The sequence below is a fragment of the Eriocheir sinensis genome, chromosome 13 (genome assembly GCF_024679095.1).
Source record: "Eriocheir sinensis breed Jianghai 21 chromosome 13, ASM2467909v1, whole genome shotgun sequence".
Taxonomy (NCBI): domain Eukaryota; kingdom Metazoa; phylum Arthropoda; class Malacostraca; order Decapoda; family Varunidae; genus Eriocheir; species Eriocheir sinensis.
In genome coordinates, this window is record NC_066521.1 from 10,576,512 (window position 1) to 10,646,411 (window position 69,900).

Here is a 69,900-nt window from a genome sequence, read left to right on the forward strand (position 1 = left end):
AGGATTCGGCTGTGGCCAATTTATTTATTTATTTACAACTGTCTGAGTTGCCCAAAGGTTATTAGTCTTCCCCTTTTGTTAGTATTTCTTTATCATGAAGCTATTTTCTGCGTATGTGATTTTTTGTTTTATTTTGCAAGTGTAGGGAGAGGATATGGAGGCTATGCAATATCCCGTTGTTGTTATTCTCTCTCCCTTCTGGCCCACAGCAGTGTTCTGGGGAAGTAATTGGTGGCTACAGTCAGGGTATCCTGCAATTTGACAGGGCTGATGGCTGGTTATTATTACAGGATGCAAACCAACCAACCATGGCATTTCCCCCGACTGACTTGTCACTATAGCCTAGTCAGCCCAGGTAACAGTCACCTGCGTCAAAGAAAATGTCAACTGAAAGGAGAAGCAAATTTATTTTAAAGAATGATCGAGGAATGCTTCATACTTTTTCGCGTTTTCTATAAGATTGTCTACAGAACGCAAGAAGACAAGTGACATAAACATTGATTATTTTATATGATTTATAGCCTATAACAGTTTTCGTTTATCCGTGGTGCAGTGATTCGCGTGCCTATATAGCTACGAAACCAAAGGCCCGGCTTCGAATCCCGGCCCGGGCAATCAGCAGGCAGCTCATCCAGTTGTGCATTCTACCTGTTGGGTCGATAAACGGATAGTAGGGTACCCGGGGAAACCTGGGGAAGGCAGATTGTGGTAACCCGGATGTCACACTGGCCTAGGTTAATTGTCCCGGGGTAGTTTTTCCCATCACAGGCTCAAGGGTTAATGCGACGGAGATGAGCACCAAGGCCACGCGCAGCTATAGCTTGTGCCCCTAACTTTATCTTCACTTACATTAGTTTGGTGCTAAATTTTAAGGCACTCATATCCAAAAAAAGATTCGTTATAATTGGTATGTGTAGCGAAACTCATTGCGTTCATCCTGGTTCAAGTGTTAATGCTCTTCGGGTGCTCCGGTCTCAGGTTCGCTGCAGTGGCGTAACTTAGTACTTCAGGTTTATTTTCGTTAACATTCAGAACTGACTGATGATGCTACCGGCCATTTAAATACATGCTTTTATCAACACCTGCACGATAATTATATCCTTAAAATAGTGAAGAAAAGATTAAATTAATTAGAAAACTTAAATCTGATAAATTCTCAAATGGGGAGAATCAAGGTACCTTTGAGATGTTTGACAAATATTTTACACGCCCTTCTTTTATTTTTTTGTTGCTTTGTATTGCTTAGAAATATATGGCTTATCTGCTTCTCTTTCTTTATGATTAGTCCCTCGGGATATATTTGAGAATTAGTGAATTTAGCTCCATAGATGTCTTGATACTCCCTTTGACTTTGGCATATACACTCTCATTTAGTAAGGCTTTCGTAGAGGTTATGAGTATTTCCACGGGTAGCTTTATGAGGTTAATGATAGTTTGACTAGGCTTCTGCACCACGAACATGAAAAACAATCAAGATAACTAGATTGATCTCATTTATGCCCTTTGAAAATATTTGTTCAGAGCCAAAATCGTCTGTAAGAATACGGCTCTCGGCTTTAAGTTTTCTAATTAAACTTTTTATTTTATTTATTAAGCTAATAACGATGCATGCAGACAAAACACGACAGGAGAGATAAAAACACACACCATAAAAGGAAACACTGGTATCCGCTCATTCTCACTTATTTTTCTTTCACATCTTGGTGTAGTGGGGGCGGATGGTTACCTGTTTGCCACCCCCCGCCCCCCGCCCCCCTGGTAAGAGGAAATAAAGAGGTGAGGGTGAGGGGTTGAGGGGCATGGACAGGTGGTGGCCGGCGGAGTGGCGGTCATTAATTAGGCTCAGGTAATCTCACAGGCGGACATCGAAAGCACGCCAGGGGGGCTTTAATTACTGTGTGTGTGTGTGTGTGTGTGTGTGTGTGTGTGTGTGTGTGTGTGTGTGTGTGTGTGTGTGTGTGTGTGTGTGTGTTGTTTTTGTTGTTATTGTTGATTTGTGTCTTCCTTCTACGTATTATCATCATTATCATTATTATTATTATCATCAACACCATAATAATCTTCTTCTTCTTCATCTTCTTCTTCTTCTTCTTCTTCTTCTTCTTCTTCTTCTTCTTCTACAACTACAACAAGAGTAATTACTACTACTACTACTACTACTACTACTACTGCTACTACTACTACTACTACTACTACTACTACTACTACTACTACTACTTTTTTTTAACAGGCCTCCATCCATTAGAGTTGCGTTGTGAGCGGTATATTTTCTCTTATCCTTTCACAAAGCAATTCATTGGCCCCATCCCGCCAATGACTGTGGCCGACAACCATTTTTATTTAGTATTACAAACCTTACTAAACATATTTTTCATAAGCTAGCAGAGCTTGTGGTTGATACGACTATCAACCATCGTCGCCTCAGGTCGGCAATGCGGGTAGTTTTGGGTGCAGGTGACCTGGCTCCTCTCAGGCAAACCAAGGCCAAGGCCAAGACCAGGAGGAAGAAGGACAACCTGCATCTCATCCTACTACTACTACTACTACTACTACTACTACTACTACTACTACTACTACTACTACTACTCCCACCACGACTAGAAATAATAGATGACTAAGAGAGAGAGAGAGAGAAATTAGCCACGAAATTTCACATTTCGTAAATTTTTCAGTCGAAAAATCTTTTTTTTTCTCTCTCTCTCTCTCTCTCTCTCTCACACGCCCGGCATGCTCTGTTATCACGCTGAAGCCATTTCTCTCTCTCTCTCTCTCTCTCTCTCTCTCTCTCTCTCTCTCTCTCTCTCCCCCCGTGACACCCTACCTCCCCTTCCCTTTCCCTCCTTCCTCAGTAATCTGTTATGGGTTCAAATTCTTCCTTTCAATCACTCTATTAGATAAATAACTAATAAGAAATTCCTTTGTCGTTTATTAAGATGCTATTTTATTTTTTCGCTAGGTGTCATTTCTTATCGCATAATTACTTCCGCTTCCGTCATTATGATTAGGCTATTGAGGGTTAGGTTACAGATTCTCTCTCTCTCTCTCTGCAGGTAGGTAAGCTACTTGAGGGCATAATTAGAGACAAAATTGTGAGTTACCTTGAAAGCCACTCATTAATTGGGGACTCACAACATGGCTTCCGAAACAAAAGATCCTGCCTATCAAATCTATTAACCTTTTATAACGACCTCTTCACTGTTTATGACGTAACCAAATCACTGGACGTAGTCTATCTTGATTTCCAGAAAGCGTTTGATAAAGTCCCGCATCATAAATTACTTTACAAATTAAAGCAAATAGGTATTGACGGTCAGGTAAACCAATGGATCGCGAATTGGTTGAGCAACAGACAACAAAGAGTAGTGATTGACGGATTTAACTCAGAGTGGGCGCCGGTCACTAGTGGCGTCCCTCAGGGCTCGGTTCTTGGCCCAGTGCTCTTCATTATTTACATCAACGACGTGGATGTTGGACTCAATAACCGCATTAGTAAATTTGCAGACGACACAAAGATTGGTAACTCGGTTCTCACTGACGAAGACAGGCAAAGCCTCCAAGAGGATTTGCACAAAATTTCAGCTTGGTCGGATAGATGGGAGATGCCCTTTAACGTAGACAAGTGCCAGGTCCTTCAAGTTGGAACGAGGAATAAGAAGTTTGATTACGAAATGCGCGGCGTTAAACTCAAAAGCGTTCAGTGCGTCAAGGACTTGGGGGTCAAAATCGCGTCAAACCTCAAATTCTCACAGCAATGCATCTATGCAGCAAATAAAGCGAACAGAATGTTGGGCTCCATTAAAAGAAACTTTTATTTAAGAATAAAGATGTAATACTCCGCTCTACAACAGTTTAGTCAGAACCCACTTGGAATATGAGGTACAGTTTTGGTCTCCCCACCATGCAAAGGATATTGCTAAATTAGAAGGTGTTCAGCGTCGGGCAACGAAGATTATCCCTTCCTTGCGCAACAAATCCTACGAAGAAAGGCTTTCTACCCTTAATATGTTCTCTCTTGAGAAACGTCGCCTCCGAGGAAAACTGATCGAATGTTTTAAAATACTTAATAGTTTCACGAATGTAGACAGATCAACATTGTTTATGATCGATGACACTTTGCGCACGAGGAACAGTGGCGTAAAACTCAGATGTAGACAAGTAAATTCAGACTGCACCAAATTTTTCTTCACCAACGTTGTAGTGCGAGAATGGAATAAGCTCCCATCATCAGTGGTCCAGTGTAACACGATTGACTCCTTCAAAAATAAGCTCGACCGTCACTTCCTTCAACTTAATATCAACTAGAGTAGAAATGCAACGTTTTGGAGTCTTCTGATTAATGTAAAATCACTTAGGTTTAAGGACAGACCACCAAGTCTGGACCATGGGGTCTGTGTGGTCTGATTTTCTATGTAAATCTATGTAAAATCTCTCTCTCTCTCTCTCTCTCTCTCTCTCTCTCTCTCTCTCTCTCTCTCTCTCTCTCTCTCTCTCTCTCTCTCTCGGGATGCGGACAGTACCCAGCGCAAGATCTCCATCATTTCCTGTGTTTTGTCCGTCCCGCTACCGAGTCCGCCCTCCTTTGATCCCCTGCTCAGGCGTGATTCCTGCGCTTCACTCCTTCTTTTTCGCTTTCTTGTTCTTTTTGGTCGTCTTCGTCCTCCTTCTTTTTCTTCTTCTTCTTCTTCATCGTTTTCCTCTTTCTTTTTTTCTTTCTTTTTCTTCTCTCTCTTCGTCTTGTTCCTGTACTTGTGATTTTTTTTCTATTTTTCTTCCCTTTTTTTCATTCCTATACGAAATCAAATGGGATTACTTTTTCTTCTAATAGGCAGCCGATACCCTCTTTTTTTCTCTCTTAGGAAATAGTGATTTTTCAATTCATGTATAAATTCACTTCCAGAAAGTATTATCACTGCGTATATTCTAAAAAAAAAAAAAGACTGAACCATAGGAACGAAGACATAGATTAACCGGACGAAGGAGATGAACACAGCGACGATCGGCCATCAAGATAATAATAGTTGGATTCGAAGAGAGGAAAAAGGGGATCGAGGAGCCTAGCATTGAGGGGGACGGCAGGAAGTGGGCGCTCAGAGGGGCATCGAGGTGGAGCTTAATTCACCTTTACACAGCAGCTTGAGTGCCACTTGAGGGAAATTGAGTAAGAATAGATGTCGAGCCGAGGCCGGTGGTCGCCTGACAAAGGATCAAGCACCTCGCATAAAGGGTTTAGAGAAAAGAGGATCAGGAATAGTGGATTTGTTCGTTACGTTACAAGGAGAGATGAGGCAAACTATAGGGATATGCGTGTTCAAACTATTATATTTTAGTGTCCTTTTCATATCATTTATATACGAAACTAATTTTTTTTTTCTTAAAGCTGATTGTAGGGGGGCCTCTAAACAACCCTCATTCGTTCCTGTATGATTTTATTTGCTTTTTATTTTTTATTTATTGCTCTATTTCATTCAGGTTTTACTAACTTAGCCTATTGTGAACTTTGAATTATTACTGTTTCTAGTTACCTCTTAATTTTCCTTTGCTTATTCTCATGAGTCATAGATGCGAAAATACTCGAAGAAGCTTAATTACAAATATATGGGATCCAGTCACGCAAATGGGGATTCCAGGAAAGATTTTTTGTAGATAAACGCCGTGACCTTGAAGATGCTATCAGGCCTCCTCCTCCTATGGTCTTCCTCCTCCTCCTCCTTATGCTGAACCTCCTCCTCCTCCCATTAGAACACTCCACCCACCGGATGCAAGGCTCCATTCTGCCCCCCTCCTCCTCCTCCTCCTCCTCCTCTATCTTTGTCTCCTCAGCATCATTATTTACAGCCTTCTTTCACTTCCTTTTGCTTTCCTTATTCACAAAGGAACACAAAGGAAGAACAAACAACAGCAGAACTGCTGGTCCTTACGAGGCTGTTTGTGACAAGCTACACTATAGAGAGAGAATTTGTGTCAATCGCGTATATTGAATCATAAACGAATCCTAAAAATACTTTCACTACCTTCAGTATGATGCATGCGATGCTCTCTTGTTTCCTCGATCTTTACGCATTCCTTCAGTCACCCTTCATCATCATCACCATCATCAGTAGTAGTAGTAGTAGGTAGTAGTTGTAGTAGTAGTAGTAGTAGTAGGTAGTAGTAGTAGTAGTAGTAGTAGTAGTAGTAGTTGAAGTGTTAGCAAGATCCAGATCCGTTCCTCAAGGGGTAAAAAATAACAACAGATTTTCTTTAATGAATCTGAGAAGCCCAAAATTGCCTTCTTCATATTTACTTACTTATTTCCGACACCGAGCAGAGAAAAAAGTTGAAAGAAAACACGTATGCTTGATAAACACATCTAATATACGAACAAGAATCTTGGCACCCCGTAAAGGAGGAGGAGGAGGAGGAAGAAGGAGGAAGATGAGGAGGAAAAAGGAAGAGAAGGAAGTACGGAATGTTAATCTTGTGAATAAAAGAAAAGTCCTGGAATGTTGTTTACCTGGACGGGCATGAATGGGACCGGAGGCTGAGAGAGAGAGAGAGAGAGAGAGAGAGAGAGCAACTTCATAACGGTGCATGCATGTGTGTTATGTTTGTATACAACTGTGTGTGTGTGTGTGTGTGTGTGTGTGTGTGTGTGTGTGCTAATCACCGTCGCGTTCCAAGGTCACAGTTCCGCCGCCATGATAATTACCTGGGCGCCTTAATCACACCTGGCTCTAATTACCTGTTTTGGGGGGAGGAAGTGCATCAGTTATCTCTCTCTCTCTCTCTCTCTCTCTCTCTCTCTCTCTCTCTCTCTCTCTCTCTCTCTCTCTCTCTCTCTCTCTCTCTCTCTCTCTCTCTCTCTCTCTCTCTCTCTCTCTCTCTCTCTCTCTCTCTCTCTTCATATACAGTAATTACCTGGAACGAGGCAATTAACTCATTCGCTTAATCTCCAGGTAGGCTCAGTGATGGCAGATGATGGAGGAGGAGGAAGAGGAGGAGGAGGAGGAGAAGAAGGAGGAGGAGAGGGAGGAGGAGGAGAAAGAGGAGGAGAAGGAATAGAGATAGATAGATAGATTGATTGAGAGAGAGAGAGAGAGAGAGAGAGAGAGAGAGAGAGAGAGAGAGAGAGAGAGAGAGAGAGAGAGAGAATGGTTTAGGAGGCAGGAGTAATTCGGTGGGAGTGAGAGGAGGTAAAAAGGAGAGAAAAGGAGGCATGTAAGAATAGGGGAAAGGAAGGAGAGGATGGGAGGGAGGGAGGGGAGAGGAAGGGAGGAAACTGAATAGTGGGAAATGTATAGGCGTCGGGTGGTGGAGGAGGAGGAGGAGGATGTGGTCAAGCAGGAATGTGACGTGGCAGGAATTTGGTCATTTTGGAACATATTCTTGTTGGAGGCCCCGGTGAGAGAGAGAGAGAGAGAGAGAGAGATTGTTAACTTTGCTAATTAGAGCAAGAAACATTAATTTAATCTTTATGCATGAAATTTGTCAGTGTGCGTAACGTTGTGTGTGTGTGTGTGTGTGTGTGGGTGTGGGTGTGGGTGTTAGTTTACGTAAGTTAAATGTTACCGAATGTGAGTGAGTTATTTTAATTGTTTTCGTTTAGCTCGTTGTATTGGATTAATTTATTTCCTTAAAAATGTAGGTAATCTCAACATATGTAAAGTTAGATTAAATCGCAATGAAAGGAAATGAGGAAATATTTTTTTGTGTCTGAAACTTATGTGGATTAAGTGAATAAAGTTGATGAATATGATATAAATAAGCTACTTTTATTTAGGTTTGATAATGTTGAAATAAATAAAATAGGTATGATATATTGGAATCAGCTTGATGTGTACATTAATGATTTACAGAGGAAAATGAGCTACGTCGTCTACTTTATGTGGAAGATAAATTATGTGGGCTGTTTTTTCATGTTCGTAACACTATTAGAAAAGATAATCCTGAAAGCAAAAGATGGATAAATGTGTTCGTTTTTTTTTTTTTTTTTTTTACGTTAAGTGTTAATTTTCTTCGAGGCCTAAATATACTTTATTGTTTATGGTGCCAAATTAATGTGAAAGAAATGAGTCAGATCATTTTTTCACTTTTTCATTACATAACTCCGGTAGAAAAGTAGACTAGACTGAAAACGAAGATGGGCGTATGCGTTAATTTCCTTCAAGTCCAAATAATTGTATGGTTTATGACGAGTAATTCCGGCGAGCGAGTGAGTGAGTGTGAGCGTCGGCCGACCAGGCGAAGGGGTGGGGATGGGGGTGGGGGGGGTGAGAGGTGGGTAATTACCGACAATTATCCGTGCCAGAGTAAACAGTCCCATCACGGCGCCTCACCTGTCCCCTCCCTCACCTGTCCTCGCCCTCATTAGCCCGCTCCTCACCTGCCCTCTGTCTCGAGGCTCACCTGTCTCCTCGCCTACCTGCCCCATGCATCACCACCTGTCTTCCTGTCCTGGCTCGTCCCTTACCTGTCCTATGAATCACCTGTCCACTTGTCCACTCCACCTCCTTCCCGTTTTCCCTTTACCTTTCATTTGATGCTCGGTAGAAATAATAGACAGATGAATGAATGAATAAATAATAGATAAATAAATAGATAGATAAGTGACCATGTTAGAAGCACACACACACACACACACAAACACACACACACAGTTTATATTACGTAATGCATAAACTAGACATGCGCAGAGAGAGAGAGAGAGAGAGAGAGAGAGAGAGGGAGGGAGGGGGGGGAGTGAGAGCAACGTGCGGCAAAGATGTAGAAATATTTTAATTGACGTGACCTACAAAAAGAAAGAAAAGAACAGGCATTTCCGTTGAGTCGTTAGTCGTCGGGGGGGGGAAGAGGAGACGCGGGAGGAAGTTTGGAAAGAAGTATACGAAGAAAAAAAATAACTTACGCTTGTTTTTTTAATTAACCCTTTTTAACCCTCCTCCCTCCCTCCCTTCGTTTCCTCTGCCTCGTCTTTCTATCTTTGTGTATCTTTATCCCTACCTCCCTCCCTTCCCTCTCCCTTTGTTTATTTTCTACCTCCCTCCTCCCTTCCCTTCTCTTCCCTTCTTTCCGTTTCCTTCCCCTTCTCCCTCCTTTCTTCTGTTTCCTTTGCCTCCTCTCCCTGTCTTCGTGTATCTATATTATTATTTACCTCTCTCCTTCCTCTCCTCCCTTCTCTTCTACTTCCCCCTCTCTTTACCTCCCTCCCTCCCTCCTTCTCTTCCCTTCTTTCCGTTTTCTTCCCCTTCTCCCTCCTTTCTTTTGTTTTCTTTGCCTCCTCTCCCTGTCTTCGTGTATCTATATTATTACTTACCTCTCTCCCTCCTCTCCTCCCTTCTCTTCTACTTCCCCCTCTCTTTACCTCCCTCCCTCCCTCCTTCTCTTCCCTTCTTTCCGTTTTCTTCCCCTTCTCCCTCCTTTCTTTTGTTTTCTTTGCCTCCTCTCCCTGTTTTCGTGTATCTATATTATTACTTACCTCTCTCCCTCCTCTCCTCCCTTCTCTTCTCCTTCCCCCTATCTTTGTTTTGTTTACCTCCCTCCCTCCTTCCCCTTCTCCCTGCCTCCCTATTTCTTTACCTCCCTCCTTCTATTCTTTTTTTTGTCTCTGTCTCGCTGTTTCTCTTCCTCCCTGTATTCCTCTACCGCCTTCCCTTTTCATTCATTTCCTTCCTCTCTCTCTCTATTCCTGTTTCCTTTGCCTATTCACTACTATCCTCTCTATTCCCTCCCTCCACCCTTCTCCCTTCTCCCCCTTTCTTTATCTTCACTCTCTTTCATTTACGGCTTCTTTATTTCCTATCTTTTATCCCTTCTTCTCTTCCTCTGTCCCTTTTCTTCACCCTGTCTGTCTTATACTCTTCCTCCTTCTTTTCCACTTTATGCCTCTTCCCTTCTCCTTTTCCTTTCTCTTTATATCCCTTCCTTAACGTACCCCCCCCCCCCACCCCCGGCCCTTTTCTTCTTGTTTTTCTCTTGCCTCCTCATTTTCACTTCTCTCTCCCTCCCTCCGTAACCTGCGTCTGGGTGGTCACTGGGGACAAACTGGAGGTCTATAATTTGTCCCAGAATCAGAAGGAAGTGAAACAGAACCTGCCTTGACCCCATGTTTCCCTCCCTTTTTTCCTCCTTTCGTTCCCTCCCTCCCTCTGTTTTGTCCCCTTTTCCTTTCCTTCATCCCTCTTTCCCTCCCTCTGTTTTGTCCCCCTTTCCGTTCCTTCATCCCTCTTTCCCTCCCTCTGTTTTGTCCCCCCTTTCCTTCCTTCATCCCTCTTCCCCTCCCTCTGTTTTGTCCCCCCTTCCCTTCCTTCATCCCTCTTTCCCTCCCTCTGTCTTGTTCCCCTTCCTCCCTTCCTTCTCTCCTCCTGTTAGCCCCTCCCTTTCCTTTTTCAGTTCATCTCCCTTTTTGTCATTCTGTATTTTTTTTATTTGTTTTCTCTGTTTTCGTTACTTAGTTGTAATTTTTGCCTGTTTTCTTTTTTTTCTATCTCGTCTCGTGTTCTCGCTTCGTCTTGTCTCGTCTCGTCTCTCTCTCTCTCTCTCTCTCTCTCTCTCTCTCCCCTCCTCCTCCTCCTCCTCTCCATTTTTCACCCATCTACAACGTTTAATTTTCCTCTCTTCTCTCCATTTTTCTTCCCTCCATCACAGTTCATTTTTCTTCCTCACACGAACTCGAAGACAGGCGGCGAAAAGTTTCCTCCTTACAGAATTACTACAAGACCACACGCGAAGAGAGAGAGAGAGAGAGAGAGAGAGAGAGAGAGAGAGAGAGAGAGAGAGAAGAGGGGGGTGGGGGGGAGGTTAAGGAAATCATGAGACGGTGGAAACAGGAAATGAAAAGTAAGATAAGGAAAAAGAAGCTTAAAATGGAATAGTGATGGAGGATACAGGCGTGAGGAGGAGGAGGAGGAGGAAGAACAACAAGAACACGAACAATAGCAGGATCAATAACTATACAAGAACATGAAGATAAGGAAAAACAATATAGAGAAAGCAAGAACAGAAATAAGAAGAACAAGGAGAACAAAAACGGTAATAAACAGGGGAAGGAGAAGAAGAACAAAGGCAAGAACAAGAGTAAGAACAAGGAGAACCAAAATGATGATAATTAAAGGAGAAGAAAAATAAGTCGTAAAGTTGATTATAAAGAAAATAAGAAGGAATATAAGAAAATGGAAGGAGTAAGAAAAATGAGGAGGATGGCAAATAAAAAGAAAAGTTAATGATAAAGAAGAATAAGGCGAAAAATAAAAATAAATGAAAGATGACAAAGAAGAGAATGATGATGATGATGATGGTGAAGAATAACTGGAATAAAAAGTTGAATATAAAGAAGAATGTAACGAAAAAAAAAAATGGCAAAAAAGAAGAGGGTAATGATGTAGATATGAAGAGCAGTTGATTATAAAGAAGACAAGGAAAAAAAGAGAAACAAATGGAAGAAGTAAGTTGAATAGGGTGATGGTAGAGGAAAAAAATGTAACGAAAAATAAGAGGAAATAAATGGAAGAAAAGAGGATGGAGATAGTAAAGAAGAAGAAAAACAAAAACAAGAACAAGAACAAGAACAAGAACAAGAATCTGAACAAGAACAAGAACAAGAAGAACAAGAACATGAAAAGGAAGAAGAAGAAGAAGAAGAAGAAGAAGAAGGAAAAAGGACGAGGGAAAAGTGACGGCGGTGGAGGTGAAAGAGAAAGGACTCGCCCGTCACAACACACCCAGCAATTTAAGGCGAAAAATTCCCATTGAGCGCTCACTATGGCCGCCGCCTAGGCCTACCCGGGGATCATTGACAGCCCCGGGCCTCCAGCGCCAACCCCAACCCCGCCGAGCAGACAACCCGAACCACCACCACCACCACTGCCACCATCATCACCATTACCACCACCCTCACCCATCCCATCACCACGTCTGCCACCATCACCACCACCACCAGGATACGCCCCGCCGAGGGAAAATAATTAAACCCACATAGAGCCTGAATGGAAACGCTTTAAGATTGTGTTTCTTCAAAATATGTCTTGGTAAAAGAAAAAAAAGTTGTTCTTCAGCGAAAGAAGAAAAATCAAGATGGGTTTTTTTCCTGGCCTTAAGCAGGACATTCTTATGCAATCATGACTCTCTCTCTCTCTCTCTCTCTCTCTCTCTCTCTCTCTCTCTCTCTCTCTCTCTTAGCTTGAACGCTTCTTAGCTTTAACGCTCGAAGCTTAAGAAATAAGATCGATGAATTGCAGTGCCTAACTAAAACAAGAGGACTTTGATGTAATTGCCGTAACTGAAACATTTATTGACACCGCTAATAAAGACTTAATTTCTGAATATAATAAAGATATTTTTCAATAAAGACCGAGTTAATCGTAGAGGTGGAGGAGTGGCTCTTTACGTCAAAAGTAGCTTACAGCCCGTTGATAAAACACCAAAGGACAGTACTGTAGAACACGTGAGCGTGAGTGCAAACACCGATCAATTTAAAATCAACATATCCGTCACTTATAGGCCTCCAGGCCAATCACGCGAGGGTGATGAAATAATGTATAGCGTTTTGCAAAGAGCACTCCGAAACAGTGATGCATTGATTTTGGGCGATTTTAATCTACCGCATATAGACTGGCAGACACTCACGGGATCCGAGGGGGAATCGCACAGGATGTTAGACCTCGTTGAAAATAACTGCCTTAGCCAAATGGTTAGTGAACCAACGCGCGATAATAATATTCTTGATCTTGTATTAGTAACCCAAGAGAACTTAGTTGACAATGTTAGCGTTGGCGAACACCTCGGATCATGCGATCATAGACTGGTGCGTCTCGACATGAGAGCTCAAACAAGGATTGCAGAGAATAAGATATTGGTTCCCAATTTTAAAAGAGCGGATTTTGAAAGAATAAGACTTTAAAGCTCGATTAATAACTGATCCGTGCAATCTTGTGGAAAGCGTCGAAAAGTTAAAAATCCTCCGTGGTTTAATAATGAAATCAATCTTGCTCTCCAAAAGAGGAACTTGTTATATAGGCAAAAGAAAACCGATAACTCTACCGAGTGCAAATAAGAATTAATAGGCAATGAATCTCTCTCTCTCTCTCTCTCTCTCTCTCTCTCTCTCTCTCTCTCTCTCTCTCATCTATCTAAAATATATAAAAGTTATCATATCAGATAAAAATTACCTCCGAAAATCTTTATAGTCTCTCCTTAAAATTAGTCTTCAAAATGAAATAAACAACTAAACATTGACCTTCAGAAAAAAATCCGCTAAACGTACAAAAAGGCAAAACAAAGGTGTCCCTAACGTATCCCTAAGTTAAAATTATCACTATTATTATCATTTCTTTTCATAGCACTTTCATCCCCATCCCCATCATCACCATCTGCACCACCACGCCATCACCATACCACCACCACCGCCCCTGTCTTCGTACTTTGGTTATTGTTATTTCCTTCCCTTTCCTTCCATTCGTAACCCTCTCTCTCTCTCTCTCTCTCACCACCACCGCCCCTGTCTTCGTAGCTTTTGTTATTGTTATTTCCTTCCCTTTCCTTCCATTCGTAACCTTCTCTCTCTCTCTCTCTCTCTCTCTCTCTCTCTCTCTCTCTCTCTCTCTCTCTCTCTCTCTCTCTCTCTCTCTCTCATTAAAAGCACCAAGTATTAACCCTCACCCTCTCTCAAAGGCTGCCAGCACAGAGGGGCATGATTGGTCTTCAGTGCGGCAATCCCCATGAAAAGGCACCATCACCACCACCAACACGTGACGCAATGCCAGACCCACGGACGTCTTGACCAATGGCAGGCTTGCTCTCCCTGCCCTCAACCAATGGCTGCCTCTGTACACGTCATGGCTGGTGGTGACGTCACAGGAGGGTCATGGCGGGAGGGGTGATGACAGGGAGCGGTTGACTGGGGCAGACTTTCACTCGTGTGGCTGAGCGAGGCGGATGTGTATTGTGCAGCGCTGGCTAGTGACTTAAACGCTCTGGACGTGACTCCCTATCATTGACAGTGCCTTCAGAATTACTCCAGGAGGCTCCATATCATCAGTACTTCATCCGTGGTAAGTTTGAGTTGTTTTTGTTCAATTTCTAACGTTTCGAGAAAGCACTCCCTCCTCCTTCCTCCACCCACGTTAGGAAATTCTATCTAGGAGTGCTGGACGTGACTTTCAACCACTGACAGTATCTTCAGAAGCACCCCATAAGGCCACATGTTATCAGTATTTCAACTCGGGTAAGTTTGATCAGTGCTTTTCCTCAATTTCCAACGTTTCGAGAGAGCATTCCTTTCTCCCACGTTAGGAAATTCTATCTAGGTGGTGACTGGAGCTTCCTCTGAGATCACATCGTTACTTGCGGGGTCATGTGGATTTCTGGGAGCCGGGTGTTTGTGGTTGTGGCTGGCTGTGAAAATAAGCTATCAACCCAAATAGCCGAGATTTCACACTGCACCCACGTCAGTCTTGTTTACAGATCACACGTGTTTACCCTTTGCTTCCCTGTATCAGTTTCCTCTTGGGTTCGTGTGAGTGTGTATTCTTCCTGTTGCTTCGTTTGTCTGTTCCTATATACACGTGTTATCTGTTCTTCCTTGCTCATCTACACGCCCACACACACTGTTTCCCACGTGTTTACCAGCCGCTGCTTCCTACTTCGGTTTCCTCTTGGCGTATTTTCTTGTTATTACATCGCCGTTCTTCCGTTTCATGTTCCTCCTTGGCTGTCCTCATGCTAACCCCCCCCCCCCCCCACACACACACACACACTGTTTCCCATGTGTTTACCAGCCGCCCGCTACAGCCTGCACCAGTCTATTTCGTGTTTCTTCGTTGCTGTTAATCCCCTTCCTACACACCCACTCACGCACTCACCCACCCACACCCACACCGGCCTTGATTATAGTTCACGCGTGTTCGTTGACCGCTGGCCCGAAGCAGTTTCCCCTTGATTGTATTCTGGATATTTCTCCGTTATTTGTGTCTTCGTGTGTTTCTCTCTTGTAGTTCATTGTATAGCTGCACCTCTTTGCTCATTGGTAGTCTGTTAGTTTTTTTTTCATGGGTTAATCGGTGTTTTCCACTTGTGTTTGTTTCGTGTCTGCCTCCGTCACTGGTCTTCATTGTTTGCCTGTCTACCTGGAGAAAGTGCATTATTTTGTGTTTCTCATTAGTTATTGTTTTTGTACACGTGTTTGCTTGTTATTTATATTTCTCTTGGGCGTGATCTGTGTATACCATTTGTTTATTTTTTTGTGCTTTCCTCCGTTTGCTGGTCCTTTCTTCCTTGTTTGTCTGCCCCGGAGAAAGTGTGTGTGTGTGTGTGTGTGTATAGTCAGCCAACGCTTCGAGGCTTTGAGAGGTCAGTGTGTGTGTGTGTGAAGGTATACCTGCAAGAGCTAATCAGATTCCGGCAATGCAGGCGCGATTATGCATTTACCTGTTCAACACTTAAAAAAATTCTGCTCCAGTAACACACCTGAAGCACAGCCAGTTACGTTAAGTATCATTGGAGGAGCAGGGAAATTTTGTCCAGCTGGGTTTTGAAAGTACTGGTGCACACGAAGGAATATAAACGTGTTAATTTTTAAGAAAGCTCGCGTTGCCAGACCTTGTTCGTGTCAGAATGTACGGGTTGCCTAACTACAGTATATGATTTAACCGTTTTAAATATCTTGCACACTTGTGGTTTGTTTTATATCAGCGATCAACCTTAATTCGGCGCTATCAGCGGCAAAATTACGGTCTGGAAAGTATAAATTCAGTGATTTCCTCGTGTTTAGTATTATTACCAACCGAAACTGCTTCTTGACTCGTTATCTCGTTTATTTCCTCAGCTGCTCTCTCTCTCTCTCTCTCTCTCTCTCTCTCTCTCTCTCTCTCTCTCTCTCTCTCTCTCTCTCTCACAAGATGACGCAACATTAACTTTTACTCACATTCCTTCTCATCTTGCCTCACCCTCACCCGTGCCTTGTAATTCCTTTGATAATCTCTTAATGAATATAGTGAACTCTGCGCCACCTTTGCCCTTGCTTATTGCTTCCCGCCAGTGACTTTTCCCTCCCGCCCCCCTCCCCACCTGTTTTCTTCCGGCCGTGACTGTGGATTCGTCGCCGCGCGGTTTCGGCCCTAAAATCACCTCTCTCCGCCCTGCCGCAGCCCGCCTTGCCATTACGGCCCCGTTAATCACTGCTTCATCCATCATGCGGCTGATCACAGGGTCGGCGATTACAGAGTACAGGGACCCGTGTGTTTAGTAATGGAACTGGGTGTGTTGTTTATTGAGGACGCGGTAATGTGTAGGTCTAGGAACTCTCGTTGGTATTGATTCATTGTTTCGTTCGTGAAGTGACTTGCAGGATACGTTTGTTTTTTGGGGTTATGGTAATACTGCATTTTTTTATTAGTTTCATTATATAAATTTTTCCAACAGTAGATAATGTAGAATACTCGGTAAAGCGATATTTGTTTCTTTTCTCGTCGCAAACTTATGTTTATACGGGAAATTTATGAGTTTCCCTTTTTTTCTATCATGTAAGTTGTAGATCAATCTTTTCCTCGTTGTATAGTTTTCTTTTCCCGTGACAGTTTTAGTAGAACGGCCGATTTCGTATTCAGTTTTCATATATACATCCATTTCCATTCATATATCTTTATCTTGATTTTTTTATCCAGCTCTTTTAGGGTAGACTCTAACTAAGGCCCTTTTCTGATCAGTTTGCATATCCATTTTCATTTATATTTCCCTTTCATGATTTTCTACCCAGTACTCTAATCAAGGGCGGGCTTTTTTCTCTTGTTCATTTATCCCTCTGAGTCAGCACCACCTGCACTTTGTAATGAGTAGTGGTGAATGTCCTTTCCGTCTGTCCTCCGTGAGTCATCCCCTCGAGACCCAGACTTCCCCGGCGGAGTGAGGTCAGGGGGGCAGGGCGGGATGTAGGTGAGGTCAAGAGTGTCCTGGGAATCATATCCTTTACCCTTTATTCCCTTATTAATGTGACAAGGGGGGCAGGGAGGGGAGGGAAGGCTACCCTTTCCTCTCTCTTCCTCCCGCCTTCCTGTCTACTGGTTTGGATTGGGGTAAGCCACTTTGACCCCTGTGCTCCTACGCCAAGGGATGATATTGCCGTGCAGGACTATAATCTTGACCTAGATGCGTGTTGGGTCTTGTGAGAGGGAAGGATGAGTATCAGCAAGTAGATGAGTATTTATAGATAGATAATAGTATTTATTTTAGTCTGAGGCTTATAAAAAGGGGATACAGAAAATACTAGAAACGAAAGGAATAAAAAGATACAGTGTTATTCAGTTACCGGATTGTGATGCTAAAAGCTAAGGAATTACAGCCTTCAGTCTAGCACTCCACAATCTATACAAGCGTGTCAGTAAGTAAAGAAATGCTATCTTATTAATGACGTTGGGTAAAGAAATAAACAAGTAAACGTCTTCAATAAATCGAGTGGTGCTCCTCGTTTTCATATCTTTGTTCTCTCATGTTAGCTCACCGTTGCCAGATTATCGTACTCAGAGCATAGTATTTACCTGTTTTTGACGCCTAACTATTGCCAAGAAACATCAGGATCTAACTTTTAACGATAACTATGAATGATTTTTGTTATTGGAGCCCAGAAGACAGTTTTGGGGCAGGAAGTCGGGAAATATGAGCGGCTGAGTACAACAATCTGGCAACGTCGTGTTAGCTCCTGTTCGTTTTCATCATATCCGATTCAGAGAGAGAGAGAGAGAGCATTTTCCCTCCCCTCCAAGCTTTCCCGTTCTTGATGTAGAGATAGCGAGGCGGGGCGGAGGGCATCTTCATCACCACCTCCATGATCACCATCCTCATGTTTTGACCTGACCTGCCCTGACGGATAGCCGGGGACACGCGGGTCAAATGCGGCGTTTTACGAAAGCGCGGATTGGCATATCAAAAGCGCGGCAAACGTTGCTGATATATTGCTATCAAAAGCGCGGCAGAATATTAGGTGAAAAGCGCGTTTTATCACTCACCTCCAAGTCCGATTGTTCATACGTCCATTAACGATCGCTCACCTCTTCCGTTAGCCAGATGATATCATCTGTTGCCCCCTGCTCACCACGGGGAGGTGGAAGTAGGATTTTTAAGCAGGATTTTTTATATTTTTTAAGTATGTAAGTATATTCTTGCACCTCAGTACAGACTTGTCCTTGCAGTCCTTTACAAAAACACTATATATAATCCTATATTCGTCATGTAAAAACAAATATGTGTCCATAAAACCAGTTTATAATAAAATATTCGTCATACACCTCGATTATTACAGTTTCCCCGTCAAATGGTGCTTGTCTTCAGCGGCAATACACGGTGCTCTCGCTTGATGCTCGACAGCCGTGTTACTTGCTGCTTGGCTTATTCATTTATGCGGTTATTGCTTTCATTGGTAGCATTAATCTTTACATAATGGCATGACTATAATTCGTGATGGTTTTGTCATATCAAGCTTCATTTTATTTAAACGTATATACAAAATAACCTGTTTTTTAATCTTTTTCTTTACTTCACGTAGAAACTAATAAAAAAAAAACTAGACGTGTTACTTCGATAAATTTCCTTTTTTTTCACCTCAAACGTGGAAGTCAGAACCGTTCGTGTATATTCTTCTTCCTGTTGACTGTCTAATCCTTTTCTTTATATTGCTTAGAAACAGGAAAAATATACACAATTAACTAAATTTCATGTTTATTTTCATCTTAAACGTGGAACACAAAACAGTTCGTGTCTAACAGTAGTAGTTCTTTTCACTTGTATTACACTATTTTTGCAAGTAATGTCGGACGCGCGCACAAAGGAGAATCAGTCTGTGGCGCATCTAATAATAGAGAGGAGCAGCGAGATGCACAGGAATGCGGTAATAGCGGGCTGGGGGGTGGAGTCCCGTGACCCCTTTGTGGCGGGTGGCGGTGTAATACTGATGCTATTTTTGTGAATCCCGGAGAGAGAGAGAGAGAGAGAGGGGGATGTTGATGTTGGAGATAAAAGAGGAGACGAAGGAAAAGCTTAATTTGACTATAAAAAATGAATGATATTGATAGAGAATGCGGGTGCGTAAGAAATATAAACGAGAGAGAGAGAGAGAGAGAGAGAGAACGCTGCTGACTCGTCCTAGGAGCAGCAGACCGGAAGTTTGAGGGTGGACTACTGCTGAGCCAAGGTTGACGACACTTCCATCACAGCGACGCCGTAACAATGGTGATGATGGACGATGATAGCCACGAGGAGGAGGAGGAGGAGGAGGAGAAGATAAGGGAAGTAGGAGGAGGAAGAAAATAAGGGGAGTAGGAGGAGGAGGAAGAAGTAATGTGCATGGGGGTAGGAATTTGGAAAGAGTAGGAAGGGAAGCCGAAAGAAGAGATGAGTGGGAGGAGAAGGAGGAAAAAAGGGAAGGAGGAGGAGGAGACGGCAGAAGAAGGAGAGGGAAGGAGGAGGAGAAAGATGAAAATAGAGGAGGAGGAAGAAGAAAAGTAATAGGGGGGTAAGGAAGAGGAGCCGAAAGAAAAGATGAGTGGGAGGAGAAGGAGGAAAAAAGGGAAGGAGGAAGAGGAGACGGCAGGAGAGGAGGAGGAGAGTGCGAAAGAAAGAACAGAAGGCGGAGGATGGAGAGGGAAGGAGGAGGAGAAGGATGAAAATAGAAGAGGAGAAGGAGGAAGAAAAATAATGTGGGGGTAAGGAAGAGTAGGAAGAGGAGCCGAAAGAAGAGATTAGGGGGAGGAGGAGGAAAAAGGGAAGAAGGAGAGTGCGAAAGAAAGAACAGAAGGCGGAGAATGGAGAGGGAAAGAGGAGGAAAATAGAAGGAAGATAATGAAGGGTGCATGGCTTGTTTTATGGATGACAGCAGTGTGATATTGTCCTTATCTGAGTGTGTGTATGATAATTAGCGTTCTTCATCGTCATCTTTTCTTCTTGTCGTCGTCGTCGTTTCTTTCTTTAGACAGGTTTCGTTGGCGAAGGCACTCTTTCCGGGACATGATCTCCCGTGTCTTTAATTAAATACTGTTTGGTGTAGTTTTAAAATATAGTTTATTTTAATCTTTAATTCGGCGCCACATGACCTTGCAGTTGCGGCGCCAAGACAAACGCCCCCAGTAATCAATCAATTAGACAGGTCGTTGTTGAAAGTTAATACGCCATATCAGATTTTTATTTTATTTACTTTTGCATATCCTTAATCATATTTTTGTTTTGGTCGTTTCATGTTACTATTTTCTTATGGCTTCTCTCTTCGTACACTAGCTTCGTTTTTTTGTGTGTGCTCTTTCATCTTGGTACTTTATTTTCTCACACTACTTTTATAATGAGGCGATTTCTCCTTGTGGCGTGCGTCGGGGTGTCCGGCGTGGTGACAGTGCCAGGCGGACAGTACGACACTCTGGGCCGGGCCTCGCCGCGCCTGGCACCGCCGTCACCGCCACCACAAGACTCTCGGGCAAACTTTCTCTTCCTTCCTCTTCTTCACCCAAACAAAGGCTTATAAATATCCAACTCTCGATCTGTCTGAATAAAAAGAATATAAAAAAATCTGTATGAAACTCTTTGTTCGCTAAACTTCCACCGTTAGTCATTTACTCATTTTCATATACATAGATTACCTTGCCAGTAGCCTGTCGACATATCACGTTTTAAAAAGCCGTCTGTCAGTTCTCGAAGCAATACAAAAGACGTTATATTCACAGTTAGTATTGGCGGGAACAATGGAAGAGATAGATACACCGTCTTATTCGTTTACGTGTTTTCCTGAACCCACCCTCCACCCTCCACTTCTCCTGGCTTTCTCTTCCCTTTCCTCTCCCTCGTCATTTCACGAAGACCTTCAGTGTGTAGCATAATAGGCAGTACATTATTTTCACCGCTGGTATTGGCGGGAACAATGGTAAAGATGTTCTGTTGTATGGAGACGTGCTTTCCTCTCCCATCCACCTCTCCACCTCTCTCCTGCCTTTCCTTTCCCTTCCCTCCCTCGTTTGTCTTGCAGGTGCCAGGCGAAGGAAGTTTAGTTATTGTCAGAGGAGTGAATGAAGCTGAAGAACGACAGATGCTCCTTCCTTACCCATACATCTTCATCCAATCTTCATCCTCTCTTCTCGTTTGATGCCAGATGGAGAAAGTGTACGTAAAAAAGAAAGATAATAATGGTCACCAGGGAATAGTTTTCATGACTATTAGGGAGTGAAAGAAACCAGAAGATAAAAAAGTAAATCATCTCTCCAAATCTTTCCATTCCCGTTCCTTTCCCCTCTTCCTTGTTGGTCCACTCGTTAAAGAAAGTGTTGGTAAATTGTCTATGGTCATTAATGGGTGAAAGAAACCAGAAAAGATATATAAAAACACTTCTTCGACCCTTTCCCTTCTCTTCCCTTTCCTCTCCTCTATTCCTCGTTGGTGCCAGATAAAGAAGTGTTGTTAAAGAAAGAAAGAAAAAAAAAAGAGTAGTTCTCGTAGTCATTAGGGAGCGAAAGAAACCCAGAAGATAAAAAACACACCTCCCAACCTCTCCTTTTCCTTCCATTCCGTCTCCTTGTTGGTTCGTAATCGTCACCAGCCTGTACTTTGCATGGTCATTAGGAAGTAAAAGAAACCCGGAAAAAGAAAAAAAGAAAACACCTCAACCTTTCATTTCCCTTCCCTCTCCTTTATTCCTCGTTGGTGTCAGATGAGGAAAGTGTACGTAAGAAAGAAAAAAGTAAAAAAGAAGAAAGGTAATTGTCACCAGGCAGTAGTTTGCATGGTCATTTAAGGAGTGAAAGAAACCAGAAGATTAAAACCACCTCCAAACCTTTCCTTTCCCTTCCGTCCCCTCTCTTCCTCGCTGGTGACAGATGAAGAAAGGTTTCAGAATCGTCACCAGACCAGAAAAAATAACACCTCCAAGCCTTTCCCTTCCCTTCCATCGCTTCTCTTCCTTGTTGGTGCCAGATGAAGAAAGTTTCAAGTCGTGGTCAGGCAGTGTTTTTCATCGACGTCGGTGGGTCATTAGGAGCGAAGCCTGGGAGCATCACGACACGCCACGTCACGCCGCGCCGCACAGTGTAGAAAGTTTGGGGCGGGGCTGAATGGCTGGTGGCTGGCCGGCCGTTCTGAAGTGAGCAAGAGGTATGTTTGTTGGGCCGGGAAGAAAAGATGAGAAACTTTCGGAATCACATCGCTTGGGAGACTTGCGGCGTGAGCTCGTATTCGGCCCCAGCAAATTAGAGAGCGTAAGACGAAGGTAATAGTCCAGAAAACGATATTATCAAGAAAACCTCAACGTGAGACCACAAGGAGCTCGGAGCACGAAAACAAATGTAAAAAAAATAAAAATAAAATAAAATAGAAATGATCCAGTTTTATCTTTGCAAGAGAGGAAAAAAAGAAATGAATCGAGAAAACCACAAGGTGAGACCACAAGATCAAAAGTGTTGTTAGATATAACCAAATGTTCTCATTGATTAAAAAAAAAAACTAATCACTGACATCGAAACACGCGAAAATATTCTTAGACAAAAATATGACATAGTTTTCTCTTATTTTATTCCAGAAATTGGATAAAAGCACCAGAAAACAAAAAAATTGAAACAAGGTTGAAAAAAACATTAGTCAAGATTCCATACACCGACCAAGCTGAATCAGAAATCTGCTTCAATACCCGATTAATGATTCGCCTGATTTTTAAACGTCGAATCTATTAGTCTTCATCAACAAAAATGTAGCCGATTTATCTTTTTTTTCTTACCTGTTTTTCAAGGCGTGGTTAGTTGGTGTCGTTGATTTTTTATATAATTTTACGTCTTGAGTTTGTAACGTCGATGTAATATGTCCAACACTTCCAGCTAACTCCGTCCTGAAAGTGGAATTAGAAAGCCAAATCAGCCACATGACCTTAATAGATACTAATTTGACGTTTAAAAAATCCGGCATACAGTCTCGTGTTGATGTAGGAAGCCAAGCATACCAGCACCAACTTGTATGTAAACAAACCCTACCTATCACTGGCGTGTATCAAACCTTTTTTTATGCAATCCTCTTGGTCTTGGTTCGGAAGGCAGCCACTCCGTTACGTTAGCCCGGTCACTGTGTCTTAACGGGAATAGTATTGTTTTATTGAAATAGATTAAGGTCTATTGGCGAATGTTTTTGTGTGTAACTAAGTAAAGGATTCAAACGCCTGTAAACATACGTATCAAAACACGGTAGATTACAGTTGCAGATTATTTACTACCCTTCCCTTTTCTTATATTTTATAGGGGAAGAAAATAAGCTCAGAAAACAGACAACATAACACGGAAGAACACAGGTATACACATGACTTAGTTCTCCTCCCTCTGTTACGTTTTCCTTTCCTTGCGGCGTCTCGGTTGGGCTTTCTCGAGGGGAGCGCGTGCTTGAAATACAATGATTCTCCGCGGCGTCTTGCGTTGTGTGGGTGGGGGAGGGAAATCGTGCACCTGCTGACCTCCATTCCACAGGTAATGCCGTGCGCGTGTAGGGGAGTCGGAACGTAGGGGAGCTGAGGTGGATGGAGGGTGAGCGGGGTATACCTTGGTTTAAGTGGAAGGGTATTTACGTTTGAAGGAAAATGGATGCCGGAGGTAACATAGGTGTATCAGAGGTGGTTTTAAGTGGGTGGATTAGTAATTAATTTTAAGGATGGAAGAGTATTTGCGTGTAGGTAATACCAGGTGGATCGGAGGTATAAATGGGGTATATCATGGTTTAAGTGAGTGGATTAGTAGTGAGTATACAGTGGGAGGGAAAGAAGCAGGTAAAATCAGGTTAATCAGAATTGTAAAGAGGGAATTAATTGGGTGGATATATCATGGTTTAAGTGGGTGGATTAGTAGTGAATATAGGGAGGGAAGGACGAAGGTAAAATCAAGTTAATCAGAAGTGTAAAGAGGGAATTAATTGGGTGGATCAATAGTGGATTCAGAGGGGTAGGGACCGGTATTCACCTGTATACGTATATGGAGACGCAGGTGAACTCAGGTGGGTTAGAGGTAGAAAAGGGAATTTTACTTTGGTCTTAAGGGGTGAACTTGTGGATCTGCTAAAGTGGAAGGAATGCTGTGGTTATTGTTGTGGTGGTGTTGGGGGTAAATAATCTATAACTGTATTCTGCCGTGTTTTGATAGGTATGTTTATTTCAATTTTTTATGCCCTTGAACCGACTCCTCTGCTGCAAAAAAAAAGTGGTGAAGGAAGTGCGGTAGGAATAGTGATGGCTGGTGGTGATTTTGTTGGTGGTGTTGGGGATGGAAGGTGAAATACGTGATGGAGGTGATGGTGTTGGCAGGAATGGCGGTGGTGATTTTGTTGGTGGTGTTGGGAATGGAAGCTGGAATACGTGGTGATGGTGTTAGTAGGAATGGCGGTGGTGTTGGGATTGGAAGCTGAAATACGTGGTGGTGGTGGTGGTGGGAATGGAAGCTGAAATACGTGGTGGTGGTGGTGGTGGGAATGGAAGCTGAAATACGTGGTGGAGGTGATGGTGTTGTAGGAGGTGATGGTGGTGGTGGTGGTGGACTTCACTGGTTTACGGTTCTCGTTAATGGTCGTCATCGTCTGCTTTTTATGGCTTGAAAAGTGCTTAGTGGATGCTGGCGTGTGGGTGGCGTCTCTCTCTCTCTCTCTCTCTCTCTCTCTCTCTCTCTCTCTCTCTCTCTCTCTCTCTCTCTCTCTCTCTCTCATTATACGGTATTTCTTTGTCCCTCATTAGTTTATTATTTTCTTTCTCCCTCTCATCATTCTTTCACCTTCAAGTTATTCTCTCTCTCTCTCTCTCTCTCTCTCTCTCTCTCTCTCTCTCTCTCTCTCTCTCTCTCTCTCTCTCTCTCGCTGGGTTGAAAGAAGAAACTTGTCGGTGCCTGTCTTCAGCCTTGGGGCGCCGAGGTGGCCAGTGAGTGACCCGCCCAGCTGCAGTGAAAGCCGGCTCGAGTGTATGTAGGTTAGAGGCGAGGGTGTAGGTGGAGAGAGAGAGAGAGAGAGAGAGAGAGAGAGAGAGGCAATGGACAAATCTACAAGCAATAAGAAAGAAAACTCGAGAAAAAACAGAAAATGGAATATACAAAAAGCAGAGAGAGAGAGAGCAAACCATTCACAAAATTTACAACCAACCACTCCGCCAGTAAAACCAAAATGCATCGTTTCGTAAACAATTTCACTTCACACAGAAAAAGAACTAACATGACCTACACCCACACAGACTTGACGCATTATACTTTCTTTTTTTCTCTAACTTAACCTGTTTTAACGAAGACAACACCTACTTTCCCTCCTTATTGATTTTGTTCTTATCTTCATACCCTCTAACTTAACCTGTAACTGTACCTAAACAATATACAACACCTACTTTTCTACTTATATATTTCATTCCCAACCTCATACCCTCTAACTTAACCTGTAACTGTACATAAACAATATACAACACCTACTTTTCTACTTATTTATTTCATTCTCAACCTCACACCCTCTAACTTAACCTGTAACTGTACATAAACAATATACAACACCTACTTTTCTACTTATATATTTCATTCTCAACTTCACACCCTCTAACTTAACCTGTACTCTACCTAAACAATAGACAGTAGTTACTTTTCCCCTTGTTTATTTAATTCTCAACTTCATACCCTCTAACTTAACCTGTACTATACCTCAACAATAGACATCACCTGTTTCCCCCTTGTTTATTTCATTCTCAACGTGACACCCTCTAACTTGACCTGTACTATACCTAAACAATAGACAGTAATTACTTTTCCCCCTGTTTATTTAATCTCAGCCTCATACCCTCTAACTTAACCTGCACTAAACCTAAACAGAGACTCTAACCCCTCTTATTCCTCTTATTCTTCCTCACAACTTCGTATCCATTTTTCTTATTTTCCACACTATATATAAAATGACAACACACTTCCCCTTTTTGTTCATTTCTTCATCATCTCTAACCTGCCATAATACCTAAACAAGGACTCTAACCCCCTTATTCCCCTTATTCTTCCTCAGAACTTCGTATCCACTTTTTCTTATTCGCCACAATATATAAAAGGACAACACACTTCCCTTTTTTACTTATTTTTTGTCATCATCTCTAACCTGCCACAATACCTATCTTAAAACGACAACAAACTCATCTCCTCTATAGTTCATTTCATCCTCCCAACCTCACCCTAGCCATCCCATCTTAACCATTTCTTGACCATTCCCAATCAATCACTCTCCTCAGTCCCAGAATTCTTATCTTCCCATATAAACAGAACACCTTTCCTCCTTAAGTTCACTTCATCTTGCTAACCTCACCCTTTATTGTGATTGTTGTATTATTTATTTTTTTATTTTCTGCTTCTTTTGTTTTTCTTTTCTTTTTTAACGTTTTCTACTATTTTCTAATTTTGTCTTTTTATTCTCCTTTTTTGCATCTTCATCTTCCAGTTTTCCCGTTTTATTTTATTTATTATCAACTTTTCTTCTTTACCATAATCGTCCTGCTCATTTCTCTTCCATTTAGTTGCTTCTTATCTTCTTTATGGCTAACTTTTCCTTGTTACTTCTCCTTTTTCATCTTCTCATCCCGTCCTGACCATTTATTTATTATCAACTTTTCTTCTTTACCATAATCGTCCTGCTCATTTCTCTTCCATTTTTTTGCTTCTATCTTCTTTATGACAAACTTTTCCTTGTTACTTCTCCTTTTTCATCTTCTCATCCCGTCCTGACCATTTATTTATTATCAACTTTTCTTCTTTACCATAATCGTCCTGCTCATTTCTCTTCCATTTTTTTGCTTCTATCTTCTTTATGACAAACTTTTCCTTGTTACTTCTCCTTTTTCATCTTCTCATCCCGTCCTGACCATTTATTTATTATCAACTTTTCTTTACCATAATCGTCCTGCTCATTTCTCTTCCATTTTTTTGCTTCTATCTTCTTTATGACAAACTTTTCCTTGTTACTTCTCTTCTCATCCCGTCCTAACCCTTTATTTATTATCAACTTGTCTTCTTTACCATAATCGTCCTGCCCATTTCTCTTCCATTTTATTGCTTCTCATCTTCTTTATGGCCAACTTTTCCTTGTTACTTCTCCTTTTTCATCTTCTCATCCCGTCTTCCTTGTTACTTCTTCTTTATCTTCTCATCCCCCCCGCCAGTCACTTTCCCCGGCCCAGAATCCTCAGCGAAAGAAGGAAGGGAAGGGAAGGCGGGTGTAAACTTGATGAACGGTGACGCCCTCCTCGCCCTCACTCTCGCCCTTTCACCCTCGCGCCCCCAGCCATCGCCCTTTAACCCTTCCCCGTTTCCTCGTGCCAAGACCTCAAGATACGCCACGTTTAGAAGGGGTGAAGGGAACAGCCGGTGGGGTGAGGGGTGAAGAGTTGTATAGCTTTCCTTTTATTCCCTTATCTCCCCCTCTCTCTCCCTCTCTCCATTGTTTTCTTCCCCCTCCTCCTCTCTGCATATTTTTCCTACCTTCTGCATTCCACTCCTTTCCCTCCCCCTAATTTCTCTTATCTCCCCTTCGCTGCCCCTCCTACCTTTCTCTTTCTCTCCCTCTCCTCAGTACGTTACCATTCTCCTCTCCCTCCCTCCCTTTCCCAGTCCAAGCATCATCTCCCTCCCTCCCCTCCGCCTCCTTACCTGTCTATGCATGGGGGAGAAAGCTTTTACAGGTATTTCCTCGAGAACACCTGGTGGAGAAAGGTAAATAATTATGACGCCAGGTGTGTTGGCAGTGTGCTCTGATGCTCAACACCTTCACGTTTACCTGTGCATGGTGTGGGGGATGCTTGGGTCGCGGTGATGTGCCTGTGATGTGGGATGTGCTGTGTGTGTTTGTGTTGAGGTTTCGTCGTGAGCTGGCAACGTCTTCGGTATGGTGGCTGAGGTGGTAAGGTCATGCTCGCTTCCCTCTCTCTCCCTCTCCCTTTCCTCCTCTCTCTCGCCCTTCCTCCGGCCACTCCCTTTTTTTCTGATCTCTTCTGTTCCCTCCCCTAATCCTCCCTCCTTTCCTATCTGACCCCTCTCTCTCTCTCTCTCTCTCCTACTCCACCTCTTCCTCACACTCAATCCTCTTTTTTTTCCTAGTGATTTATCCCTCGCCCTCTGTTCCTCGTCATGTATTTCTTCCCCAGTGTTCATCTACTACTGCTACTACTACTACTACTACTACTACTACTATTGCTGCTGTTGCTTTTGCTGTCTGATTCGTTGCGTCACTTGCCGAAAGATACAGGGCGAGGCCAGGTCAGCGTTATTCTCTCTCTCTCTCTCTCTCTCTCTCTCTCTCTCTCTCTCTCTCTCTCTCTCTCTCTCTCTCTTCATATCAATTATTTACTCAGATTTTCCCTCTCACTGACACGCTCTCCATCCCTCTCTCACTCCTTTTCTTTCTCATTCCCTCACTTCCTCACGCTTTTATTTTCTCATTACCATTCCTTTCTCCAGACATTTTCACTATCTATCTATATCTGTCTACTTATCTATCTGTCTCATTCCCTTAGTTCCTCATGTCTTCCTTTCTCTTCTCATTCCCATTTCTCCCTTCAAACGCTATCTATTTGTCCATATATCTCTCTTCATCTCTTTCTGGCTGTCTCCCAAACTTTCCCCTCGGCCTCGCAGCCTTCGCCGGGCACACGAGCCGCTGAGTGGATGGCCGCGGCGTGACTCAAACATTTTCTCGGCGTGGGTTCACCAGGGACGCCTACACTTGGCCTGGCTTGCGTGTGTTTCATTCAGCCGCGTCACTGTTTGTTGCAATCTTCCTCCCTCGCCGCTGCCGCTGGGATGGTTTACGGTTCGAGGTGTTTGATAAGCTGTTGTTGTTATTGTTGTGGTTGTTATAATACTTTCTCTTTCTGATATATGTGTTTTTTTTCCTTTTTCTTATTCTTTCATTTTGTTTACTTTATGATTTTTTTATACTCTTTACTTCATCACCATCGTCTTTTTTTTCTTCTTTTTTATATAGATGTTCAGTGTGGACGAATTTTCTTCTTGTGATAATGGCAGGAAGTGAAGAAGTTTGTAAAAGTTGAAGGGAACACTTTGTCATCCATTTTTTTGTTGTATGAAGTGATAAATGTGTCGGGTGTGGGTGTGTGGGTGTGGGTGTGTTCCTTTTTTGCATAACAGCCATAAATTTCGAACAGGTGTAAAAATAATTGCAGGTAATTTTTCTTGGTTTCCTTTTTTTCCCTTCAGTCATCTCTTTCTTGCTCTTTTATTGTTGTTCTCGTTATTTTTGCTCCACTTTTAACAGGCGAGATATTAATGGTTATTTATCACCTTTTCCTTCGTCTTTTAATTTTTTTTCTATCTCTACGTTACTTTTTTTTTTACTAATTTTCTCGTTATTTTCACTCCACACTTTACAAGCAATATTCTGTGTAATTTTTTTATGGGGTCATTTGCTCTATTTTTTCTTCTTTTATTGCCGCTCTCCTTGTTTCTCCTCAGCTGTTTCCTTTTCAGAAGTTATAGTGTCGGTGATTTTTTTATACTTTCACTCTGCTTCATATTTCTTCATCGTCTTTTATTGCTGTTGCCCTTGTTTCTCTTCTTGCTATTTTTATTTTTATTCATTTTTTCCTTCTTCTGTTGCTGTTCTTCTTGTTCCAGTTCTCACAAACAGTCTTTTAAGAATGCATTGCCGCCTCAGGTCGTGTTGTGTACCTGTGTAGCCTGAACTTAATTGGCTTAATGGGAAGGTGAATGGCTGCGATGGTGTGTGTGTGTGTGTGTGTGTGTGTGTGTGTGTGTGTGTGTGTGTGTGTGTGTGTGTGTGTAGGGGTGTTTGCGTTGCTATCCGTCCATTCACTTCTCACCTTTTTCGATGTTTCTGACTTTTTCCGCTGTTTCTTGACCATGTTTGTGTATCTGTATTCGCAAGAGTAAAAAAAAAACAGGTAGTCAGCATTGCCATTTTCACCTGATTGCAACGGTATACCACGTTCAGGTGTGTGTGTGTGTGTGTGTGTGTGTGTGTGTGTGTGTGTGTGTGTGCATAGGAGTAGGCAAGAGGTGAGTGTAGTCAGGTAAATATAAACAGGTAAATAAAGTCAAATCCACTTGTGAGTGTATAGGAGTGACCGTATATGTATAGTTGTGTTGGCAGGTGTATACACGTGCAACAGGTGTGTATTGGAGTAGCCATGTGTGTGTGTGTGTGTGTGTGTGTGTGTGTGTGTATGGATGGGGCGGTGCCTTAGGGTGTGTGTATGTTTATTTGCATAGGAGTAGGCATATAATAATAGCTATGTGTGAACAGGTGTGTATATGCGTGTATCGGAGTTGCCATGAGCGTGTATGTGTATGTGTGTGTGGGCGTGGGCGTGGGCGTGTGTGTGTGTGTCTGGAGGGGGCGGCGCCGTCGGGTGTGGGTCGCGTCGGCAGGAAGCTCGCTGAGGGCAACCAACCAACCATCAGCTCACGAGTCCTGGGGCCGCGTGTTCCGCCCGACCAGACGCGCCTTGCCCCACATCGAGGCGCACGGGAAGGCACCACCGCGCAGGCCAACATTTCTTGCTCCTAACCTCTTCCTGTTTCCTTTCCTTTAGGCTTGTGCGGGTGGCGGTCTCGGGGGTTGTAGGGGTTTTGGTGGAGGGGGTTGTTGTTGTAGTTGTAGTGGTAATAGTAGTAGTAGTGGAGTAAGAGGAAGAAAACAAGAATATAAGCTGAAGGAGGAGGAGAATAAGAAAGATGGAAAGGAAAAGTACAAGTCGAAGGAGGAGAAAGATTAATTAAAAGAAACAAGAAACGAATGAAAACAAAGTGAAGGAATAAGAGGATAGGGAGACAAAGAAAGAAGAAAAATAGGTTAGAGAAAGAGAAGGAAAAGGTAACATAAGGGGGGGTAAGGAGGATAAGGAGGAGGAGGGAGATAAAATGAAGAAAGGAGAATAAGGAAGAATAATAGGCTGGGGGAGAAGAAGGAAAAGGTGTGAGGAGTAATAAAAAGGGGGGTAAGGAAGATTAGAAGGAGGGAGATAAATTGAAGGAATATAAAATGAGGAAAGGAGAATGGAGGAGGAGGAGGAGGATCATTAGCCAACAACACACGCCGAGGAGGACAAAATTGCCGCTATCACAGGAAGCGTTTCAAGGCCAAGACGGTCCCTCCTTCAGTCCTTTCCTCCACCTCCTCCTTCTTCCTTTCTTCTCCTTTCCTCCAGCCTTCCTCCTCCCTCCTTATTCCTCCTTCTTCCCTTCTTTGTTCTCCTTTCATTCTTCCTCTTCTTTCTTCATTCCTTTCTTTTCCTTTCCTCCATTCTTCTTCCTTTACTCCTTCTCCCTTCCTCCCTCTTTTGTTCTCCTTTCCTTCTTCCTCTTCCCCTTCTTTCTTTATTCCTATCTTTTCTTTTCCTCCATTCTTCTTCCTTTACGCCTTCTTCCTGTCCCTGTCTCCATGTCTCCTTCCACTTTCTTCCTCCTCCTCTTATCCACCTTTTCTTCTACGACCATTCTTGAACTCTATTGCCTCCTCTTTTCATTCCCCTTTCTTTCTTCCTTCCTCCTTATTCACTCTTTCTACTTTCCTCTTTCTCCTACTTCTCTCCTTCATTCTTAATTTTTCTTTCTTCCCTCTTTCTCTCTTCCTTTTCCTCCTATTTCCCTCCCGCTTTCCTTTCCTATTTCTCCTCGTTTCATTCCCCTTTCTTTCTTCCTTTCTCCCTATTCCCTCTTTCTACTTTCCTCTTTTTCCTGCTTCTCTCCTTCATTCTTCATTTCTTCCTTCTCTTTCTTCCCTCTTTCTCTCGTCCTTTTCTTCCTTCTCCCCTCCCGCCTTCCTTTCCTATTTCTCCTACTACTCCATCCGTCCCTCCTTCCTCTTTTCTCTCTTCCTTCTACTCATTCCCTCTTTTATTCCTCCTTTCTCTCCTCCTTTTCCTTTCCTCTTTCGGTCTTCCTCCTCTTCCTTCATTCCTCATTTCTCTATCTTCTTCCTTCTACTTTCCCTTCCTTTTCCTCCTTCCCTCCCTCATTCCTTCGTCATCTCTTCCTCTACCTTCTTCCCTCTTTCGCTCTTCTTCTTCTCCTTCCCTTCTTTCTCCCTTCCTCCTCCTCCTCCATTGTCCCCACATTCACCGTCTTCCCCTTCCTCCTCCTCCCCCCCTGGTTCACAATTTACCGTCTTAATGATACAATTTTCTATCCTTCAGCACTTCCCTTCAGCGTTTCCCGGGGTGTGCTTCGTCTGGGAAGGGTCTCTTTGCCTCTTGCCTCTGTTTCTCTTCTTTTCTTTCTTTTCTGTCATTTTCATTCATCTTTTCTATCTTCTATGTCTATTTTTCATGTCTTGTGCCTATTTTTCATGTCTTATTTTCGTTCATATCTGTTTGTCATGTCTTGTGTCTATCTTTCTCATGTTTTCCCGGTTTCATGTCTGTCTGGTTTCTTGTCTTTCCTAGTTCATGTTTATTCTTCCATGTCTTCTTTCATGGCTACCTTCTCTCATGTCATATTCTAATTTCATGTCTGTTCTATATTATGCTTGTCGTCGCTTATGGCTGTCTTTTTCGTGTCTTTCTAATTCATGTATGTCTTTCATATTTTTTCTTTGTTTTGTCTGTTTTCATGTCTTTTCCTATATCATGTCTCTTTTTTCATGTCTTTTCCTATATCATGTCTTTTTTCATGTCTTTTCCTATATCATGTCTTTTCCTATATCATGTCTCTTTTTTCATGTCTTTTCCTATATCATGTCTTTTTTTCATGTCTCTTTTTTCATGTCTTTTCCTATATCATGTCTCTTTTTTCATGTCTTTTCCTATATCATGTCTTTTTTCATGTCTTTTCCTATATCATGTCTCTTTTTTCATGTCTTTCTAATTCATGTCTGTTTTCTTTCCTGCCTCTTCTTCCATCTTTTCCAATATCATACCTGTCTTATTTCATGTCTGGCTTTCATATTATTTCATTCCAATTTCTCTTTTTTCAAGTCTTTTCAATTCATGTTTGTCTTCTTTCATATCCTTCTTTTTTTTCTCTTTTTTCAAGTCTTTTCTAATATAATTTCTCTCTTTTCATGTCTTTCTATTTCATGTCTGTTTTCTTGTCTCTTCTTTCATCTTTTCCAATATCATACCTGTCTTATTTCATGTCTATCTTCTTTCGTATTTTTTTTAACTCCAATTTCATGTCTTTTATTTTATGTATTCTCTCATGTCTATCTCTCTTTTGTGTATCGTTCATGTCTATCGTTTTCCACGGCCATCTTTCTTGACTTAATTTCCTTTCTCGTTTTATCTTTCCTGGTGTCTGTCTTCCTTGCTTTATCTTCGTTCATGATTTTCTCCTTTCATGTCTTATCTCCTTAATGTCCATTCTTTAACGCCTTATCTTCCATCTCTCTCTCTCTCTCTCTCTCTCTCTCTCTCTCTCTCTCTCTCTCTCTCTCTCTCTCTCTCTCTCTCTCTCTCTCTCTCCATTCATTTCACGCTTCCTTTGATTAACGAGAGAGAGAAGAAGAGTTTTATGAATAGATATGATCACTAGATTTCATTTCCGCATCGTAATTACTTATCCCGTTATTGTTATTGTTATTATTATTATTATTATTATTATTATTATTATTATTATTATTATTATTATTATTATTATTATTATTATTATTATTATTATTATTATGTTCAATGTGGAAAATATATTGGAAGAAGAGGAAGATGGAAAAGAAGGATAATATGAAGAAAGACAATGTAAAGGGAAATATGTTTATGATGATGAGAGGGAAAAAAGTTAGAGGGGAAGGAGAAGACAGAAGATGGAGGAGGAGGAGGAGGAAGACGAGGATGAGAAAATGTAACGAAACTTAGAGGAAGAGGAGGAAGATAAAAAAAAAAGAATGATATAAGTAAGAAGAAAATAGAAGAGTAAAATAATATAGTTGGAGGAGAGGAATAAAGATAACGATAAAGGAGGAGGAGAAGAGGAAGAGAATAGAAAAAAAAGACGTAAGGAAAGGAATGAAGAAACCGGAGGAGGAGGAGGAGAAAAAGACGTAAGGAAGAGCTGAAGGAAAAGAATAAAGAAGCAGGAGGATGAGGAAAATAAAAGAAAAAAATATGTAAGGAGTAGTTGAAGGAAAAGAATGAAGAAACCGGAGGAGGAGGAGGAGGAGAAGGTAGACAATGGGAATGGAAAATAAGGAGAGACAAATAAGGGAAATGAGTTTGAGGGTGAGCGTGAGTGGGTCTGATCTAGCGTGTGAGCCTCGTGATTGCGTTCCGATATCGTCACTGAGACACATTACTGACGGGAAGATCATAATGCAGATCTGTGCCTCGTGAGAACTTTTTTTCCTTCTTTTCCTCTTTTCTTTTCACCCACCACTTAGGAATCAGACACCTTTCCTATTTCCTTTCTTTCCCTTTTCTCTGTGTCTCCCTTTTCTCTCCTCCATTTTATCTCTCCTTTTTCTCTTTCGTTTTCCCTCGGTTCTTTTATACTTCTCTTTTTCCTTTTCCTTTTTTCTCCGCTCCTTTCTTTTTCCTCACTGTTCCCATTTTCTCTCCACCTTTTCTCTATACTCTGATTCCTTTTTCTCTTCCTTTTTTCTCTCTTCCCTTTTTCTCTCTAGTTCCTTTTCTCAGCCTCCCCCGTTTCTCTCTGTTCCCTTTCTGTTTCTTCTTTGTCCTCTTTCATCCCCATTTCTATATTTTTTTCTCTGTTCCCTTTTTCTGTTTCCTTTTTCTCATCTCATTTACTATCTCCCCATTTCTCTCTCTTACATTTTTCTCTCTGTTCCTTTGCTCTCTTCTTCTTTTGTCTCCACCTTTTCTCTCCCATTTCTCCCTCTTCCCTTTTACTTGTTCTCTTCCCTTTTTATCGCTCTTCTCATTTTCTCTGTTCCCCCTTTACCTTCCCTTTTTTTCGCTCATATTTCTTTCTCCCTTCACTTCCACTTCTCCCATTTCTCCCTCTTCCCTTTTTATCGCTCTTCTCATTTTCTCTGTTCCTCCTTTATCTTCCCTTTTTTTCGCTCATATTTCTTTCTGTTCACTTTTTCTTCTCCTTTTCTACGTACGGTATTTCCTGTGCGTCGAGTTCGGTATATGGCGACACCTTGCACCTGCCTCGTGACTAATTACCTGTGGAGAATTCGGTGTGATTACGATTCGGCCGGTTTTTTAGTATCATATTTTTACCTTTCCTCGGTTCACCCTTTTGGTAGGTTGTAATCATTGTTTCTTTCCTCCTTCACATTAAGTCTGTAAATTTCCTTCTTTATGTGACCGAGTTTTGTTTTTTGGCAATCATGTTCTCTTGCCTTTCCTCGCGTCACCCTTTTGGTACCCTGTTATTATTTTTTTGTGTGTGAATTTCCTTATTAGGTCATGTGTTGTTACTTTCTAATTACGGTCATTGCTAATCTTTTTGTTTGTTTGTTTGTTTCACTCGGACATGATATACCACGAGACACAAGTTTGGGTATAATTATTTTTTTCCATTTCTTTCAGGTAGAGTTATCATTATTTCCATTCATTGTTGTTATTATTGTTGTTGTCATCAAGGTTTACACGATTTGAAGGAAAAATAACGAGCATGTCAACTCAATACCTTTCTGTTTCTTATTTCAGGCAGAACTTTAATTATTTTTTGTTGTCGTCGTCGTTGTTGTTTTTGGTGTTGTTGATATTGTTGTTGTTATCACGGTTTGCACGATTTGAAGACTAGTAATTTAGTGTCTCGGCAACCTTGATTTTCCTTTCTTCCCATAGGGCCAGTCTTACAGTCCAGTACCCGTTACCCTACCTGGATCATTAGGGCGCGGGGAAATTATACAAAGGCTTCAAGAGGCGACCAGAGAAACTATGGGCCAGTCTTATAGTCCAGTACAGCACGGTTGTAAGCTCCCCAACCAAACACAAAACACGACGAAAAATCCTTGTATAGTGTTTTTTTCTTTTTTTTACAGCAGAGGAGTCAGTTCAAGGGCATAAAAAAAGGTAACAAATGTGAAAAAAACACTATACAAGGAATTTTCGTTGTGTTTTGTGTTTGGTTGGGGAGCTTACAAACGTGCTGTACTGGACTGTAAGACTGGCCCATAGTTTCTCTGGTCGCCTCTTGAAGCCTTTGTATAATTTCCCTGCTCGCTAATGATCCAGGTAGGGTAACGGCGGCCTTCCTCCCACAGGTAATTAATCAGACACCTGCGGCCCCAACACGCCACCGGACGGAATTTATAATTTTAGGTTTTACCATTTTTTTCGTGGGTTAATTTCATGGCCGGCTGTTGATTAGGTGAACGATCGTCTTAATGGCGCCCTTGTTATTTATTGAGACCATTAGCGGCTTTGTATTCCTTTTGGTCCCTCCTTCTCTCCCTCCCTCCTTACTTCCTCCTGTTAACCTTCTTTTTGATTAATCGGCGGCATCTTGTGTATCCTCGTTTTTCATCCATTAATTAATTACCTTGATTTAGCGTTACCAGAGCGTGTTCATGTCTAATTCACTTCATAACCCACGAAGAGTAAGAATCACCACTTTTATAATTCTCTCCCTCCGTCACTTCATCAGCACTTGCATACAAGAGTTCGTATTATTTTCTGTTGACGTTTCACACCTTTGATGAGTACAAGCAATACCTAATTAACTTGTAAGTCTCCCACCTACAGTAAGAAGTCATTCGACAGCTTTATTTCATTATTATTATTATTACCATCACTTTGACACCAGAGGGGAGTGTCAAGGCACCCCGAAACTGATTTTTTTTTTTCTGGAACTCTTCCTGCCTCGTCGTGGAGGTTTGAGGAGCCTTTTGCTATTTTTGTTTCGCATGAGGACGCCTTGATTTCCTGTAAAAAGAAAAAGTTTTTTTTTTAAGATTCTTTCTTCTTTTTGGTCAGCGCTCCGGTCACTCATCCTTTCATTGATGTTTTCATTTTTTTTTTAACCGTTCACTATCACCCTCCCACCACCGCCATCAGCAACAATAAAAGCAATAGTCCGACCATTACCACCACTAATAACAACACTACCACCAACACCAACAACATACAAACACTCAAAATAAGCATCTACCTAAAAAACATCAGAAACATCGCAACCATTGCAATAGACATCAACCTACGATCTACTGGAACATCAATTTACCCACAGTATGCAGGTTACAAGGAAGTGCGCCCGCTATTGATGTCTTTTACGCTATATTACGTTCTATTTCCCCCCCCCCCCCCACCCCCCCACCCACCGCCACGCCTCCCTGCATGCTTGGGTGACTGGCCGGCTCGTCCACGTGGGCTTCAAGGGGCAGGGCAATCAGCAAGGTATTCATGCTATGCGCAGCTGAAAGGCAATGAGCACGCCCGTACCCGTTACCTTGTGCCCCGCGTCCTGGGCATACCCGGGGAGGGGAGAGGAAGGTGAGAATGCAAGAAGGGGGAGGATAATGGGGGTGTTGCTTGGTGAGAGGATTAGGGGTGAATAGGTAAGGGAAGGAGGAGGAGGAGGAGGAAGACAGGGAGGAAGAGAAGGGGGTATTGCTAGGTAAGAAGACTGGAAGGAGGAGGAGGAGGAGGGAACTGGTATGTAAGGGAAGGAGGACGGGGGAGAATGCTAGGAGAGAGGAGGAGGAGGAGGAAGGTTTAATTGGTTGCCGAAGGAGGGAGAGTAAGTAATGTTCCCAGCACTCTCCTCCTCCCCCCTCCCTCACTCCCTCCCTCCACACACTCCTTTCCCTCCCTTCAAATACTCCTTCCCTCCCGAACACACAGCTCACCCTTCTCCCTCACTTCCGCTTCCCTTCCCAAACAAATCTCTACCTGTCACCGAAATGTCTGCCCAGGTGTGAGAAGGTATAATTTTGTTTCCTCTGTTTGTACTTTACCTGGAGTCTATTGTATACACACACACACACACACACACACACACACACACACACACACTTCCCACCCCTTGCTTCCTCCACCTTACCTTTTTTTTTTCTCCTTTCTCTTTTTCTGCATCCTATTTCCTTCCACTCCTTCCATTTTACATTTATTTTCCTTCCGCTCTATTTGCTTCCACTTATCTTTTTCTTTCTTATCTTTCTTGCCGTATTTTCTCACTCCATTCTCCTGCTTTCTCTCCTTCCGCCTTTCCTGTTTTATCTTTCTTTTCCCCCTCCGCTCAATCTACTTCCCTTTCTCCTTTTCTCATTCTCATTTCCTCTCTCCTCCCACCTCTGTCTATTTCCTTGCAAACCTCAATCTTTTTTAGCCTCTCCCCTTTACTTACTTCCTCTTTAAGTCTACCCTATCTGTTCTACCTTTCTTTACCCTCTCCTGTTCATTCTCTTTTCCTCTCCCCTTTACTTGCTTCCTCTCTAAATCTACCCTATCTGTTCTACCTTTCTTTACCCTCTCCTTCTGTTCATTCTCTTTTCCTCTCCCCTTTACTTGCTTCCTCTCTAAATCTACCCTATCTGTTCTACCTTTCTTTACCCTCTCCTTCTGTTCATTCTCTTTTCCTCTCTTTCCACCTGTCTCTTATCTCCCTGCAAACCCCTTACCATCTGTTCATCCTCCCCTTTTCCCCCTCCGCTATCCACTTCCCCTCCCCTTCCACTCATTCTATTTTCTACTTCTTTAACCTTTCCACCTTCACCCTCCCTTCTCCCCGGCGGCTAGTGCGGGTGTGGGAGTGCAGGTAGCTAGCCCCCATTCGTACCTTCGTCTCGTGCTTCCGCCCAGACGCTGTCACTCACGAGGCACCGACACTGGCTGGTTTGTTGCACCGTCACTGCCATCGCCTCGCCTAACCTCGCAGTCCTTTCCGTCCATTCCGCCTGCGTCTCCTCCTTCCTTCCTTCTTGTCTCCTGTAGTGTGTTGACCTGTGCTGTGTTAGGCCGTTACTGCTGCTGTTGTTGTTCATGTTGCTATTGCTGTTGTTGTTGTCGTCACTCCTCTTCCTACTACTACTACTACTACTACTGTTTCTGCTGATTCTGTTGTTGCTGTTGCCGTTGTTGGTGCCGTTTCTGCTACTTGCTCCTCCTCCTCCTCCTCCTGCTACTACTATTACTGCTACTACTATTACTACTACTACTACTACTACTACTACTACTACTACTACTACTACTATTACTATTACTACTACTACTACTACTACTACTACTACTACTACTACTACTACTACTACTACTACTACTACTACTACTACTACTACTACTACTACTACTATTACTACTACTACTATTACTACTACTACTACTACTACTAATAATAATAATAATAATAATACCACTACTTCCCTTACACTCTCAATCTACCGTATCATTCACAAACTTAGAGCCTCAAGACCCGTAACATACATAGATTCGGAACACGACTGCTTCTTCGTAACACAGTTGCGTGTGAACCCCCTGAAAGAGGCGCCGGGGTTCAGGAGGTCAAGCGGGGGTATACGCAAGGAAGGTGAGGGTCAGGTCATGGCTGGGGGAGGGTGAGGGAGGTGTGGCTTGGCAGGGAGGCTCAGGTTGTCACGAGGAAGGAGAGGAAAAGGTGTCTGAATGGAGAGTAATTTATGGTTGAGAAAGTAAAGTAAAGAAGAGTTTACATGAGGAGGAGGAAAAGGTGAAAATAGACCGAGTTATGACTGATTAAAGATTGTGTGGCGGGGAGGTTCAGTTTGTCACGAGGAAGGAGAGGAAAAACGGTACGTGAATGGGGAGTAAATTACGGCTGAGAAAGTAAAGGAAGGAAGGATTTACACGAAGAGGAGGAAAAGGTGCAAATAGACCTCTAGTTATGACTGAATAAAGAATGTGTTGCGGGGAGGTTCAGTTTGTCACGAGGAAGGAGAGGAAAATCGGTACGTGAATGGAGGGTAAACTATAGCTGAGAAAGTAAAGGAAGGAAGAGTGTACATGAGGAGAAGAAAAGGTGCAAATAGACCTCTAGATATGACTGAGTAAAGATTGTGTGGCGGGGAGGTTCAGTTTGTTACGAGGAAGGAGAGGAAAAGGTGCCTGAATGGAAATTTATGGCTGAGAAAGTAAAGAAAGGAAGAGTTTACATGAGGAGGAGGAAAAGGTGCAAACACACCTCTAGTTATGACTGAGTACAGATTGTGTGGTGGGGAGGTTCGGTTTGTCACGAGGAGAGAGAGGGAAAAGATGTTTGAATGGAGAGAAAATTACGACTTTGAAAGTAAAGTAAAGAAGGATTCACATGAGGAGGAGGAAAAGGTGCAAACAGAACTCTAGCTATGGCAAAATAAAGAATGGGGTGGATATGTTGATTGTCACGAGGAAAGAGAAGGGAAACGTGCCTGAATTGAGAGTAAAATATGTCTGAGAAAATAAAATAAAACAAGGAAGGATTAACACAAGGAGAAAAATGTGTAAATAGATCTCTAGTTATAGCAGACTAATGGACGCTAGGACTAAGAGAAGAGAAAAAAAACACAGCGTGACTGAATCTTATATTATGGCTGACAAGGGAGAGAAGACGAGAGGAAAATAACAGCACAATTAGACCGTGAGTAATGGCTGAATAAGTTTATAGATTGTAAATTACGGCTGAGTAGAGAAGACTTGCAGAGAGGAAATCAGCGTGAATAGACCGTATATTATGACTGGCAAGGGAAGGAAGAAGAGGGAAAGAACAGTAAACAGACCGTAGATAATGGCTGAGAATGTGGGAAGGAAGACGAGGGAGGAAAGAGGAACGTCATGAATCGTGGGCATGGAGGGAGGAGGTACCGTAAAAAAGATAGCATTGCAGTATAAAATATGTAATGGAAAAAGGAAAGTTGTCTCAATTTAATGCAAACTCAAACCTTATATATGGCAAAGAGTAAGGGAAGGAAGAGGAGGGATGAACGTAATGAATGATGGAGAGAGAAATTACTGAGAAAATGGCATTCCAGTGTACGAAAGATAATAAAATAGAAAGTAAGGGGGAACTCAAATGTCAGGGCTTTAAATTCGATCAATGCACAGAGTAACGATACTTATGTCAGAGGCGTTAAATTCATCCCAGCAAAGTCTAATACACCGCCGCCACTCACTTCTCGTCCTCTTTGACCGAATATTATAGCATTCTATGGGCGTCTTGTTGGCAGCAGGGAGAGAGGTAACGCGGCCTGGCAACAATGTATGTGGGCAGGCGTGGCATGGTGTGGTGAGCCGCGGGGTAAGAATATCGCTTAATGAGTGTTCCAAGATTTCCTCCGGGATTTGTTTGGATACCAGTATAAGCAGGTGTGTGTGTGTGTGTGTGTGTGGTGCCAGTCTGTGGTACCCGCCAGATGCTTAACATTCTACACCTGTCTGCGCTTCGTCACACCTCCCGTAAAAGTGATAGTGTACTTCACAACCTGTTTTAAGTGATCGTTGTAAGCAGGAAGTGTGTACAAGGCGTATCTGGGTTAGCCCGTCAAGTTTCACGTCACGTACTGTCAAACATTTACCGCGGCAGCCTCCCAAACATCGTAAGAAGTAAACGCTCTTTTAAACTATTACCGCACGTCGAGTTGTTGTTTTAATGGAGTAAACAGGAGGGAGGGTGGGAGGGGGGGGGATTGCAGGTATAAACGTTGCCTGCTACACCTCGCTGGGCCCACAGATCATTCTTACCCAACGAGCGTATCCCAGCAGCATCCACAAAGCAAGGAAGGAGGCGCACTTTCAATTAGGACTTCCTTCAGGTGGTAGTAGTAGTAGTAGTAGTGGTAGTAGTAGTAGTAGTAGTAGTAGTAGTAGTAGTAGTAGTAGTAGCAGCAGTAGCAGTAGTAGTTGTAGTAGTAGTAGTAGTGGTAGTTGTAGTAGTAGTAGTAGTTTGTGATGTCTTCGTAACGGTTCCATTGATACTCCTGCTTTCGACTGTTGACTTGCTATCTGTGAATTGATGCGTAATCAGAGAGAGAAAGGGTTCAGGGGGACAGCATTATAATCCCTTCCTCAAACACTTCGCACCCTATAAAGTTTACATTCTGCAGCATCCTGAGAGCAATGAACTTAACCCTCGCAGATTCAAAACCTCCCTCAGAATTACTAATCTTTAGAAATCGGTTTACGCAGGAAGAGAAAGAGGGTACGAAGGCGATTGTGTATATACCTTGTCTAATACACTCCACTTACTACGCAAAGTTTACATCCACAGTTTACACGAAGCCTTGCAAGACCTAAGCATCCTCGAATATAGACTTTCAAGCACGCATGACTAAGAGAGGCAGACAGGCAGGCAGGCAAGGAGAGGGAGGAGGTCCGGGAAGAAAGCGTGTAATGACGTTCTTTCCCATAGTTCCCCGGCGTCCCCCTCCCTCGCCTTCCCTCCCTGGAGCGGAAACCTATCTTGGGGGGCGGCGGTTCAGGTTTACCCTCGGATTGCCGCGAAGGAGCGAGGCGTGACTGGAGGGGGGCGGCCCGGCTTAGCGTAATGAGCCTGCTGGTGGTGGCGTGCCTGTGTATTCCTCCGCGTATGATGTAGTTCCTTGCTGGTATGTGGAAACGGACACACATACACACACACATACATACCTATCCTCCTCCTCTGTCGTCTTCTTGTTCTTTTCCATCTTGTTCTTGTTCCTCTTGTTCTTGGTCTTCTCCTTCGTCTTCTTGTTCTTCTTAAAGATTTCCTCCTCGCTCAGTCCATTACGTCTTCCGTCAAACCCTTTTCCTCAAGATCATCTTCATTATACACCCTCCCCATCTCCTTTCTGGTCTCCCTCCCTTCCTCTTACCCTTTACTTCATCTTTCAATACCTTTTGTGTCCCGTATACTCCTTGCTCCTTCTCGTAAGATGTTCGCACCAATGGAGACTTCGGTTCCTTATATGCAGTGGCTATGAAACTCAAGTCATGTAGAGGAGAGGTTTTGAAATTCCAATGAACCCTGTACTACTTGAGGTGTCACTGGAAATTCATATAGCCCTGCTCACTCAGACAAGTTTAAATAGGCAAATAAAATCTTAGGCACGCCATTCATTGTAGACTTAAATTCATGTATACTTCCTCTTCCATTCATGTATACTTCCTCTTCGGTAAGTATAAACGGGCAAACTTGGACACCGGCCCTTAGAGGTTTCAATTCGCTACGGGGCGGCTGCATAACACTAAACACCAGGCCATGCAGTGGAGGGGAGGTTAAAAAATATGGCTTCACATTCTCCTAAAGGGGATTTGAGAGGGAAATAAGCGTGAAGGGTATGATTTCACGCCCCGTATAATTATCCCAGGCTTGAGGGCGATCCTGTTGGGGGTCTGGGCGGGGGAGAAGTCTTGTCGAGGCAAATTTGTCACCCAACCCTGAGGACTGAAGAGGGGAGGGGAGGGGGGGGTGCCGCAGGAATGTGGTGGTGGTGACGGGCGGCTCCTGGGCTCGCTGTCGGCTCAATAGGCAGGTTGAAGGTCAGGATTTATGAGTTTCACGGTAATAGTGTATGTGTGTGTGTGTGTGTGTGTGTGTGTGTGTGTGTGTGTGTGTCGTCTTCCTCCTCCTTCATTTTAACCTTTTTCCTTCTTTTTCTTCTTCTTCTTTTCTTCTTCTTCTTCTTCTTCTTCTTCTTCTATTGCGGCGCCAAGACACGACGAACCAATCTTCTTCGTCTTCGTCTTCTTCTTCTTCTTCTTCTTCTTTTTCTTCTTCTTTTCTACTACTACTACTACAACTATACTACTACTACTACAATTATACTACTTCTACCACAACTACTACTACAACTACTACTACTACTACTACTACTACTACTACTACTACTACTACTACCACTACTACTGTAACGATGACAACTATCAGTCTTCCAGTTTTCTTTGCATGAGCTTCCTGTGTCGAAGAAAAGGAAACTAAGATTACGTTAACACCGAAGCCTGTTTACATTACATTCACCGGAAACGAGATAAAAAAAACACGAAAGCAAGCAAGGATAACGAAACGGCGCCAGACCCTCAACGCAAGAAGGAAACAGGAAACGGAAGACGCAAGACAAGAAGAAGAAGAGGAAAAAAAAAGTTAATGCATGTGAAAACCTAAATTAACCTTCTCCATCACCTGCAAAACCTAAATTAACGCGATAATTAACCTGGATTGCGCGACGTCCAGGTGACACTCGTATACCTCCACGCGTCTCTCACACTTTCCCACACCTTTGTCTCTCTCCCTCCCTTCTCTTCTTTTCTCCCTCTTCCTCTCAGCCAGATTGAATGAAAAACCTGCTTCTTTACAATATGCCGCCCTCTTCCCCTCCTCCTCCTCTTGCTCTTCCTCCTCCTGCCGCTAATCCGGACATCTGGTTAGGTAATCCGGATTTTGCCTCGCTAATCGTTCCCCACAATCCGGTTGACAGAGCATTCGAGCACCGGCTGTGGTTATGGCAGGGACGGAGGGAGACGGGGAGGTAAGGGTGGGAAGGGAAGAGGGAGGGAGGATGTGGTAATGTTATCCTATTTCTCCTCCCTCCTCTCCTTTCTTCCTCCTTTCTTTCTCTCTCTTTCTCTTCATTCTCTTGATTTCGACTTATTCATTCGCGGTTTCGTCTCTCCTTCCATTCGTTCGATTCCTCTTTTTTTCAGTCCTTTCTTCTTCTTTTGCTTTTTCTTCTTCTTCTTTTTCTTCTCCTTTTTCTTCATGTTCTCTCTCTCTCTCTCTCTCTCTCCCTCTCTCTCTCTCTCTCTCTCTCTCTCTCTCTCTCTCTCTCTCTCTCTCTCTCTCTCTCTCTCTCTCTCTCTCTCTCTCTCTCTCTCTCTCTCTCTCTCTCTCTCTCTCTCTCTCTCTCTCTCTCTCTCTCTCTCTCTCTCTCTCTCTTACTAATTTTGGCCTATTTTCTCCTTTTCTCCTTACATTCCTTTATTTTCTCATCCTTCCATTTATCTACTTTATTTCCTCCTCACCATTTAACATTTTCCCTTTCCTCATTAGTCGTATAATTTTCCTCTTTACCTTCCATTCATTTCTTATTCCTTACTTCCTTTCCTTTCTCCCTCCTTCCTGCCTTTCCTCCTTACCTCACATTCCTTCGTCCCTCTAACCTTCCATTCTTCCCTCTTTCATGACTTCCTTTCCTTCCTCTCTCCTATCTTCCCTTCCACCACATTCTTTCGCCATTCTTCCCCTTCCATTCTCTCTTCTCTTTTCTCCTTCGTCCCTTCTTTTCGTCCTTCTTCACTTCATCTATTTCCTTTTCTTCTCTTACTCCTTTTTTTCTGCCTCTTCCTGTGTGTTTTTTCCTGTATTATTTTCCTTCCTCTGCTATTTTCTTTTTTCAGTGTTTCAGTTTTCCCTCGCGTGTTTGATTCTTATTTTCCTTAATGCCTCTTGTTCCCCTCCTCTTATGGCATCTCTTCCTGTATTTTCTTTGCAATTTCTGGTATCTCTTCCTGTGTTGTTTTCTACCTGTGTTCTGTGATTTCTGGTATCTGGTGTCTGCGTGTTTTCTTTACAATGGTGTTTGATTTTTTTCTGCAATATTCTCCACTTTTTTTTTATAGCTAAAGAAACAGCTCAAGGGCAAAGAAAAAAAAAGGTGTAAAAAAAAGCCCGTTAATCAATTCACTTACCTACCTCTTACCTTCCATTCCCTTAACCTAACTCTACCTCTCTCCCTTTTTTGCACTTATTATTATTACCTTTATTATCATCATTACTGCAAGCCTTGATCAGTGGTTACGTATATACAGACAGTTTGTTTGACACACACACACACACACACACACACACACACACACACACACACACACACACACACACACACACACACACACTTACATTTCCCGTAGTTTGCATCTAATTCATTCTTAGGAAACTTGAACAACTAATTCTTTTTTTTTTTTTCTAACTCCTGAAGAAGATGGGAAATGTTGCTGGTGGTACTGTGTGTGTGTGTGTGTGTGTGTGTGTGTGTGTGTGTGCTGAGGAAGAAAAATGGCCGATTTGCATAATAAGAGACGCCTTTCCTGAACCCAACACACACCCAGAGTCGGGAAGGCTGTTGGGGAGGCATGTTGATGGCTCCAATGACCTAGTTTTCTCTCTCTCTCTCTCTCTCTCTCTCTCTCTCTCTCTCTCTCTCTCTCTCTCTCTCTCTCTCTCTCTCTCTCTCTCTCTCTCTCTCTCTCTCTCTCTCTCTCTCTCTCTCTCTCTCTCTCGTCGGTTTTTTTTTGTTTCATTCTGATCTTATTCGGTTTTTACTCCGTTTTGGTCTTCTTATTTTTCTTCTCATTTTTCTTGATTTTTCTTCTTTTTCTTCTTCTTCTTCTTCTTCTTCTTCTTCTTCTTCTTCTTCTTCTTCTTCTTCTTTTTCTTCTTATTTTTCTTCTTCTTATGCTTCTTCTTTTGCTTCCTCCTCCTCCTCCTCCTCCTCCTCCTCCCTCACAAAGACCGACTGCGAAATCATTCAGAAAGACCTCAATCACATTATCGAATGGTCGGAAAAATGGCAAATGTCTTTTAATGTTGACAAATGCAAAGTCATGCACATTGGGTCCCAAAATAGTAACCACACATACATCATGAATGGGAGACCTCTGCAAGCGATGCAGGAGGAAAAGGATCTTGGAGTCACTATCAGCAGTGACCTGAAACACGCGAATCACTGTAAAAAAGCATACAACAAGGCCAACATTATGCTCGGGTTCATAGCGAGGAACTTCGAGTGTAAAACACCAGACGTGATGCTATCCTTGTATAATTCCATGGTAAGACCGCACCTCGAGTATGCAGTGCAGTTCTGGTCTCCCAATTACAGAAAGGACATTGCTTTACTGGAAAGGATTCAACGACGCGCCACAAAGATGATTCCAACCTTCAGGGCTCAACCGTACGATGAACGACTCAAGCGACTCAATCTCTTTACTTTGGAGAAAAGACGCCTACGAGGGGATATGATTCAAGTCTTCAAGTATCTAAAAAAGTTCAATAACGTCGATTACTCCAAATTCTTTGAACTGCAAACCAACTCAAGAACTAGAAATAACGGTTTACCCATTCAGTCGAGTCGATGTAACACAGACATTGGAAGGAGTTTCTTTTCAAACCGAGTCATCCGCCACTGGAACAATCTTCCCTCAGAAGTAGTAAATGCGAATACCATCAACTCCTTCAAATATAGAATCGACCGTCATTTCGCTGCATCAGGAGTAAACTGAATAACGAGGGGCTTCCATCTGCTCCTCAATATCGAGGTGCTTTCATCTGCTCACCAAGCCCCAAGTGGCGGTCGAGCAGATTAAATCACCCAAGCGGGCGACCTCGTAATGAGCCAATAGGCTTTCTGTTGCCTGCATTTCCATGTTTCCATGTTTCCTCCTCCTCCTCCTCCTGTTCCTGCCCATTTCCCTTTCCCAAGCCTTTCATAACCCTTTCTCTAATGCCCGATTCCATTCATCCATCCTCAATATTTTCCACCTTTTCCTTCTCACGCTGTACATTGTCCTTGCCCTTTCATCCCTCTCCCCTCATATCTGTGTGTCACCCTTCTCACCTGCCCCTTCACACCTTCACCCCTTCACCCCTTCACCCTTGCAATCCACTTCCTTCTTCCTCTTGGTCTTTCATCTCTCTCCCCTCATATATGTTTGTCACCCTTCTCACATGGCCCTTCACACCTTTGCCCCCTCACCCATGCAAATCCCTTCCCTCCCTTCTCCTTACCTTTCATTCCCTTCATCCTTGCCTTTCCCTTCCACTTCACTCCCTTCTTCTTCATTTCCTTTCCTTCTCCCTCTTCATTGCCATTCCCTTCCCCTTCAATACATTCCCCTCCTTCTCCCCTTTCAATGACTTCCTCGTTCCCTTCATTCCTCTCCTCCCCTTGCAATTCCCTTCCTTTCCCCTTCAATCCCTTCTCCTTATCTTTCATTCCCTTCCCTTCACTCTTGTATTCCCCTTTTCCCCTTTCATTCCCTTCATTCTTTTATTTGTCCCCTCCTTTTCCCCCTTCATTCCCTTACCTTTCATACCCTTTCATTCTCTTTCCTTCACCCCCTTCCCCTTCATTTCCATCCCCCTCCCTTTCCCCTTCCGCCCCCCCTCCTTCCCCACACACTGCATCCTCTAACGGAGCAAGAGTTTAAAATTTACCTCCAAGACAAGTAAAAAAAAAACACTAATTGGCAAGGTGAGCGAGGCAGGGCAGGTGAGGCGTGGCAGGCAGGACGCGGAAGGGCAGTAAGGTCGCTAATGACGTGAGGAGGTATTGGAACCCCGACCTTGTGAGCGTGTGTGGGTTAGCGTTGTCTTCCCCCAGCCCATTCAAACGCCTAGGAGAATCATCGGTTATGTCGGGGGGTATTTTTTTATGCTCTCTCTCTCTCTCTCTCTCTCTCTCTCTCTCTCTCTCTCTCTCTCTCTCTCTCTCTCTCTCTCTCTCTCTCTCTCTCTCTCTCTCTCTCTCTCTCTCTCTCTCTCTCTCTCTCTCTCTCTCAATTTTTAGACTCGTTTTGTAAGATTCCTGGATGTGTTTTTTTTTTTAGTGATAATGTGGATTTAAGAACACCTGGAAGTGCTTTGATTACCTGTTGAGAGAGAGATGTACACAGTTAATTCAAAGGGAGAACACACATGCACTGCCCAACCCTTTCTGACTTTCACCTCCCCCCAAGGTCACCTCTGCCTTTTCTTACCTGCTCTCTCTCTCTCTCTCTCTCTCTCTCTCTCTCTCTCTCTCTCTCTCTCTCTCTCTCTCTCTCTCTCTGTTTAGTTTCTCTTATTCCTCCTTTTCTTCCTCCTCCTCCTTTCACCTTCTTTTACTTCATTCTGCTTATTATTGTTTTACTCCTTACATTCTTCTCTCATTCATCTTTATTTTCTCATCCTTCCTTTCTTTTAATCGAATTCCTCTCTTCACTATCTTTATCGCAGCCTTACTCTTTCCATCATCTTCAGTATCAGCGGTTTTCTCTAACTACATACATTTTCCCTCCCTCCCGTGTTGTGATTTCCGGCCCAGCGGGGATCTGTTTTTTCTTTCTTTATAACTCAATCAGCAGCCTCGCAAACCTTCAGTCTTCGCCGCTAAATCTGTGCTGATCGCCAATTCTTCCTCGCCTTTGTTATTACGTGAAGATTAAACCGGGAAGCTGGACAAGGCGTGAACGTTTACTGTCATTAACCCTTTCATATATTTTGTTTCTTCTGTTGTGTCTCTTTAATATTTCCTTTCCTTCCTTCATCTTGCGTTATTACCTCATTCTTACGCCTGATTCACCTTCCATTGTCTTCTTTTCCTTCTGTGAGTTTATTTTCTTTTGGGATTCGCTAAAACATACTCTGTTAAATACCTTTGCTTTTTTACAGTATTTCCTTTCCTTCCTTCATCTTGTCTTGCGTTATTACCTCATTCTTACGCCTTGCTTCACCTTCCATTGTCTTATTTTCCTTCTGTGAGTTTATTTTCTTTTGGGATTCGCTAAAACATACTCTCTTACATACCTTTGATTTTTTACAGTATTTCCTTTCCTTCCTTCATCTTGTCTTGCGTTATTACCTCATTCTTACGCCTTGCTTCACCTTCCATTGTCTCCTTTTTCTTCTGTGAGTATTTTCTTTTGGGATTCGCTAAAACACACTCTCTGTTAGATACCTTTGATTTTTTACAGTATTGCGTCATTACTACCTCGTTCTCTCGCCATGATTCACCTTCCACTATCTTCTCTCTTCCTTCCGCGAGTCACATGTTCTTTTTTATCATGTATTTCGGCTCATATACATCATCAAAGTCTAGTGTTTTCGCTTATTTGCAGTGCTGGTTGTTCACGGATAGCCAAAGCAAGACAGATCCTGAAGTTTCCGCAATTCTGTGTTTCCGGTGGTTGAGCGAGAAGATGGACACGGGAAAGTTGTTAAGATTCAAACACTTATTTTGTTTGTCAGTTTTGCTTTAATACAGAATCAGATTATTGTATTTTCGCTTCTTTGCAGTCTAGTATTTCCTAGTTGGCCAAGACAGGTTCTGCAGTCTCGCCAATTCGTGTTTGGGTCTGTTTGTTTACTCGGTGGCGGGCTAGTAATTTGTTTGTTTACACAGTGCCAGTCTAGTGATTTCGCTCCCTTGTAGTGCCACGAGTCTAGTGTTTCGTTATTATCAAATGTAGGTGCTCCAGTTCCAGTTTTTCGAGTAGGTGTGAGTGGTATTGGGTCTTAACTCTTCGGGACGTCTTATATTGCTTCGTTTAATCACAATTCTAATGGCTCTGTATTCTCTATAGTAAACACAACCGGAGTAGTTTGTCAGTTCTTTTTTTCGGTAATACGGAGAGATTAGGATGTCTTACTTGTTATCGCTGACTTAGTTTTAGGTTTTCTTTGTAGCGTTTACAGCTTCAAGAGTCGAACTCTTCTCAGGTAGTAAATATGAGCCACAGCGAATTATCCCGCTGGTGTCTGAGGCGTCGGCGTGAGAGTGTCATGGCGTGGGTGTCGGTGTCTTCGGCACCGCTCGTCCTGAAGGTCACCGGATGAGGGTAGACAAAGGACGAGTCGGGTCTTCAGGCAGTGTGTGTGTGTGTGTGTGTGTGTGTGTGTGTACTCGGATCTACGCATATTCATTGGATGCAAACAAAAGTAATAACATACACGATACTTTTAATACACATTCCATATGTTTTAGAAGTAGTCTTTGATTCTCAGCCCAAGTAATATATACATTAATGTAGCCTTTCTTAATGAAATGAGAAATATATTAATGAATTTTCCTATTCCTGTCACGAGTCACTAATTTGTGTTTTCCCCCACAGATCCAGTAGGCGGCCAGGGGCTTCTCCAGCAGCCGCCGTGACGGGCCACTCACTACTTCCGACAGCCTCCACGTGACGCTCACAGTGTGCTGCTCCTTCTTGGCTCCTCCACACCTAGTGAGGGTGTTCTACCGGAGAGGAGTCTTGTACGGGCAGATCAAGTTTGTGTGGACCCGTAACCTGAAGTTCGTGGCAAATAACGAGTGGAAACTTCACCTGAAGCAACTCGTGTCTCCTTGCGCGGGTGGGCGGGGGCCACCCTCGTGGGGGAAGGAGGCGAGCCCGGGAAAGGAAAGGCAACTCAGGTAGCGGAAGGGGGTGGGCTCAGTGGAGCTTTGGAAGGCGTCGAGTGAGGACGTGTGCGCCAGGACTCAGAGTGTGTCTCAGCCACATGTGATCGGTGGTGGATGATGAGAGGAGTTTGCCTTTGTTAACTGACAGAAGAGACTCCCGCAGTGATGGCGCGCTACCTGACGCTGCTGACGGCCCTGTGTCTGGCGGGGCTCTCGTCGGGATTACAATACGCCGACATACAGTTGTTGAACTCGACGTGCACCCCAAAGGACACTTGTAACTTCGGCAAAGGACCTCGTCTGGGGGACTCCACGGACTGGAAGGCGAGGAACTGTTTCTGTGACGACCTTTGTGCCGACTACGGCGACTGCTGCGTGGACGCGAGTGCGTACGTGGCGGAGCAGCAGGTGACGGCCGTGGATCACTACCAGTGCGTGCATCTGAGGCACTTCGGGGATCTGTACATGAAGGGGACGTGCATGGCTGGCTGGGAGGACCAGGCCGTGGCTGACCTGTGCACCAGCCACTCCCCGGACTCCAAGACGCCGCGGCAGGACCCCCTCTCCACCTTCCCAGCCACTAGTTATGCCACTGCCGTCACCTACTCCAACTACTACTGTGCCGTCTGTAACAACGACTCCACGTCCCTGCAGCTCTGGAGCCCCCGTCTCGAGTGCCCGACGCTCGCCAGCTACCAGTCCCGCTTCAAGAACCTGACGCAGGAGTACGTCACTTCGAGGCTTGTCTACAAGGACAACAATTGGGGTCTGCACATAGAGGACGGGGGCTTCCCTATCTTCCACACCTGCTTCCTGGACCCCATGATGCCCGAGACGGTGGGGCACCTAGTGAGGCCGTGCAAGCACAAGGTCATGACATGTGCCGCCGACTGGAACAACACGGAGGTGGAGGACATGTGCCACTCCTACACGGCCGTCGTGTATAAGTTTGACCAGGCCTTCAGAAACCCCCACTGTGCCCTGTGCAGTCACGTGGACCTTGATGACCTGCTGTGCCAGCACGGGGTGTTCACTCGGTTTTATTTTAGCGACGACTTCAACCCCAGCGCCTTCGCGTTGCTCTTCGACTACGCAGACGGAGGCGGGAATGCTGTGGGCGCGGCCTGTGAGAACGGCGAGGTGTTCGACCCGTTTTTCAAGAAGTGCAGGAATGTGGTGTGTGGGAAGGCCGATCACCAGTACAGGTTTGGCCGCTGTGTTTACGTCGGTGAGCCCACCACCTCATCCACCACAACCACCACTCCGCCATCCACCACCGCTGACGAGGAGGAGCGCTCCGACTACAGCGAGGAAGGTCTGGACGTAAACAACTCCACCACGCCCCTTCCTGAGGAGGAAACCCCGACCTCTATGCCCCCCATCGCCTTGCCCGGGGGCCCGGAGGTGGCCGCCCGCCCTCACAACACAAGCAAGTCTCAGTCCCTGTCGTGCGAGAGGTTCCTGCTGCCGACCGACGAGTACACCATGACGGACAACGGCACGGTGGTGGTGGAGAAGTACGGACGCACATACCTGCCCAACGAGTACGAGAGGATCGAGGGCGGCATCCTGGTGTGCATCATCCAGCCGGAGGTGGGCAAGTTTTCACGCCTCATGGGTTGGGTGACGCTGGCTGGCCTCGGCCTCTCCTGCGTCTGCCTCATAATGCACCTCATCGCCTTCGTCATTGTGCCTGACCTCAGAAATTTGTCCGGCAAGAACTTGGCGTCCCTGTGCCTTGTGCTCCTCGCCGCCTACGCCACCTTCATCCTGAGCGTGTTCGGGGAGCCGGGCAAGCGGGAGTGCTTCGTGCTGGCCGCCGCCATGTACTACTTCTTCCTGTCGTCCTTCTGCTGGATGAACGTGATGGCGATGGACATTTGGCGCACTCTGCGGCTGGCCACCTCGGAGCTACGGGTCAGCTCGGGGAAGCAGTGGGTCAAGTTCATCACTTACTCCCTCTACGGCTGGCTGGTGCCCGCAATGGCCCTCGCGGCACTGGTGACCCTTGACCTGGTGCGCCCCGTGGGCATGGCAGCCGAGTACTACCCGTACCTGGGCGAGCGGTGGTGCTGGTTCGGCCACCGCAAGGCCCTGCTCGTGTTCTTCGCGGCCCCGCTCATGGCCATCATGGTGATCAACATCGTGCTGTTCATCCTATCGGCACGCATCATCGCCGAGACCACGCAGTCCACAGCCAAGATGACCACCTGCTCACCACACCACCACCAGTTCAAGCTGTACATGCGCCTCGCCCTCCTGATGGGCGTGTCGTGGATCAGCGGCATCGTGGCGGGCTACCTGCAACTGGAGGTCATCTGGTACATCTTCGTCCTCTTCAACACCCTGCAGGGCGTACTGCTCTTCCTTGGGTTCACGTGCACCAGGAAGGTCTGGCACGTAGCTGGGCCTGGCTGCTGGCGGCGGCTGTTCCTGACCCGCCGCGGGCCCTGGGTGGTGCGCAGCCCCTCCTCCAGCAGGCAGGGGCTTGAGTCGCGGGACTCTCATGACTCCCAGCTGTCCCAACACTCCCACTCCTCCGTCACGCAACTCGCCTCGAACTCGCGCACGTCCGTAGATGCCTTTTAGGGCCTCACCCACCTTGTTTGTTCCTGAACGACCTGTGTGAGGAAGTGTGTGTGTGCTAAAGTGAATGGTTGGAGTGAAAGACGTGTGCCCTGATGTGTATAAGTGCAAGTGATGGCGTAACTATTCAGCGAGGGCAGAAGAGGTGTGGCGTGTGTGCGTGTGTCGGTGGAGTCTGCCGAACGTGACCTTATGCTAGTCGTGTGCTTCCTTTACTCACTAAGGTGCCTCCTGCCTCAGTACTTCTTAGGGTGGCGGTGGCGAGTCTTGGATGTAATTGTGCTTTTGTTGAAGTTTCACGAGTCGAACTTGCAACAGATTTTTTTTCCTGAATGACTCGTCTACCAAAGCGTGTAACTGAATGTCTTGTTTTGTACTCCTAATTATCTTGTGTAACGTTTCATGGCGTGTAAATTAATGTTTGGTAAGTAATCAAACCTTTTCTGTGTCCTCAAAAATATGTGTGTGTATGGATGTCAAGAATACTCACAAATCCCTACTTGTTTGGTGTGCGGGTGACTGCGTTATGGGTATTCTCGTGCTTTTTTATATTATCGTGTCAGATGCCTTATTTTTATTTGAGAGTTCAGCCCGTGTGCAGGGCCACAGTGTAGTCAAGTGAGTGTAAATACGAATGTACATATTTTGAATATACTTTGTCATTTTGAAATAAACATTATCTTATGTGTGCGCCTATCACTTACCCTTGTATTGTTAAGCCATTAGTTTGTCTCGTGTGGAGGTGGCGGCGTCTGGTAACAATGGCCTGTCAATCCTCTTGGTTAGGTTGACGGGGCGTGGCTGACGTACGATGTTATCTATCAATATAATCTGTGACCAGTACAAGCTTCTAGGCTACTTAGCAACACCTCAAATGTTCTGTACATGAAAATTAATATGATCAACTTAACCCTGTAATAACTAAACTCATGGAAATAAATCCTATTGTAGTGCGATATCTTTCCTCACATCAGTCATGCCAAATTGAATATTATAGCCTATCATTAGAACTGATAACGCAACAATTTCAGGAATAGTGAAGATTTAAACTAATGGACAATCAAGACCCACTACTACACGAAAAAAAAGCTCCTCTGGCTGCAAGATTTATAATAATTCAATAGTTTTATAGAAGATTTGGTCTCAGAAGGTTGGCAAAACTGCATCAGCTGAGGCAAGCAACCGACCACATGGAGGGTAACACGCCGCGCGACCTTCCACAAACCACACTATTTACCGCTTTCCTTACACTTGTGACGCTGTGGCGGTGTGTACAGAACCAGGAGGAACCAGTCACCCCAGAGCATGAGTGTGGTGGCAAAGAAACGCTGTGGCGACGTGTGGAGCGGCAGAGAAAGGAGTGCAGCAACGTGGAAACAAGAGGAAGAGGGAGGCAGCTCGCGGAGGACGTGAGGTAAGGAAGACAACCTCCGCTAGATTCCAAGTTTTTGCAGGACGGGAGGGAGGAAACGGGCGAGTGTCTAGGGGCGGCGAGACGAACAGCTGTGGGGCGTGAAGATGGTATGTTGCACTGCTCGGGGGGAGAAGAGAGAGCGGTAGGAGAGGGAGAGAAAAAGGGAGACAGGTTGATAGGGGTTGGCGGGATGGGAGAGGGAGGGAAGAAAAGGAGCAATCTCTTGTTATATCGTGTTTCTTTATGTTTCTTCTTTTCCTCCTCTCTCCAGTTTCCTGTTCTTAATTCTGTTATTCAGTGTCTTTGGATAGTGATGGAGTTTTTTATTTCAGGGAGCATTCTTTATATATTTTTTTCTATTGAGTGGTTGAAAGAGTTTGTAGTCTCTCTCTCTCTCTCTCTCTCTCTCTCTCTCTCTCTCTCTCTCTCTCTCTCTCTCTCTCTCTCTCTCTCTCCTCCTGTGTGTGTGTGTGTGTTTAATTTGGCTGTCTGTCTGTCTGCCTCTCTCTCTCTCTCTCTCTCTCTCTCTCTCTCTCTCTCTCTCTCTCTCTCTCTCTCTCTCTCTCTCTCTCTCTCTCTCAAATTACCTCCATGCCTCTCCTTTCCTCTTCCCTCCTTCCCTCCCTCATCCTGGTGTCCACTTCCCTTGCAAGGCAGGTGACCACATCCCTTCCGTGGCGGTGGTGGTGGTGATAGTAGTGGTGATGGTGTGGTAGGAAATTCTGTCACTACCACCAACCACTACGCCCTCACTCCTCTTCCTCCTCCTCCTCCTTCTTCTCACTATATCAAGCGATTTAAAGCCCAGTCAGCATTGTTCAGAGGTAGTTAAAACCGCAAACAAATTGGTTGGGTTCATCGGACGGGTCATTAAAAATAAATGGGGAAAAAAGTAAAATTAAAACTATAATTCGCGGTTCGACCCCGTCTAGAGTACTGTGTACAGTTTTGGTCTTCCTATTACAGAAAAGACGTAGAAAAGTTAGAACGGGTTCAACGGAGAATAATAAAAATGATTCCAAGGTTGAGAAATTTATCTTATGAACAAAGGCTTAAAGAAGTAAATTTTTTCAGCCTATCAAAACGAAGAAAGCGAGGCGATCTAATAGAAGTGTTTAAAATGTTTAGAGGATTCAGTGATATTAATGCAGATTACTTTACAATTGATCGATCAAATAGTACGAGAAGAAATCACAATTTCAAGATAAGTGGTCAAAGATTCTCATCGCATGAAGCCGAACAGTTCTTATTCAATCGAGTCCTAAATGTTTGGAATTCTCTACCCTGTGATGTTGTTGATAGTACAACAGTTACGGCCTTCAAGAATACATTATACAAGTATTTTGAATCCAACCAGCAGCTAAGATATTACTCATTGTCGTAATAACGTTAAGTTCTTTTGAATGCTGGTGTCCTTGTCCGTTTTTATCCCCTTTTAGTGGTAGCAGTAATGGTAGTTCTTTCTTCTTTGCTACATAATTTCCATGCAGTTTTTCTTTTTCCTTTCCTGCCAGCTTTGGCTGGAGGGATGGGGGTGGGGGGGGGGGAGCCTTCGCCTTTGCTGTCCTTCATCTTCCACTTTTGATTAGATAGTGTAGCTCGTCACAAACAGCCTCGCAAGGACCATCAGGTCTGCTGTTGTTTGTTCTTGCTTTGTGCTCCTCCTCCTCCTACTACTACTACTACTACTACTACTACTACTACTACTACTTCTACTATTACTACTACTACTACTACTGCTACCACTACCACTACTATTACCACTACTACTTCCACGACTCATTAAAACTACCTTACCTACGTTTATTTCCCCTCATCACCTGTTCAGAACCGTCACACCTGCATCCTTTCCTTCCTTTCTTCCTTCCTCCCCCCCTCCCCGCATTACCACATCCCCTTCCCCATCCCCAGGTTCATTATCTCTGCCTCCGCCACACACCACACCCATTCCCATCCTCACCCTCTTCCTCTTCCCTCGCTTCCCCTCCCAGGCTTCTCATCCCCACCATCACAAACCACCACATCCTTTTGGTGATGTGTTAGTTTATTATTTTATAGTTTTATTGTTATTGTTGGTTGTTATTGATATTATTTTTTATTATTATGACTACTACTACTACTACTACTACTACAGCTTGCTACTATTACTGTTACTACAATTTACACCATTATTTTAATATTGACGCATTTATTGCTGTCTGTCTGTTCTTATCCTTCTCCCCCTTTCTCTCTCTCTCTCTCTCTCTCTCTCTCTCTCTCTCTCTCTCTCTCTCTCTCTCTCTCTCTCAGGATGTGTTCGGTTTCGCAGGTGAACGGATGTCACGGCGACAGTTTTCTTATCAGCGGACACGGCAGGGCTAATTCTCTCTCTCTCTCTCTCTCTCTCTCTCTCTCTCTCTCTCTCTCTCTCTCTCTCTCTCTCTCTCTCAACATTATTTTGACGCAGTGCTTAAGATAAGGTGGTAATATTATTATTATTATTATTAGTAGTAGTAGTAGCAGCAGTAGTAGTAGTCGTAATTGTAGTAGTAGTAGTCGTAGTAGTAGTAATAGTTGTAGTAGTAGTAGTAGTAATAGTAGTAATAGCAGCAGTAGTAGTCGTAGTAGTAGTAGTAGTCGTAGTAGTAGTAATAGTAGTAGTAGTAACAGTAGAAGTAGTAGTAGACTGCGCTTACTCACTGCAATGAAATTCGACTAAAAGAAAAATCTAATTCGAGACAAAAAAAGTGACGTCTTCTCGGCAGTGACGAATGGGCAATATTTTTACCCCCATTCTTTTTATTTTTTATTTTGTTTATTTTTTCTCATCCAACTCTTGCGTCGTGCACGTGTGAATGAGCTTTCCGTCTGGACAACTTCCCTTACCTTGCACGGGAGTCACTCACCTGTCCATACACACACACACACACACACACACACACACACACACACACACCTGTAGTCTTTATCTTTTCTTCCCTTTAATTTTCTGTTAGCTTTTGTTTTCTTTTCTTTTATTTTGTCGTTAGAGTGTAAAGGTTTATTCTCTCTCTCTCTCTCTCTCTCTCTCTCTCTCTCTCTCTCTCTCTCTCTCTCTCTCTCTCTCTCTCTCTCTCTTGTCTACTTCATTATTTTCCTTACTTTTTTTCCCTTTTCCTTTCATATTCTCTCTCTCTCTCTCTCTCTCTCTCTCTCTCTCTCTCTCTCTCTCTCTCTCTCTCTCTCTCTCTCTCTCTCTCTCTCTCTCTCAGCGTCGCACACGAGCACAGGTGGACACAGGTATGGCGGATAAAGATAAGGTAATTAGCCAGCCATCCGGTCCGGCCCACTGTCTACCTGTTGGCGCCGGAAGGGTGAGCCGGGAAGGTGATCAGGACACGTGTGGGCTGATTGTAGGGTGCGCGGCGTGGCCAGGGGGCAGGAAGGGCATGGGCAGGGCGCTGGAGGGCACGGGAAGGGTGCTGGAATGGCGGATATTATGAGCAGGGGATGGAGTGGACTATAGGATGGAACGGTTTAGAGGAAGGATATGGGAGTGTAGGAGATGGAAAAATATTGGAGAGTATATGAATCGAAAGGATGTGAGGGTTGAGGGGATGCAGCGTTGCCAGATTATCGTATTCACCACATTGTATTTATCACTTTTAAGCCTCAAACTCTCGTACCTACACAAATAACGATAGAAAATTGAAGTTAGCGTTAAAACTCCTATTTATTGATGTTTGTTTGTTTGTTTTTGTTATAGTTATCGGTCAGAAACTACGAAAATGCAATGCGATGTGTACGATAATTTGGCAACGTTGAGGAGATGGGAGGATATGGGAGATAATGAATAGAGAAAGAAAGATGGAAGCGGTTCAGAGGGAGGAGATGGGCATGGGAGGTGGAAAGATATGGCAGATAATATGAGTAGACGAAGAAACAGTTTAGACTTTATAGAGGAAGGATATGGGAGTGTAGGAAATAGGAGGAAGATAATATAAGTAGAGGAATATAAGTGAAATGTGGTATAGAAATGGTTTAGAGGGAGGATATGGGAGTGTAGGAGCTGGAAGGATATGGGAGTGTAGGAGCTGGAAGGATATGGGAGTGTAGGAGCTGGAAGGATATGGGAGTGTAGGAGCTGGAAGGATATGGGAGTGTAGGAGCTGGAAGGATATGGGAGTGTAGGAGCTGGAAGGATATGGGAGTGTAGGAGCTGGAAGGATGTGGGAGTGTAGGAGCTGGAAGGATATGGGAGTGTAGGAGCTGGAAGGATATGGGAGTGTAGGGCTGGAAGGATGTGGGGTGTAGGAGCTGGAAGGATGTGGGGTGTAGGAGCTGGAAGGATATGGGGTGTAGGAGCTGGAAGGATATGGGAGTGTAGGAGCTGGAAGGATGTGGGGTGTAGGAGCTGGAAGGATATGGGGTGTAGGAGCTGGAAGGATATGGGAGTGTAGGGGCTGGAAGGATGGGAGTGTAGGAACTGGAAGGATATGGGAGTGTAGGAACTGGAAGGATATGGGAGTGTAGGAGCTGGAAGGATATGGGAGTGTAGGAGCTGGAAGGATATGGGAGTGTCGGAGCTGGAAGGATATGGGAGTGTCGGAGCTGGAAGGATATGTGAGGGTCTGAGCTGGAAGGATATGGGAGTGTAGGAGCTGGAAGGATATGGGAGTGTAGGAGCTGGAAGGATATGGGAGTGTAGGAGCTGGAAGGATATGGGAGTGTGGGAGCTGGAAGGATATGGGAGTGTGGGAGCTGGAAGGATATGGGAGTGTGGGAGCTGGAAGGATATGGGAGTGTAGGAGCTGGAAGGATATGGGAGTGTTGGAGCTGGAAGGATATGGGAGTGTAGGAGCTGGAAGGATATGGGAGTGTAGGAGCTGGAAGGATATGGGAGTGTAGGAGCTGGAAGGATATGGGAGTGGAGGAGCGGGAAGGATGTGGGAGTGTAGGAGCTGGAAGGATATGGGGTGTAGGAGCTGGAAGGATATGGGAGTGTTGGAGCTGGAAGGATGTGGGGTGTAGGAGCTGGAAGGATATGGGGTGTGGGAGCTGGAAGGATATGGGAGTGTAGGAGCTGGAAGGATATGGGGTGTGGGAGCTGGAAGGATATGGGAGTGTTGGAGCTGGTAGGATATTGGTTTGTAGGAGCTGGAAGGATATAGGAGTGTAGGAGCTGGGAGGATATGGGAGTGTAGGAGCTGGAAGGATATGGGAGTGTAGGAGCTGGAAGGATATGGGAGTGTAGGAGCTGGAAGGATATAGGAGTGTAGGAGCTGAAGGATATGGGAGTGTAGGAGCTGGAAGGATATGGGAGTGTAGGAGCTGGAAGGATATGGGAGTGTAGGAGCTGGAAGGATAGGGGAGTGTAGGAGCTGGAATTATTTGGTTGTGTAGGAGCTGGAAGGATATGGGAGTGTAGGAGCTGGAAGGATATGGGAGTGTAGGAGCTGGAAGGATATGGGAGTGTAGGAGCTGGAAGGATATGGGAGTGTAGGAGCTGGAAGGATATGGGAGTGTAGGAGCTGGAAGGATATGGGCGTGTAGGAGCTGGAAGGATATGGGAGTGTAGGAGCTGGAAGGATATGGGAGTGTAGGAGCTGGAAGGATATGGGAGTGTAGGAGCTGGAAGGATATGGGAGTGTAGGAGCTGGAAGGATATGGGAGTGTAGGAGCTGGAAGGATATGGGAGTGTAGGAGCTGGAAGGATATGGGAGTGTAGGAGCTGGAAGGATATGGGAGTGTAGGAGCTGGAAGGATATGGGAGTGTAGGAACTGGAAGGACATGAGAAAGTGTAGAAAGTGGAAGGAATGGCAGAATCTAAGAGTGTGGGAACAAGAGTGAAATTTAAGATAGTAACGGTTCAGAGGGAGGATATTGGAGCGTAGGAGATGAAAGGATATGGGAAAGTGTAGGAGCTGGAAGGAATGGCAGAATCTAAGAGTGTGTGGGAACAAGAGTGAAATTTAAGATAGTATCGGTTCAGAGCTGGAAGGATATGGGAGTGTAGGAGCTGGAAGGATATGAGAAAGTGTAGGAAGTGGAAGGAATGGCAGAATCTAAGAGTGTGGGAACAAGAGTGAAATTTAAGATAGTAACGGTTCAGAGGGAGGATATTGGAGCGCAGGAGATGGAAGGATATGAGAAAGTGTAGGAAGTGGAAGGAATGGCAGAATCTAAGAGTGTGGGAACAAGAGTGAAATTTAAGATAGTAACGGTTCAGAGGGAGGATATTGGAGCGCAGGAGATGGAAGGATATGGACAGTGCATTAGAGTACTTAGAACGCTTCTGAAGGGCTTTGTAGAAGAGAAGATAGATAAGAGGAGAGGAGAGTAACGTAAAATGGTATCGGTTTTAGAAGGAAATGGAAGTGTGGGAGATGGAAGGATATGACCAGGGGCACCAGAGGACCTGTAACGCTTCCTTAGGGGTTGATTTACGTAGAAAAGGAGGTAGATGCGACGAAAACAGTAATGTAATATGTCATTGATTCTGAGGGAGGATGTGGAAGTGTGAGATAGAAGAGAGATTGAAGAAAGAGCGCTTGAGAGCATAGGAAGGCTGTTGGTGTAATGGTTGAAAATATTATTGGTTAAACGAGAATGTGAGAAAAAGAGACCAGTGTAGGATAGAAACGTATTTAAGGCAAGATATGGGTGTTTAGATGTAAGGGTATTGTCAGGCTGCTGGAGGTGAGATATAAAAGTTAAAGAAATGTAGGTGAGACGAGAATGGAATAAAATAAGAAATAAAAAGGGGCCAAGGTAGGATAGAAACGGTTTTAAGGCAGGATATGGGTGTCTAATGGATGGGTATTGGCAGGCTGCTGGAGGTTAGTTGTAAGAGTTGAAGGAATGTAGGCGAGACGAGAATGGAATAAAAAAAAAAGAGGCCACTGTAGGATAGAAACGGTTTTAAGGCAAGATATGGGTGTTTAGATGTAAGGGAATTGGCAGGCTGCAGGAGGTTAGTTGTAAGAGTTGAAGGAATGTAGGAGAGACGAGAATGGAATAAAAAAAAAAGGGGGGGCCAAGGTAGGATAGAAACGGTTTAAAGGCAAGATATGGGTGTTTAGATGTAAGGGAATTGGCAGGCTGCTGGAGGTGAGATATAACAGTTGAAGAAATGTAAGTGAAACGAGAATGGAATAAAAAAAAAAGAAAAGAGGCCACTGTAGGATAGAAACGGTTTTAAGGCAGGATATGGGTGTCTAGATGGAAGGGTATGGGCAGAGCGCTGGGGGGCATATAAGGGCAGGCTGCTGGAGGGTGTGGGTGTTGAAAGGTTAGAGGAGAATGTTCGGTAATGTGAAATGGGATGAGAGAAAATATGGGAGTGGGAGAGAAGAATGGACATATATGGACGCGGTGATGGAAGAGAAGGTAGACGAAACGGGAAGAGAAAGAGAAGGTTAATACTATAAACTGTTATGAGGGAGGTTATGGGACTGTAAACAATGGAAGAGTATGGCAGGCTGGTGAAAAAACAATAAAGTAATAAAGTAAGGTAAAGTTATGAGGTGAGACAACGAATTAATACTATAGATACAAACTGTTATGAGGGAGGTTATGGGACTGTAAACAATGGAAGAGTATGGCAGGCTGGTGAAAAAACAATAAAGTAAGGTAAAGTTATGAGGTGAGACAACGAATTAAAACTTTAGATACAAACTGTTATGAGGGAGGTTATGGAACTGTAAACAATGGAAGAGTATGGCAGGCTGGTGAAATAACAATACAGTAATAAAGTAAGGTAAAGTTATGAGGTGAAACAATGAATTAAAACTATACATACAGTTTGTTATGAGGGAGGTTATGGGGCTTTAAACAATGGAAGAGTATGGCAGGCTGGTGAAATAACAATACAGTAATAAAGTAAGGTAAAGTTATGAGGTGAAACAACGAATTAATACTATAGATATAAACTGTTATGAGGGAGGTTATGGGACTGTAAACAATGGAAGAGTATGGCAGGCTGGTGAAAAAACAATAAAGTAATAAAGTAAGGTAAAGTTATGAGGTGAAACAATGAATTAAAACTATACATACAGTTTGTTATGAGGGAGGTTATGGGACTGTAAACAATGGAAGAGAATGGCAGGCTGGTGAAATAACATGAAGGCAGATAAAGTAATGAATAACAGAGTAACACAAGCGGTTTTGAGGTGTTGTATAAAAAACGTAAGTGGTAAAGAAGAATGACAATGACAACGACAATACAGAAACGTAAGAACGAAAGAAAATATAAGGAATAAGGCAACTGACATAACGACAGCATAGAAACGTAAGAGTAAAAAGAAAAGGTTATAAGGAAGAAAGGAAATGACATAACTCGATAATTACGGTGCTAGAAGGGCATATCTACAGTTTGAAATGAAAGGAAATGGCATCAGAGGGAAGAGGAAAGGCCTGTAGCGGAGAGAGTATAGAAAAGAGGAAATGCGAATGAAGGGACAAGGGAGGGGGAAGATCATGGAGGAGGAGGAGGAGGGGGAGGAGAGGCTGGTGGAGATGAACAAGGAGGGAGGGAGAAAAGAATGGATGATGATGAGTCTTACGCAATAATGGGAAGAGAGAGAGAGAGAGAGAGAGAGAGAGAGAGAGAGAGAGTGGTGGTTAAAAGGACAAGGAGATGGATGATGGGGCAGGGAGAAAAGAGTGACGAGTGGAAGAAAGGAGAGAGGAAGTTGAGGAACGAAAAATGTGGATAAGTAATGACTGTCGAAAAGAAGATGGAGGAGGAGGAGGAGGAGGAGGAGGAGAAGGAGGAGTACGAAAATTAGTATGCAGGTGGAGGAGGAGAAATAAGGGAAGGATGAAAAGAAAGAGAACATGAAGTAGGAAAGGACAAATAATAGGAAAACAGTGAAGAGGCAAAATAAGAAAAGGATAAGGATGAGAAGGACGAGGGCGAGAAGAAAAATTAGAGGAAGGATGAAAAGGAGAAGAACAAGAAGTAGGTAAGGACGAGGAGTAAGATAGTAGTGAAGAGACAAAGGAGGGAAAGAACAAGGATGAGAAGGACAAAGGCGAGAAGGAGCTGGAGGAAAATGAAGAAAAGGAGAGGGATAAGAAGGATAAGGAGGAGGAGGAGCTGGAGGAAGATGAAGAAAAGGAGAGGGATAAGAAGGATAAGGATGAGGAGGAGCTGGAGGAAGATGAAGAAAAGGAGAGGGATAAGAAGGATAAGGATGAGGAGGAGGAGATGGAGGAAAATGAAGAAAAGGAGATGGATAAGAAGGATAAGGATGAGGAGGAGATGGAGGAAAATGAAGAAAAGGAGATGGATAAGAAGGATAAGGATGAGGAGGAGGAGCTGGAGGAAAATGAAGAAAAGGAGAGGGATAAGAAGGATAAGGATGAGGAGGAGATGGAGGAAAATGAAGAAAAGGAGAGGGATAAGAAGGATAAGGATGAGGAGGAGATGGAGGAAAATGAAGAAAAGGAGAGGGATAAGAAGGATAAGGATGAGGAGGAGATAGAGGAAAATGAAGAAAAGGAAAGGGATAAGAAGGAGCTGGAGGAAAATGAAGAAAAGGAGAGGGATAAGAAGGATAAGGACGAGAAGGAGATGGAGGAAAATGAAGAAAAGGAGAGGGATAAGAAGGATAAGGATGAGGAGGAGCTGGAGGAAAATGAAGAAAAGGAGAGGGATAAGAAGGATAAGGATGAGGAGGAGATGGAGGAAAATGAAGAAAAGGAGATGGATAAGAAGGATAAGGATGAGGAGGAGATGGAGGAAAATGAAGAAAAGGAGATGGATAAGAAGGATAAGGATGAGGAGGAGATGGAGGAAAATGAAGAAAAGGAGAGGGATAAGAAGGATAAGGATGAGGAGGAGGAGATGGAGGAAAATGAAGAAAAGGAGAGGGATAAGAAGGATAAGGATGAGGAGGAGGAGATGGAGGAAAATGAAGAAAAGGAGATGGATAAGAAGGATAAGGAGGAGGAGGAGCTGGAGGAAAATGAAAAAAGGAGAGGGATAAGAAGGATGAGGATGAGGAGGAGATAGAGGAATATGAAGAAAAGGAAAGGGATAAGAAGGATAAGGATGAGGAGGAGCTGGAGGAAAATGAAAAAAAGGAGAGGAATAAGAAGGATAAGGATGAGGAGGAGCTGGAGGAAAATGAAAAAAAGGAGAGGAATAAGAAGGATAAGGATGAGGAGGAGATGGAGGAAAATGAATAAAAGTAGAGGTATAATAAGGATAATGATGAGGAGCTGGAGGAAAATGAAGAAAAGGAGAGGAATAAGAAGGATAAGGATGAGGAGGAGATGGAGGAAAATGAAGAAAAGGAGAGGGATAAGAAGGATAAGGATGAGGAGGAAGATGGAGGAAAATGAAGAAAAGGAGAGGGATAAGAAGGATAAGGATGAGGAGGAGGAGATGGAGTAAAATGAAGAAAAGGAGAGGAATAAGAAGGATAAGGATGAGGAGGAGATAGAGGAAAATGAAGAAAAGGAGAGGGATAAGAAGGATAAGGACGAGGAGGAGGAGATGGAGGAAAATAAAGAAAAGGAGAGGGATAAGAAGGATAAGGAGGAGGAGGAGGAGACCCCAGGGCAGGTGTTAGAAAGGTGACCCAAGGTAATTATCTCCCCCCCCCACGTGACGCAAGACAGGTAAATGACTCACCTGAACCAACCTGTAGCCTCTCTCTCTTCTTTTCATGTCTTTTCTTTCCTATTGCTATTTTCTTTTTATCTTTTTCCTTTTTTTTTGCTGTTTTTCTTTTTTGATGTTCTTTTTGGTGTTATTTTTCTCATATCCTTTTTCTGATGTTCTTTGGTCTGGGTGAGCCTCTCTCCTCCCAGAAGACACCCACCTATAATTTTAGTGATGTTAGTTAGGGTCGAAAGCTGGATGATGTTTGATATATTTTTCTTATCTTGATGTGTTTTTCTTGTTCTTTTTTTTTCTTCATATTATCATTTTTTTTTATGTTCTTTGGTCTGGATGAGCCTTTTTCTCCCCAGAAAAGACTCACCCATAATTTTGGCGATGTTAGGGCCTAAGGGCGGATGAAGGTTTTTTTTTTTTTTCTTTTCTTGATCTTTCGTTTCCATATTTTCCTTATCTTTGGTGTTCCCCTCACGTGGATTATCTACGACATCTAACGAGCCTCACCTGCCCGTGTTTGTTCGGAGTTGTCCCTCACCTAGGCAGATTGCCTACCACGGCTATCGAGCCTCACCTGCCCGTGTTTGTTGTTCGGGGTTGTCACACACACACACACACACACACACACACACAGCTCAAACATTTTCCTTTACGTAATTATATTTTCCTCTTTCTTCTCGTAAATTATGAATATATACTGATTTTAGTGAGGGAGGGAGGAAATTAGACAGTAAGTTAAAGGGTCAAATAGTTCTTGGATTGGTAGTTTAATAATAGTTAGTATACTAGACAGTCCAGCAGTTAGTTAGGTAGATAATTATTAGATGATTGATTAGTTGTTTAGTTAGATACGAAAGCCTTGTCGAAGGTGGGTGTGGAAGCCCCGAAACGTTTGAGAGCACGGGCCCGAGAGAGGGATGGAAGAGGAAGGAAGGAGTGGGCTTAAGACGTGAGAGGGCTGTGGAGAGGAGTGGATGCTGAGTTAGTGTGTGGAGTTGGAGATAAGCGTGAGGAAGTGTTAGTCCACCCTAAGCTGTGGAATATTCATGACGGTAAATATGAAGGAGAGATGTAATATTTTAATTGAAGGGAAGAGCCAGTTAATGTGAAGAGCGGGAGGAAGAGGAGGAGGAGGAGGAGAAGGGGAGAGTTAGAAGACGAAAAAGATGAAAATATTGTAGAAGAAATTAAGAAGAAAAAAATGGAGGATCTTTCTTTCTCTTCTTTTTTCTTTTTCTTTTCTTTCTTTCTAGAGAGAGAGAGAGAGAGAGAGAGAGAGAGAGAGAGAGAGAGAGAGAGAGAGGATGTTGATTCCCCTTTTAATGTTATTAGTGACGCGTATACCACCTGCTTCCTCTCCCTCCCTCTTGCCCTTCTTCCCTCCCTTCTTTCCTCTTCCTCCCTCCTTCCCTCCCTCCCTCCCTCTGCTTCCCCTACAGTCTTCCTGCTCATCGCCCAGGTCTTCCTTTCTCTCTCTCTCTCCATCCTGCTGTTGTCCCGGCTTTACACAGGCTTTACCTCCCTCCTCCCTTCTCTCTTTTCCTTCAACTTCCTCTCCTTTGACGCAGGAAGGAAGGGGGGAGCGAGGGGGGGGAGGGGGGGGCGTGGTGTGGTATATGTAGACTGAAAGCGGAAGAGGAAAAGGAAGAGGATGATGATAAAATACGAGAAAGGAAGGAACTTGTGGTGACTGATCCTGCTGCTGCACACACACACACACACACACACACACACACACACACCTGCTCATGTTAACTGAAATATATTGTTTATAGAGCCAAAAATTTTCTTCTTTATTAGCACGGAATATTTTTTTTTCTCTCTAGTTTTCTTATGTCACATCAGCTTGCCTGCTCAGCTCACGTTACAAAGACATTCATTCCCTCAATCTGTCGTTCGTTTGCTTTTTTTAATAACACCAAACTGTTATTGATTGTTTCCTGTTCACAACGTTCCACATACTGGAAGGAGTTTTCGTTGAAACAGTGAAATTTGTCAGCATTTCTTCAACGATTAACCAGTGGGATATATTTGTTAATGATTTATTTTTCTGACATTAAACTTTGCCCACCTAAGCTTCGTTTCCATTGAGGTAATCTAGCGTGAAATGAAAGTATTGGTCTTCGCTTAAACAATACAATTTGTTTAGTGATTATTAAGTGCAGATCTTTTGACAAAATGATTTTCTCTAACGCCAAACTCTGCATTCTTAATTTTCATCGACTTAACTATCACGAACTGGAGGTAACCTTAGTTTACGTGTACAATTTAGCACACATTCTTAGATGATTAAGTATGTTTTCCTTTCCTGCGTGTTATTTTCTACTGATTCATAATAGGAGAGTTTTCATTCACCCGTTTCATGTAGTAGTTTAAAAACCTATTCGATGTTCTTGATTTGCTGACCTTCATACTGTTAGTCAGCTTTACGTTCATACTTTACTCTCCCTCACGCTGCAGGCTTATTCATACTCAAACCTCACTCACGTTCATACTTTACTCTCCCTCACGCTGCAGGCTTATTCATACTCAAACCTCACTCACGTTCATACCTTACTCTCCCTCACGCTGCAGGCTTATTCATACTCAAACCTCACTCACGTTCATACCTTACTCTCCCTCACGCTGCAGGCTTATTCATACTCAAACCTCACTCACGTTCATACCTTACTCTCCCTCACGCTGCAGTCTTATTCATACTCAAACCTCACTCACGTTCATACCTTACTCTCCCTCACGCTGCAGTCTTATTCATACTCAAACCTCACTCACGTTCATACTTTACTCTCCCTCACGCTGCAGGCTTATTCATACTCAAACCTCACTCACGTTCATACTTTACTCTCCCTCACGCTGCAGTCTTATTCATACTCAAACCTCACTCACGTTCATACCTTACTCTCCCTCACGCTGCAGGCTTATTCATACTCAAACCTCACTCACGTTCATACTGTACTCTCCCTCACGCTGCAGGCTTATTCATACTCAAACCTCACTCACGTTCATACTGTACTCTCCCTCACGCTGCAGTCTTATTCATACTCAAACCTCACTCACGTTCATACTATAGCCTCCCTCACGTCAAGGAAAGCGTCAGGCCACAACATGAGAACCTGCAGGTAAATTTGATGACAGGATCAGTCTGCGTGGCGTGGCGTGTTGCGTCTTGCTGGTGGACGATAGGAAGGGTTTGCGTGAATGCATGGCTGGATGGATGGATGGTGGGGGGAAACGGACGATCAGGGAGAGAGAGAGAGAGAGAGAGAGAGAGAGAGAGAGAGAGAGAGAGAGAGAGAGAGAGAGAGAGAGAGAGAGAGAGAGAGAGAGAATGATGAGGAAAAAAAAACTAATAAAGACAAAGAAATGCAGTATATTGAGAGATTGTTTATAGTTGAAATAATAAGTGAAAGGAATAAAAAGAAAGAAAAGAAGAAAGCATGAATGAAAAGAAGAAAAAGGCGATAAAATACAATATACTGAGAAAGAGAGGACTGATTTGTAGGTGGAGGAATGATGAGAGGAGGAAAGAAAAGAATTAAAGAAAGACAAAGAAATACAGTATAAGCTATAAGGAGAGAGAGAGAGAGAGAGAGAGAGAGAGAGAGAGAGAGAGAGAGAGAGAGAGAGAGAGAGAGAGAGAGAGAGAGTTGCCGATCCGCTAGTCGCAAGATGACTCACAAAAGGAAATAAAAAAAAAGTGGAGAGAAGAGAGACGAGCGAGAGACCAGAGGAGGGGCGAGGCATGAAGTTACGTTAGGGGAGGGGAAGGGCAGGGAGGGGGCACTTAGCCATTCTCACACGTGCAGGGGCAACAAAAAATGGGAGTCACGTCGCCACCACCACCACCGGAGCGGAAATAGAACTGCAACAGACGATTTTATTTTTTGTTATATTCTTTTGATTTTTTGCCAACCCGAAGAAGGAAGGCATTTACGTGTTTCAAGGTGCTGAGAGGAGGTTAATGAAGCAACACACGCCTGAGAGGAACGCCAGAAGCATGAATGTCTGTCTGTAAATAGCGAAGATGAAGAAGAGTATGAGTGTGAGAAGAGGGTGAGGATGGAGAAGAGGGGAGAATGAAGATGAGGGTGAGGATGAAGATGAAGGTTAAGATGGAGATTAGAGTGAGGATGGAAAAGAAGATGAGGGTGAGACTGGAGAGGAAGAGGGTGAGGATGAAGATGAGGTTGAAGATGAAGGTTAAGATGGAGATTAGGGTGAGGATGGAAAAGAAGAGGGTGAGACTGGAGAAGAAGAGCGTGGGGATGGAGAAGAGGGTGAGGGAGGAGATTAGGGTGAGGAGAGGGTATGTGAAGAAGGGTGTGTGAGGCGTTCCATATAATACAGTGATGGATAAATGATAGGGAGGAGGAAAGAAAGGATGTTGAT

At 43.8% G+C, this 69,900-nt stretch overlaps 2 protein-coding genes across 2 annotated transcripts in view; one reads left to right on the top strand and one right to left on the bottom strand.

The window, feature by feature from the left end:
* Nucleotides 1-25, bottom strand: part of LOC126997961 (phytanoyl-CoA dioxygenase, peroxisomal-like) — a 9,576-nt gene extending 9,551 nt beyond the window's left edge. The window contains exon 1 of the mRNA XM_050859227.1: nt 1-25. This exon is cut by the window's left edge and continues 47 nt beyond it. The gene's annotated coding sequence lies outside the window, so the exon portion shown is untranslated.
* A 13,832-nt stretch (nt 26-13,857) lies between these two features.
* LOC126997962 (uncharacterized) lies at nt 13,858-54,197 on the top strand. Its single transcript, XM_050859229.1, has 2 exons — nt 13,858-14,024; nt 50,633-54,197. Exon 2 carries the CDS (start codon nt 51,091-51,093, stop codon nt 53,512-53,514), a length of 2,424 nt encoding a protein of 807 aa, XP_050715186.1. The 5' UTR covers nt 13,858-14,024; nt 50,633-51,090; the 3' UTR covers nt 53,515-54,197.
* The last annotated feature ends 15,703 nt before the right edge of the window (nt 54,198-69,900 follow it).

Coding starts and splice junctions, on each gene's coding strand:
- LOC126997962 (XM_050859229.1), top strand. CDS start 51,091: ATGGCGCGCTACCTGACGCTGCTGACGGCCCTGTGTCTGGCGGGGCTC.